The sequence below is a fragment of the Lepidochelys kempii genome, chromosome 7, assembly GCF_965140285.1.
Source record: "Lepidochelys kempii isolate rLepKem1 chromosome 7, rLepKem1.hap1, whole genome shotgun sequence".
NCBI lineage: Eukaryota > Metazoa > Chordata > Testudines > Cheloniidae > Lepidochelys > Lepidochelys kempii.
In genome coordinates this window covers 1324291-1392612 of record NC_136386.1, presented here as the reverse complement: position 1 = coordinate 1392612, position 68322 = coordinate 1324291, and the positions used below count along the sequence as shown (strand labels likewise).

The 68322-nt window shown below is 60.2% G+C and overlaps 2 protein-coding genes across 6 annotated transcripts; both read right to left on the bottom strand.

Annotated features, from left to right (window-relative positions):
- Positions 1-6226: 6226 nt before the first annotated feature.
- LOC140915181 (epidermal differentiation-specific protein) lies at positions 6227-9365 on the bottom strand. Its single transcript, XM_073354757.1, has 2 exons — positions 9283-9365; positions 6227-7424 (listed from the first exon to the last, which is right to left on the bottom strand). Exon 2 carries the CDS (start codon positions 7402-7404, stop codon positions 6283-6285), a length of 1122 nt encoding a protein of 373 aa, XP_073210858.1. The 5' UTR covers positions 7405-7424; positions 9283-9365; the 3' UTR covers positions 6227-6282.
- An 8892-nt stretch (positions 9366-18257) lies between these two features.
- On the bottom strand, positions 18258-66352 carry USP19 (ubiquitin specific peptidase 19). Of its 5 annotated transcripts, XM_073350848.2 has the most exons (26): positions 66150-66352; positions 61129-61403; positions 45771-45899; positions 44501-44634; positions 43660-44037; positions 42659-42908; positions 42182-42338; positions 41997-42068; positions 41250-41365; positions 40682-40896; positions 40115-40316; positions 39895-40028; positions 38345-38503; positions 38158-38268; positions 37708-37818; positions 37434-37535; positions 36990-37130; positions 35856-35974; positions 35609-35746; positions 34922-35232; positions 34317-34427; positions 33238-33454; positions 32830-32982; positions 31044-31207; positions 30784-30962; positions 27791-29025 (listed from the first exon to the last, which is right to left on the bottom strand). In XM_073350848.2, exons 1-26 carry the CDS (start codon positions 66350-66352, stop codon positions 28801-28803), a joined length of 4506 nt encoding a protein of 1501 aa, XP_073206949.2. In that variant the 3' UTR covers positions 27791-28800. The 5 variants fall into 5 exon arrangements, with proteins under 5 accessions (XP_078709656.1, XP_073206949.2, XP_078709655.1 ...); XM_078853530.1 differs by lacking the exons at positions 27791-29025; positions 66150-66352 and adding an exon at positions 18258-19169 and having other exon boundaries at positions 61129-61355; XM_078853529.1 differs by lacking the exon at positions 66150-66352 and having other exon boundaries at positions 27791-29007; positions 61129-61355.
- Positions 66353-68322: the final 1970 nt, after the last annotated feature.

The window sequence follows — 68322 nt, the reverse complement described above, 5'->3', positions numbered from 1 at the left end:
CAAAAGATCTATCTGGCTTTAAGATTAAACTCGATAAGTTTATGGAGGAGATGGTATGATGGGATAACATGGTTTTGGTAATTAAATATTCATGGTAAATAGGCCCAATGGCCTGTGATGGGATATTAGATGGGGTGGGATCTGAGTTACCCAGGAAAGAATTTTCTGTAGTATCTGGCTGATGAATCTTGCCCATATGCTCAGGGTTTAGCTGATCGCCATATTTGGGGTCGGGAAGGAATTTTCCTCCAGGGCAGATAGGAAGAGGCCCTGGAGGTTTTTCGCCTTCCTCTGTAGCATGGGGCGTGGGTCACTTGTTGGAGGATTCTCTGTGCCTGGAAGTCTTTAAACTACGATTTGAAGACTTCAATAGCTCAGACATAGGTGAGAGGTTTTTTGCAGGAGTGGAGGGTGAAATTCTGTGGCCTCCGTTGTGCAGGAGGTCAGACTAGATGATCATAATGGTCCCTTCTGAGCTAAATGTCTATGAAACACAGCTGTGCTGGCAAATCCCCAGTGTAGACGCAGCTCTGCCTGCAGAAGAAGGCTTGGGTGGGCTTAGCCCAGGGGGTTCGGAGAGGAGGTGGTGCTGTGCTGACACAACTCCTTCATCAGCGTCTGTGTGGTGTAGACAAGGCCTTAGGTCTAGAGCAAAGGACACCTCTCACTGGCCCAGAATGGCACAGGCCTGGGTAGGTGCCCGATACAAGACTCAGGCTAGGACTCACAGCCATGCTAGCCTCTCTGTGGCTAAATAAATACAAAGCAAATAATACTAGAACATGTTGTGGGGTGAAGGGGAGGAGTCAGTGTTCGTGGCCTCAATGACTTCCTGTGGCAGGGAGTTCCACAGTGTAATATGGGTGTGTGGAAAGATATTTTCTTTAATCAGATTTTAATCTCCCACCCGTTCATTTCATTGAACGTCCCCTTGTTTGTGTGGTAGGAGCCAGGGAGGACAGAAGTGTCCAGGGTCTGTTCTCTAGACAAGGCCGTAGGGTATAGACTTCCAGCATGTCCCATCTTACTCACCTTTCCAAGGGAGCCATCCTAGTTTTGGCACTCTCTCTTCACGGGGAGGTTTTCCAGCCACCTGATCGTTCTCATCACACTTCTCTGAGCCCCTCTAGCTCTGCACTATCCATGGGAGATGGGCTACCAGCCTGCGGGCAGCGGGGTGGCCCGAGGGGGGTACTGATTTACATTAAGGCAGGAGAATATTTCCATATTCCGTACGTCCCCTGACATCGAGTTAGCATCTGTGCCCGCAGCTGCACCTGGAGCAGAGGTCTCCGTTGAGTTCCCCCCGGCGCTGGCCAGGCTCCGTGGCTGAGCTGATGCAGTTAGCAGGGTGTGCTGGAGTTTGAGTTTCCCTTCCGAGGTGCAGTGCTTTGCAATGATCAACACTGAGCTTCCCCTGCCATCCTGGTGCCCATTCACCACGTTTGTTGAGGTCTCACTGAAGTTCCTCACAGGAGTCGCTGGGCCCAACTCACCTAAATAACTTGGACATTTAACACTGCACATTTTGCTCCCTGTATTGAACAGGGGGCATGCTGTTCACCTAGTGCCAGGATGGAAACTGGCCAGGTGCGTGGTCCCCCAGTGGGGACAATCCCATCGGCTCTGTTCCAAGCTGTGATCAGCAGGGCAGCCGAAGGACACGCCCCAAGGTTACTGCTTAGCATCTTGCCAGGCCTTACAGAGCTAACAACTCGATAGGGCTCTGTCGCGGGAGAGTGCAATCAGAGAGATGATGAAACGGCTCAAGGGGGATTGCGCTGTGGGGGACACTGCTGTGTTGAGCGGGGGGTGCTCACAGCCATGGGCGGCTGCTGGGGAAGGAGACATGGCGTTCATGGAGGGGTGTGAAGTAGAGAAAGTGCGTAGCAGGCGGGAGGGGGAGATGGCTCCAAGCACGGGGCCCAGAGCTGAGAGCAGAGTGGATGGTGTGCCTGGGGCAGAGGTTGGGCCAGGCCAGTGAAGGGTGTGGGGCAGTGGGATCCGGTGAAAGATGCCTGAGGAGAGGTTTGGGGAGCTGGGTGATGAGAATAGAGGATGTGGACAGCAGAGCAGAGGGTTGCAGCAGGGAGGGTTACAGAGAGCTGGACAAGCTAGCCATGGCTGTTAACACCTGGCTTGGCTTTCCAGCCAGAACCCTGCAAGGAGCCATTCAGCTCCCCTTGCTGCGCCCAATGCACTTGAGAGCAGCAGCCATGAACCCCACACCATGCTGACACTCTGCTCCTTGGGCAGGGCTTGCTCTCTAGCCTGGCCTTAGCTGGTCTGGTGCAGGCTTTCTGTCCATTCTGACAGCACCAGCTCAGACACTGCAGACAGATCTGTGGGCTCTTTAAGTGCCAGGGAGCCCCCCCTTCTCCATTAGAGGAGGTTTGTTAAGGAGCACCAGGGGCTTATGCATCCCCATTTCGCCCCAATAACATGCTACTGTCACCCTGAGCCTTGGGTGTACTAGCAAGTTGGATCACGTTACCTGGCTTGTTTTTTTTAAGTACCTCAGAAGCAGGAAACCTGCCAAACAATCCGTGGGGCCACCGGACCATTGAGGTGCTAAAGGAGCACTCAAAGAAGACAAGGGGATTGCAGAGAAATGAAATGAATTCTTTGCATCAGTCTTCACTGCAGAGGGTCTGAGGGAGATTCCCACACCTAAGCCATTGTTTTCAGGTGACAAAACCAAGGAACCTTCCCAGATTAAGGTGCAATAAAGGAGGTTAATTTATCAGTTTGTTTCAAACTGATAAATTAAACAGTAATAAGTCACCAGGCCCAGATGGTATCACCCCAGAGTTCTGAAGGAGCCCAAATGTGAAATTGCAGAACTGCTAACTGTGGGCTGTAACCTATTACTTAAATTGGTCTCTGAACCAGATGATAGGAGGCTAGCTAACGTGATGCCGATTTTTTCTAGAGGTGATCCCGGCAATTACAGGCCAGTAAGCCTGACTTCGGTACCAGACAAACGGGTTAAAACGATAGTAAAGAACAGAATGATCAGACACAGAGATGAACATAATTTGTTGAGGAAGAGTCAACATGGTTTCTGTAAAGGGAAATCCTGCCTCACCAATCTACTAGAATTCTTTGAGGGGGTCAACAAGCATGTGGACAAGGGGGATCCAGTGTACTTAGATTGTCAGAAAGCCTTTGACAGGATCCCTCACCAAAGGCTCTTAAGCAAAGTAAGGAGTCAAGGGGTAAGAGGGAAGGTACCTCTCGTGGATTGGTAACTGGTTAAAAGATAGGAAACAAAGGGTAGGAATACATGGTCAGTTGTCCGAATGGAGAGAGGTAAATAGTGGTGTCCCCCAGGGATCTGTACCGGGGCCAGTCCTATTCAACATATTCATAAATGATCTGGAAAAAAGGGGTAAACAGTGAGGTGGCAAAGTTTGCAGATGATACAAAACTACTCAAGATAGTTAAGACCCAGGCAGACTGCAAAGAGCTACAAAAGGATCTCTCAAAACTGGGTGACTGGGCAACAAAATGGCAGATGAAATTCAGTGTTGATAAATGCAAAGTGATGCACATTGGAAAACATCATCCCAACTCTACATATACAAGGATGGGGTCTGAATTAGCTGTTACCACTCAGGAAAGAGATCTTGGATTTTAAAACATAGTTTGATTTGCCCCCGTCACAGTCCAGTCCAACAGCCCGGGCAGCCCTTACGGCCCAGCAGTCCGGGCAGCAGGTGGCTCACAGGAAGGCTGTTCGGTTGCAGCGGCTTCTAACATGGGCTTGAGCCAGAAGTGCCAGCCAGGCTCACCCTTGTGTTTCACAGAACTAGGACTCCAGCCTTAAACCTTGGTGGAACGGCAACAGCCAAGAAGGAATGGACCCCACTGGCTGGAGTAAGAGCTAGATCCACACCCCCATTGCCCTCTGCTCCCAGTAACTTTCCGGTTTGTATTATGGTACTGCCTCAGCGCTCCAGCCACAGGCCGGCCTGTTGTACCAGGCGCTGGACAGACAGACCCACAGGCCGGCCCCTCCCTGGGGAATCATTTCTGACTGGGCAGTGAAGACAGACTGACGTCCTTCTACCCCCTGTGACGTACCAGGGTACAGCTAGTTTAAGGAGCAGCTGTGCCACTCTTGTCCTTGGGTGCCTTACGATGCCTGGCTGAAGCAGCTCCCACCTGGACCACTCACAAACAGTCCTCCAGCATGCAAGCCACGCCCTGAGTGTCTATGTGTAACTTCAGGCTGCCAGCCCCACCCTGGCTCTCACCAGCCTGGGTTATACTGCAGGGTCACCCCCAACACACCCCCAGTCTTAGATTTCCCCCCAAACATGTATGTCCTGTACTGCCCTGCCCTCCCCGGGACACATTATAAGTCCGTTGTCTCTTTTATAGAAATAACCTGTGCAAAACTTACCACCCCAAATGGAGTTTCCCAAACACTTCAGTGTAAATACACTGGATTCGATTAAACAATAAACCAAGTTTATTAACTACACGGAGAGAGATTGTCGCTGAGTACAAGCCATGAAGCGTAAAAGTCAGAAATGGTTACAAGAAAATCAAGTTAAAATGCTACCGGTGCCTAACAAACGATATCAGAGTTGAGAACGTTTCTCACCACATCATCTCAGCATCTTACTGACCAAACCCAATCGCTCAAGAGACCTTCTCCCAGAATCCAGTAAAGGCTTCCTCTGTTGCTTCAGGTGCAGAGACTCAATGGGCCTGGTGTGTGTGATACACACACACATGCTGGGCACCAGGAGACAAGAAGTTGATGCTGAAGGATGGTCCCTGCTGCTTTTTTCTCACCTGTTTGAGCTTCCTTTGTCTCCCCTTCCTGCTGGATGACTCTGTGTATTGCTTAAAATGCAAATCAAGCAGAGAAGACATGCCTTTGTTTGAGCCAGACCTGCCTGCAAGCCTCGGGTTGGGATGTGCTCATCACACCATACAGTGGAATCTTATTATTTCACATACAACATTGCCACACGTATTTCATCAGGACAACGTGGGCGAGCAAATGATGAGTTTTCGCACGACACCTCCCAAGACACACCTTGTACAAATCTCACTGCAATAGCGCATAGGGTTCGACTCGGGTACATTGTGTCACCCACACCGTCAGCGTGGGACTTGCCCACAGAACTGGCCCCGCCTGTGACCCTTGGCCAGCACGGGGGGCTCCCTTCGACGTTCTCTGGGGGATAACAGGTGTAACGGACAATGCAGAGGTGACAAAGCTGGTTCTCAGAGGGCTGCCAGGCCAAGGGGCAGGGGCAGCCCCATGCAGGGCCCCATGCAGCCTGACCCCTGCCCAGACTAGGGGAAATAGCTCTGAAGAGGACGCAGCATGGGTGAGAAGGCAAGCAAAACCGCCTCCAAGGATTTCCAGGGCCCCCACCAAGCAGATACCCACTGAGGTGCCCAGGGCCGTCCGCAGACATCAAGCCTCCAGTGTGCGACTCAGAGCCCAGCCTTGCCCATGCCGGTCTGTGAATACCGTCCACAGACAGAACCCTCCCGTCCCTACCGAGCACGGGCGGGATCAGCCCAGAACGTCCGGCATCGTCCGGCTGCCGCAGCAGGCCAGCGGGGAACCAGCCAGCTGCACAGAGCACGGCGCCGGCCCAGCCCAGACACGGGGGCTAATCACGAGCCGCCTCGGGGCACCTGAGCAGCCCAGCATGTGACAGGGGCAGGGTTAGGGCTCAGGTTGCCCCTTCTCATCGACATTGCCTGGAGGGGACCCACTGGCCTCCCTGCCAACCTCTGCCCCCTCATCTCCATCACCCCCACCTCATGACCCCCCCTCCGCCCCACTCACCTCCATCACCCCCGCCCCATGACCCCCCTGTGCCCCACTCACCTCCATCACCCCTGCCCCATGACCCTCCCGCCCCACTCACCTCCATCATCCCAGCCTCGTGACCCCCCTCACCTCCATCACCCCCCTGCATCACCCCCCCTGCTCCACTCACCTCCATCACCCCTGCTCCATGCCCCCCCGTGCCCCGCTCACCTCCATCACCCCTGCTCCATGCCCCACTCACCTCCATCACCCCTCCCCTATGACCCCAGTCACCTCCATCACCCCACAACCCCCCCACCTCGGCCCCACTCACCTCCATCCCCCCCACCCCACAACCCCCCCTCACCCCTGCCCCACTCACCTCCATCACCGCCGCCCTCACCCCACTCACCTTCACCCCCATCGCCCCCTAACCCCTCCCCCTGCTGAGGTTTAAGCCAGTTTGGCTCAGTGCCGGGAGCAGGTCTGGAAGCTCCTCAATGGCCCAGGGTGCTGGGAGTGGGGGCCTGCTCCCCCCCCGGCGGCGGGGCCGGTTTCATGGTGTACTTGGTGCCGATGGTGCGCCCTGACACACACCGGTACTCCCCCAGCTCCGTCTTGGTCCGCTCGTTCTGGCTGATGGTGAGCTCCACCGGCACTGAGACAGTGGTCTCCTTGCTCACCACGTGGATGGTGAGCTGGGTGCGGGGCGGGATCTTGGCTGGCAGGAGCACCTCCACCCGATCCCGCCGGGTGCTGGACTCGCTGTGCCCCTTCTCCACGGTGAAGACGTTGGCGGCTTCCACGGCCAGCGTGAAGGAGAGCCCTACCCGCAGGCTGGTGGCGTTGCTGAAGCGGAAGCTCTGCAGCGTGGTGGTGACGTATTCCCGGCTGCTGCAGGCGGTGAACGTCTGCTCCAGGTCCGTGGCGTTCACCCCCACGATCTCGTCGATCAGCACATCCCGCTCGTCCTCCACCTTCCGCTGGCCCCACAGGATGCGGGTGGTGACGGCGGGGCGGCCGGGCACCAGTGGGCGCAGGTGGGAGAGGCAGTTGTGGAAGCCAAGCTCCGGCTTGTAGTCGGGCAGGCGCTCGCCAGGCCAGGCGATGTGATACCAGCCCCCGCGGTCCGGGTGTTTGTACAGCAGCCAGACGCCGCGCTGCACCACATGGGAGGAGACCCGGTCGTTGAAGTAGCCATAGGTGAGGTTGGTCTCTTCCGTCACCACCTTACTCTGGCCCGCATAGTCGGGCTCCTCGTACAGGGTGATCTGCGGGTCGGCCAGGTCGTGGGGCACCAGCCGCAGCGCGGAGAAAGCCTTGTTCTTCTCCACCGTCCGGTACTCGCCTTCCTCCAGGGCGTAGGCGTCGCCCTCGTACTTGGGGGCCGTGTAGGCGATCCACGGCTGCCCCACCACCCGCAGCGAGCAGATGCAGTCCCCGAAGTCTAGCTCGTGCAGGTCTGGCACGTCGGACGTGAACTCTCGGCTCAGCCCCTCGAAGTCGGTGCGCTCATAGACGACGATCTTGTTGATGCCGGGCTGCATGGGGTGCCGCAGCTCGGCCTGGCCGGGCGAGTCCCGCTGCACGTCGGAGAGCTGAATGCTGGGCAGGGCCATCGCCGGCGCAGGGAGACGCTCTGCCGGGAGGAAGGTGCAGAACGTCACCCGCTGCCTCAGCGAGCCTGGGAGGGGGTTTCCTCCCTGGCGCAGCCCTGTACGACCCCCACCACTGCACCCCACCCCCTGAGCTGCACGTGCCCTGCCTGCCCCCCATGGCAGCCTGCAGCCAGTGGGCAGGAATCTGGCAGGGTCCCCATGGCTCTAACTCACCCCCAGGCTCTGGGCTGGACACAGCAGTCCCAGGGCAGGTTCTGGGGCTGGCTCTGGACAGGTCAGACCGAGCCCTTCGGGCCTCACAGCCTGGGACTCGCTATGTTACTGCAAAGGTTGAACAGCTGGAGGGCGAGTCCCTGAGCGCCAGGCTCCCCAGGGCCTCGTGAGCTCCGGCAGCGTCACCTCCACTGCGCTCGGCTGGGGTCGCTGGGGTTCTCCCGCTGCCGGGCGCTCGGCCCCAGGGAGGTGCTGTGAAGGGGAAGGACAGCCTGTTCGGGGCTGGGCCCTGCACCCCACGCTCCCAGGGCGCTGGCCAGGCCAGGCGGGACTTACCCCAGCCAGGAGCTCCCAGCCCCTCCCATGGGACAGGAGGAATTACCAGATTGTGCGGTTAGCAAATGGGCCCCGAGACCCAGCCCAGGTGCCGCCCCCAGACTCCTGTTCAGCCCTGCCTCCAAACCCGCTCTTCCGGGGCGCAGGCCTGGCAGCTGGCCGCAGCCCCTCTGGCTGCGCTGGGGCAAGGGGGCAGCCGGCTCTGGTCAGCTTGTCTCAACCTGGTCTCTGCAGCCACCCCAGTGCTGTCGCGTCTCTTCTGCAGCCCCCTCCCACCAGTGCCCGGGGGCAGGCGTGCTAGCCAGTTGCCCTGGGAGCCTCCAGCAGGCCAGGAGTGCCGCTGCCCCACGCAGCCGGCCGCGAAGTAACGCAGGCCCTGCCATGGCCCGCTGCAGGGCTGCTCCCCGCAGCAGGTTCCTGGGGCTGCTCCCTTCTGCCATCGCTGAGTCCTCTCAAGGGAACGGCCCCTGCAGCCCCTGCCAGCGCGCCGGGCCAGCGAGCTTCGGGCTGGCTGCAAGGACCTGGAGCCCCAGGACCCCTTGTGATTGTCCGGGCTGACTGGGCAGTGCCCTGAATTCAGTCCCCCCACCCCAAAGCAGCTCTGTTAAACCCGGGGGGGGGGAATTGTAGCATCTGTTGGCTGAGCTCATTGCACACACCTGAGACTCCCTGCATCTGTCCATCTCCCTCCCCCAGCTCCCAGGCTGCCCCTTCTCCCCCCAGCCCACATGTGGGGGGGAAGACAGGCACCGCCTTTCCCCTCCATGGAGCAGGCTTTGTGGCGGGACACAAGGAAGCCTCCTCTTCCCCTCTGCCGTGAGTGCAGCTGGCTGGGTGTTTGCCCACGGCTCCCAGCACCAGCAGGGGCCACTTCCCTTCGGGGCGGGTGGGGCCGGGCAGGGGACTGTTCTGCTGCAAGGTGGGTGCCAGGTGCCCTGGAGAGCTGCCAGCAGGGCCATCCCCCACCCCGGCGAGTGTTCCCCAGCTCAGCAGGGTTCTGCTCCCGGTGGCCAGCCCCTTCCCAGCCCCTTGGGAAGTGACTGGACGCCGCGGTTCAGAGAGACGCCCTCCAGGCTGCGCTGTGCCCTGGGACAGCCCTGAGCCAGCAGCTATCCAAGCCCCCCGCCAGCCCCAGCCTGACCGCGGGGGCGTAGACTTTCTGGGCCATGGCCTCTTGCTGGCTGACTCCCAGCCCCAGCCCCTGGCTCCGCTAACAGTGCCTGGCTCAGGTGGGACCCCCTGCCATGGGACAAACCCACAGCACAGAGACAGCTGCTGCCCCACAGAGGCTCCCAGGCCTTTTGCTTGACCCCCAGCCAGCCCTCGTACCTTGGGAGTTCGCAGCCCTTGCCTGTGAGAGCAAGCCAGCCCGGCCCAGCGAGTCGCAGCTCCCTCGTGCCCGCAGCCAGCAATGCGCCACCCACCTCCGGGCCGTTTTAAGAGGGGTGGGAAGGGCTTTGATCTTGTCAGGACCTGAATGGAGGGCTGCTGACAACACCCCCACCCACGTGGCCCAGGGAGCTGCCAGCCACACCCTGGGGAGCAGGATGCACCACCCCTGAGCCCACTGGCCTCCCCCTGCACGGGGACACTCATTCGCCTGGCCTGCCACCAGCCGGGCCAGAGCCTGGCACTTCAAGACGAGCCGGGCCCTTGTGCAACGCTGTGGTGACGCCGGCTTGAGTCAGGGGACGCGGCTCAGTCACTAATTTAATGCTTGGCTTTGCAGCGCTTCCCACGCTCCTAGGGCGGGAGCCCGGCAGCCGGGAGGCAGGAATTAGCAGCTGCTGCAGAGAGAACCAAGAGCCAGGAGTGACTCTTCCAGGTGCCTCAGCAAGACGGGGGCCAAGGCCAGCCAGAGCCCTGGGGAGGCTGCAGCCACCAGCAGTGGCCCGGCCAGGCCGCCAGTCACCACCAGCAGCCACAAGCCGCATGGCTCACACACTCAGCCACCATGCTGAGCCGGGCTCTGCCACGCCCCTGGCACTGCTGGACCAGACTCCATGCACTGGGCAGGAGATCTCGGGTGCTGGGTGTCATGGGGTCCCCGGGCGATGCTCTGGAACTGCTCCCCATGAAGCCAGGCAGGACTCTGGGGAAGTCTCCTCTCTGGGAGCAGCCTGTCTGCAGGACACACAGCTCACCCGGCTCCACCTTCCTGGGTCTGACCCCAGAGCATTCGGCATCCTCTGCCCCTCCGTGCGCTTCCCACAGCCAGTCCGCCCAGGCGGGGTCCTGGGGCAGCCAGAGGGTCCTGCCCCCCAACTTCGCAGTCAGACAGGACTCTCCGCCAGCCGGGAAAACAGAAGGTTTATTAGACGACAGGAACATGGACTAACACAGAGCTTGCAGGTGCAGAGAACCGGACCCCTCAGCTGGGTCCACTGGGGTGGGGTGGGGCAGTGAGTCAGACAACCACGTCTGCCCTTCACTCCATGTCCCAGCCAGCCCCAAACTGAAACTCCCTCCAGCTCCTCCTCCTCTGGGCTTTGTCCCTGTCCCAGGCCAGGAGGTCACCGGATTCCTTTGTTCTCCAACCCTTTAGCTCTCACCTTGAAGGGGGGAAGGGCCCAGGCCATCAGCTGCCCAGAGACAGAGTGTCGGCCATTCTCTGTGTCCAGACCCCTGCACACACCTGCCCTCTAGGGCTCTGCAGTGATCATACACCCTTACCCCACCACCTAGATACTTAAGAACTACACAGGGGAAACTGAGGCACCCCCACACTATTCAGAGGAAACATTAAGAACAGTCCCACTTTGTCACATCTCTCCCCTCTTCAAGATCGAACTGAGCAGGGTCACTTTAGCCGGTGACCTGGGGAAGTTCGAAGCCACCAACATTCCCATGGATGCCCCAGCATCTCTCCCATTCCTTGGTGGGAGTTACACCAGGCCCTTCCAGTTTCACGCCCTCCCTTAGGTCGGGGGTGGTCGATAGCACTCGCAGGCCGCATGTGGGAAGGTTTATGCGGCCCCGTGCCCTTTGGCCACCCCAAAACTCCAGGGTGTCATTCTGGGATTGGGTCTTCTCCCCAACAAGCTGGCCAAACACAGCCACTTGGTTATAGGACTGTTTAACTTTCTTAACAGCTTTCACTCCATGTGAGATCTTTTCAAAGCTATCCACACTGGGTCTTTCAACAGGACAGTCAGTGGATCCATTCACAACAGAAAATTTCTGGCTGTTAGGAACCGAAACTGTCTTGTTTACATCAATTTCACACCCTTCAGTTGCAGTAAACTGCTTGCAAAGACTCCATGAGGATTCCTTTCCCTGGGGCTTTTCTATGCAACAATTCACCCCTCACAGAAATTCTGCTCTTACCCTCTTTACCTAGGGCTTGCTCTAGAGGAACACTTTCCTGAGCAACAACGGACTCTTTCTGGGTCTCCCTTACATCCAGAATTACCTCTGGGCCATCCGGTGGATTCCTACACAATCCCCTTTCAGGCAAACTTACAGACTTCCTAGATAACAGGTCAGAAGCATTCTCCTTCCCTTTGCCACACACAAGCTCAGGAATCTTTTCCTTCTTGCTACAGGTTTCCACACCCTCAGTAGGTAACACAATCACATCACCTTCCTGCTCTCCTTGTGCCCTGGCTAGGATCTCACCCTGATTAGACAGAGCTGCTCCACCCTTTCCCAGCCACACACTAGCAACAGGCAAAATACAAGCACCAGAATTGTCTGGTCTCTGGGATTTTACATAGACACTAACTGGATGCGACCTAGTTACAGGGCCATTCTCCCGAGCAGACACAAACTGAGGACCATTCCCTTCCTGGGCTTTAGCTGAATCCAGAACCAGCTCTGAGACAACTGCACGACCCTCAACCATCACAGGCTGAAAGGCCCCTTCTGTCTGCTCCACAGACAAAGAAGAGCCGGACACACCCTCTCCCTTCCCAGACACACAGCTTGGGATCTCATTCCCCTGGTCCCAGCACACAAGGCTGGTCACAGACAACTGCTTGGAGACCAGGGTAGCTCCCTCCATAGGCAAGTCAATACCCCTGACAGAGACAGACACATTTCCTTCCAAAAAGAAAAGGAGGACTTGTGGCACCTTAGAGACTAACCAATTTATTTGAGCATAAGCTTTCGTGAGCTACAGCTCACTTCATCGGATGCATACTGTGGAAAATACAGAAGATGTTATTATACATACAAACCATGAAAAAAATGGGTGTTTACCACTGCAAAAGGTTTTCTCTCGACTCTCCTGCTGGTAATAGCTTATCTAAAGTGAAAAGAAAGGAGGACTTGTGGCACCTTAGAGACTAACCAATTTATTTGAGCATGAGCTTTCGTGCATCCGGTGAAGTGAGCTGTAGCTCACGAAAGCTTATGCTCAAATAAATTGGTTAGTCTCTAAGGTGCCACAAGTACTCCTTTTCTTTTTGCGAATACAGACTAACACGGCTGTTACTCTGAAACATTTCCTTCCCTGTCCCAATTCTCCACCCAGCTAACAGGTAAGGTCCAGGGACACTCATCTTCCACTCTCCTCACCTTCCCACGCTGCTGACTAGACACAGCCATCAGATCACAAGGCTGCCTAGGCTCATCCAAACTTTCCTTACCCAGCACCTTGCCACTCCCAACAGATCCCCTGCCCTGCCTGTGTCTCCCCCCACTCAGCTGGGGTCTCAGCTCCCACTGTGCTCAGCGCTGCCCTTGCTATCCCAGTGGGGTAGGCAGCGAGCTTGCTGCTTTCCTCAGTGCATCAGAGCCAGCATGAGCCCCCTCTCCGGTGTGCAAGCGGGGCAGGGAGCCCCAGGGGTCTGGTCACAGGCAGGCAGGTAGCCTGAGCCCAGCAGCTCCTCCCTGCTGCCAGCCAGGTCATCTGCATTTTCACTGACCATTTCCCTCTCCACCGATTGGTTCCCTGGATTCAAATTCAAACCCTTGGCCTTTACAGGAGCAAGGCCTGGATCCTGTCCCAAAGAGACACAGTCACCCCACAACAGGATCTCGCAGCTGGTGTCCTGGAGAACCCCAACGACCAGCCAGCCCCACCCCTCCTGGGTCTGCACAGGGAAGTGGGCCATAGGCAGGGCGAGGGGCTTCGTCCCTGGGACCCTCACCCAGCTCACACAGCCCCTCAGCATCTGAGGCTGCACCACCCAGAGCCTGACACCAGTTCTCTCTGATCCAGGATCTCGCCACCCCAGGAATGTCTCCCCATTGACCATCCCCTTACGCTCCCACTGAGGGTCCGAGGGGCCTGGCCCAAGGAAACTCCACACAGACATATAGGTTGGGGTCAGGAGTGGGAGCCTGTCCACCTCCCCACCCATCTGGCTGACGGAGTCTATGGCCTTGGGACCCAGCAAGGGAGCTAGACACCGGGGCTTTTCCGCAGGGTCCCCCTGGTTCAAATCGCCAGCCTGCTCAAAGGCAGTGAGGTGGGCATCCACCCCGCCCCCCTTAACTAGGGGCAGCAATTTAGTCTCGAGGTTCCCTGCGGAACTGGCCCCCCGGGGTCTATCCCCACTCACCCCGGGGAGGTCCCCTAGGCCTCTCCGCTCCCCCACCGCCAGTTCATGCTGCTGCTGCTTCTGCAGCTCTTTCTCGGGCTCTCGCTGTCTCTCACAGTCCTCTTGCTCCCTCGGACTCAGCTCCAATCCCGTCCGTCTCCGATCCCCGGATGGGGAACCCGATCGTGAAGACCCCCGTCTGGTCGGGGACAGGAGTCTTGGCGATGCCTGGCTCCCACTCCAGCTGCTCCCAGATCCTGCTATAGCCCCAGTTGGGGTCAGGAATCTGTTCCTTAGAGCGGTCATCCTCCTCCAGCTGCACGATTAACTCTGCTTTGGTGAACTTTCCAACGCTCAACCCTCTCTTTCTGCACAGGGTTACAATGTCCTTCTTCAGCAGACGGTGACAGGCCATCACTCCGCTCTTCCCAGGTTGTTGTGGACTCACAGGCCCGTGTGTTCTCAGCTCCCCACGGTTTCCAGGGAGAACCCCTAGCGTGCCCTTCTCGAGGTCACCACCTCTTTGCCAGGGTCGAGCTGCAGACTCCTCCGCCCCTGAGACTGCTCACCGCAGTCCCCAGGGGGACCCCATTACTGCACAGTCCTTCTCGCTGCTCACACACTCCCAGGGGTTAACCGCCCCCCGAAACTGCTCCCCTGAGCCTTCAGCACGCCTGGTCTTCGTCAATCCCCCTTCGTTTTACTGCTCCCCCGTCACTTACTGCAGGAAGCGCCATCCACGGAGTGCAATAGATCCCACCTCTGCCACCAGTTATCACGGCGTCCCCGGGCGATGCTCTGGAACTGCTCCCCATGAAGCCAGGCAGGACTCTGGAGATGTCTCCTCTCTGGGAGCAGCCTGTCTGCAGGACACACAGCTCACCTGGCTTCCCCCTTCCTGGGTCTGACCTCGGAGAATTCAGCATCCCCCGCCCCTCCGTGCGCTTCCCACAGCGAGTCTGCCCAGGTGGGGTCCTGGGGGGCCCAGTGGGTCCTGCCCCCCAACTCCGCAGTCAGACGTGACTCTCAGCCAGCCAGTAAAACAGAAGGTTTATTAGACGACAGGAACATGGTCTAACACAGAGCTTGTAGGTGCAGAGAACAGGACCCCTCAGCTGGGTCCATTTTGGGGGGCAGTGAGCCACACAACCACATCTGCTCTTCACTCCATGTCCCCAGCCAACCCCAAACTGAAACTCCCTCCAGCCCCTCCTCCTCTGGGCTTTGTCCCTTTCCCGGGCCAGGAGGTCACCGGATTCCTTTGTTCTCCAACCCTTTAGCTCTCACCTTGCAGGGGGGAAGGGCCCAGGCCATCAGGTGCCAGGAAACAGGGTGTCGGCCATTGTCTGTGTCCAGACCCCTGCACACACCTGCCCTCCAGGGCTCTGCAGTGATCATACACCCTTATCCCACCCCCTAGATACTTAAGAACTGCCTAGGGGAAACTGAGGCGCCCCCCACACTATTCAGAGGAAACGTTAAGAACAGTCCCGCTTCGTCACAATGGGAAACTGATGCACACACAAAAAGAAAAGGAGTACTAGTGGCACCTTAGAGACTAACCAATTTATTTGAGCATGAGCTTTTGTGAGCTACAGCTCACTTCATCGGACACAGAGTCGTCATACAAAATATTATGAAAAACTCCCACTCCATCACATCTCTTCCCCCTTCGAGACTGAACTATGTGGGAGCCACTTCAGCCAGTGACCTGGGGATGTTCAGGGCCCCCTTTCTGTGATAAAGCATCAGCGAGACCATTGGCACTTCCATTAACATCGACCCCGGCCACATAATCCTGGAGGGTGTAAGGACGCTGCCTCTGGCGGACACAACTGAGAGTATCAATTCAGGACAAATTGCTAAGGGAGAGCGCCTCCTGCTGCCCGCTCCCCGCAAGACAGCCCCCCCCCAGCACCGCCATGGGCCAGCCCTGCCTGCCAGGAGAGAGCGCCCCCTGCTGACTCCCGCTCCGCGCAGCACAGCGCCCCCTAGCACTGCCATGGGGCCAGCCCTGCCTGCCAGGGGACAGCGCCCCCTGCTGCCCCCTACTGCCCCGCTCCCCGCAGCACAGCGCCCCCAAGCACCGCCATGGGGCCAGCCCTGCCAGCCAGGGGAGAGCGCCCCCTGCTGACTCCCGCTCCCTGCAGCACAGCCCGCCCTAGCACCGCCATGGGCCAGCCCTGCCTGCCAGGGGAGAGCACCCCCTGCTGCCCCCTGCTGCCCCGCTCCCCACAGCACAGCGCCCCCTAGCACCGCCATGGGGCCAGCCCTGCCAGCCAGGGGACAGCGCCCCCTGCTGCCCGCTCCCCGCAGCACAGCCCCCCCTAGCACCGCCATGGGGCCAGCCCTGCCTGCCAGGAGAGAGCACCCCCCGCTGCCCGCTCCGCGCAGCACAGCGCCCCCTAGCACCGCCATGGGGCCAGCCCTGCCTGCCAGGGGAGAGCGCCCCCTGCTGCCCGCTCCCCGCAGCACAGCGCCCCCTAGCACCGCCATGGGCCAGCCCTGCCTGCCAGGGGACAGCGCCCCCTGCTGCCCCCTGCTGCCCCGCTCCCCGCAGCACAGCGCCCCCTAGCACCGCCATGGGCCAGCCCTGCCTGCCAGGGGAGAGCGCCCCCTGCTGCCCACTCCCCGCAGCACAGGCCCCCCTAGCACCGCCATGGGGCCAGCCCTGCCTGCCAGGGGAGAGCGCCCCCTGCTGCCTGCTCCCCGCAGCACAGCGCCCCCTAGCACCGCCATGGGGCCAGCCCTGCCTGCCAGGGGAGAGCGCCCCCTGCTGCCCGCTCCCTGCAGCACAGCCCCCCCTAGCACCGCCATGGGGCCAGCCCTGCCTGCCAGGGGAGAGCGCCCCCTGCTGCCCGCTCCCCGCAGCACAGGCCCCCAGCATGGCAGTGGGGCCTCAGGCTCAGCGATGACTGCCAGGGACACCCCCTAATGGCTTCCACCATCTCCACTGCTCCCTGCAGCCCCCTGCTCTCCGTGGGTCTCCCATCGAAGGACTGGGGCAGCCTCGTGCTGCTGAGCTGGAGTCCTGAGCCCACCAGCCAGTGGGGCGCGGGGAAGGCTGGCGTGGGGCTTAGGATCCAGGCCTAAGACGTGGCAGATGCTCCTGACTCCTGTGAGTGTGGGCCAGTCCCTTTGCCTCGCTGTGCCTCAGTTCCCCTCCCAGGGAACGGGTGGGAGGCCGCAGGCACTGCCGATTGCGAGGGGCTCCAAGATCAACTGACGAAAGGCGCTAAGTGGTCTCTGTGAGGATTAGAGCCACACGTGGGGCCAGCTTTGCAGGGGAGCTCAGAGCTGTGGGGTGCAAACCCTGCAAGGACCCAGGGACCCCCTTCTGCATGGGCCTACAGTGCATGGGGGACTGCTCGCTTCCCACACCAGGTGCCTGGGCAGCCCCCAGACCTGCCCGGCTGGGAGAAATACCCAGCTCTCCACCTCCTCCTGCCCCCCACATCTGCATTCTTGTGGCATAGGTAGGGGAAGCGCCAGGTGTTGCCCAGACCCATGGCAAAGCCCATGCAGGACATGATGAAATCCAGCTGGTGGGTCCAGATCTCCCGCTCGGGGATGGGGATGTTCATGGGGCCCATGGGCCCCACCAAGGGGGTGGCGATGGCTCGCTCCTGCCCCGGCTGGCTCAGTGCCCTGTGAGCACCCACTGCCCTGGGCAGGACCAAGTCCGGCAACCCCACCACCCCACCCCGTCCAGTGCCCGAATTCATACAGCAGCCCCACCCGCAGGGGATGCCCTGGGCACCATGGGTCCAGACCCCTCCCAGCTGGGGATGCCAGAGGCCTGCGTGCGGCCAGCCCACAGGGGGGCTGGAGCAAACCTGGGCAGCAACCGGGGCCCCCTGCACTGACAGGCCACCTTGGCAGGGAGCAGACCCGGCGTGGGGGGGATTTACACAGGGGGGCTCGGAAGGGACATCACAGCCCGGCCCAGCCCCCCCCAGGTGACTTGGAGGGGGAGCCCCTTTTCCTGCCCTGTGCCCAGTGTGACATGGCGAATCCCATGAGCCTCCACCTCAGGGCTGGTGAGGCGGAACCAGGCCCGAGGCCAGGGTGATGGGTGCCGGGCCAGGCTGTCCCTGCCCCAGGGCTGCTCGCAGGGTGTATGGCCCTTCCTGCCCTCGGCTGCTCATGGAAGGGGCCACAGCACCTGACCTGGCCCTCGGCTCCTGCCCCCTTCCCCCAGCCCAAGCTGAGGGCTCCAAAACAATCCCCGAAGCACTCGAAGTGGAAGAACCTCTGGCGGCAGCTGGGGCTGGCCCAGCTCGGTCCACCCGTGGGGGTCTGGCGCCGTGCCCCACTGACAGAGCCTGGCTGGAGCCATCGCTGTGCCCGGGCCCCAAGACCCAGCGGCAGCTGTGAAAGTGTGGGGGGCAAGCACCCACTAGCCCAGCCCCCTCCTCCTGCCCTGCCCCCCCCGCTAGCCCAACCCCGGCCCCACTCCTCACACCCTGGAGCCCAGCACTGCCTACCCCTCTCCCCCAGCCAGGGCGCACTCCTGGCCTGCCCCCCTACATCCCAGCCCAAGCCTTACTCTTCCTGCAAGCCCCCCGCCCCTACCCCAGCCCAAGCCCCACTCCTGCTGCTCTCCAGAGCCCGGGGAAAACGGTCCGCAGCTAGAAGCGGCTCTGCAGGACTCCATCGCTGCGCCCACGCCCGGCCCTCTGCTGCCCGACTCGGGCCTGGCCCGTTGCAGTGCACGAGGGCGTTTCACTGCGATTCCGGGTTGGCAGAGGACCAGGGCAGCACCCCCCTTCGGCGGCCAGGGCCCAGCGCCCCACACATGGGCACCACAGCCCCGGGCAGAGTTCAGTAGAATTTAATGACTCAAGACAAACACCAACTTTATACAAAGTGAGGGGGAGCAGTGGCTCTGCCTGGGGGAGAATCGAGGGAGACAGCAGCAGTCGGGTGCCAAGGGCCGAAGAGAAGGGGCCAATGCACAGGAGAATGGGGAGGGGGGCACACGCCTGGGGGAGGGGCTGCGGGGCTTGGGGCGGAGCAGGTACCCAGTCAGGCTGTCCCAGGGGCACGTGCCTTCCTCTTACCCTGCCCAGCCTGGACTGGCAGAACTGCAGCAGGGCCGTTTTGCAACCCCCCCTCCCCGGTGCCAGGCTCCCACTGCTGCACGGGCACCATGGAGAGCGGGCAAAGCCCCCTAGGCAGGCCCTGCCTAGGCCCCAGGCCAGCAGCAGGAGCCTGCCCTTAAGGGCAGTGCCCAGGCTGCCCCACACCCACCCTGCCAACTACCATGCCAGGGAGCTGCCAGGCCCTGGGGAAGGGGGAAGAGCCCCAGCCCCACCAAGGAGCAGCAGGTTCTGGCCCCCTTTGGCCTTCAGGCTGAGGGTTGAGGACAGGTGATCCCCAGCAAGGAGCCCCAGGCCCTCCTTCCCCTCCCCCCCCCCGCCCGCCCACCCCGCCTGGCAGCCAATGAAACCGTTACCCAGCAGGGCAGCTTGCGGGATTGAGCAGAAAGTGCTTGAGAAGGGGCCATGGCAGGGCCGGCTTGAGGGGCAGGGACCCCCGCCCGGGGCAGGAGGGGGAAAGCCACAGAATGGCCCCCCCAGCAGCGCCTCAGTCGACTTCCTCCATGTTGCTGTAGGACGGGGAGGGGCGCTCGACGGGGCTGGCAAAGTGATCCGGGAGCCCAGCGGGGGGTAGTGGGGGGCCTCCTTCCGGGGCGACGCTGGAGCCGAACGACACGGGGTTCATGCCCTGCAAACAGAACAAGGAGGTCAGAGGGGGCAGCCCTGCCCTGCCCTGCCCTCCCCACCTGCATGCCCATGGTGCAGCGAGCACAGCCCCCCTGGCCTGGGGACAGAACCCAGCTGGCTCCTATCTTCCCCCAGCCGTGAGGCCAAGGGCCCTGGGCAGCGGCGTTACGAGGAGGGTGAGCGCCCCTGTGGGGCTCAGAGCACAGCCCCAGCACATATGGGGGCATGGGCGGCAGGCTGGAGCAGTGAGCCCTGAGTGCCGACAGCAGCCGGCGGCCCAAGGGCATGGCAAGGACCCAGCAGCAGCGCTGAGGGACCCGGACCCAGCAGCAACTCCCGGCCCCTTCCCACTCCAACAGCTTCCTCCAGCGCCTGAGCGAGCAGCAGAACCCTCTGCACCCCGGCGGGGGCGGCTGGGCCAGGATGCCCTGGGCAGAAGAGCTGCCGCCAGGGCCAGGCCCGTGCTCTCCTGCGGGCACAGACCGGGCAGCCTAGGCCAGCTTTAGCTGGAGCGCGACAGCCCAGAGCTGCAGCCACGCCTCCCCGCGCCCCTCCAGAGTCTGAGGCAATGGTGAGTGCGCCAGGGAGCCCTGCTCCTGCATTGGGGCCCCCCGCAGGGGGTTCAGCAGCACAGGGTACCGCAGACAATGGGAGGGTCGTGCCTAGGCAGTCCGTGCCAGCAGTGCTTCCCAGGAGGGGGTGGTACACAGACGGAGCCAGCCAGCACTGCAGGAGGGCAGTACCCTCCAGCAGAGGAGGGGCTCAGGCACACAGAGCCATCATCGCAGCACGCCCCCAGCAGGGGGCACACTCTGAACAGCCAGGCCAGTACTGTCTGATATGGAAGTTTCCTCACTTCAAAAGCGTTGATCCAGCCCCTGGGAATCAGACATTAGGCCTGGCCTGGCCTGGCCAGAGAAAGAGGGACTGACCCCAGAACTCAGCATTCATGTTAACTCAGGGGCAAGTCCAGCTCAGGGAGACAGACACTGAGCCAATCAGCTGGAAGGAAGAATTCTAATCCAAAACGTGCCTGATCATTGGGAATGGTTTCTGATCACTGTCCTGGGCGCTCAAAAAGCCACACGCAAGGAAGAAGGCTGCATTGGTTAAGACTCCAACCTGGTTCAGAGGGGAAGTGAAGGTAACTATATATATTATATACATTTTAAAAAACTACACAACAAATGGAAGAAAGGGGCAGTTGATAGTAATCAATATAAATCAGAAGCTACGAACTGTAGAAACTTGGTAAGGGAAGCAAAGGGACACAAGGAGAAATCTATGGCCCGCAGAGTTAAGGACAAGAAGGAGGAGTTGAAGTGTATTAGGACCAAAAGAATCCTGACAATGGTATTGGTCCATTACTAGATGGACATGGTAGAATTCACAATAAACATGCAGAAAAGGGAGAGGAGTTCTATAAATATTTCTGCTCTGTATTTGGTGGAAAACCCTGTGAACACAGTCTCCTCCTGTGGGGATAACACGCCTTCCATGCCACACCTCTCTCTGGATGGTTTGGCTTTACATGTAAAGCAGGGGAAAGGCTTAGCCACTGAATCCTTAGAAAGTACGACCCAGTCATTTCAGAGCATAAACCATGTCCCTGGCCATCATCGGCTTCCATTTAGCATGGCCAGGGCAAGTGACGGCATCATGGATCACATTTCCCAAGAAAACTTTCAGCACCCCGGAGGTTTCCTTGCAGGCCAGCCTAGAAAAAAACAGTACACCCCCACGATGAGCCAAACAACCAGCAGCCAGTTTGGTAATATCGGTTACTAGCGCAAAGCGCCTTCTGATGGTGTCTTGCACCCTCCGTTCGGAGTCCTTTACCACCTTTGCTTCATTCAGTCACGCTGCTACTACCCACAAACCAGTATCTCTAGAGAATGTTGAACAGAAGTTACTAAAGTCAGACATTTTAAAATCAGCAGGTCCAGATAACTTGCATCCAAGAGTTTGAAAAGAGCTGGCTGACGAGCTGGCTGCTGGACAGTTAATGCGGATTTTCTGTAAGTCCTGGAGCACTGGGGAAGTTCCAGAGGACTGGAAGAAAGCTCATATTGTGACAGGTTTTAAAAAGGGTAAATGGGACGAGCTGGGTAATTATAGGCCTGTCAGCCTGTCACCGTTCCTGGGCAAGAGAACGGAGCGGCTGACACAGGACTCAATTAATGCAGAACTAAAGGAGGATCATGGAATTAATCCCAGTCAATATGGGTTTGTAGAAAACATCCTGTCAAACTAACTTGATTTTTTGATGGGATTACAAGTTTGATGGACTCTTAATCTTAAATGAATCCACAAGCTCCATAGAATCTCTGGATAGTAATCCCAGGCTCTGATAAGAATATAACAGTAGGGATCTGTTATCGACCACCTGACCAGGACAGTCATAGTGACGATGAAATGCTAAGGGAGATTAGAGAGGCTATCAAAATAAAGAACTCAATAATAGTGGGGGATTTCAATTCTCCCCATATGGACTGGGCACAGGGCACCTCAGGACGAAATGCAGAGACAACATTTCTCGATCCTTTAAATGTCTGCTTCTTGGAGCAGCCGGTACAGGAACCCACCAGGGGAGAGGCAACTCTCGATCTCGTCCTGAGTGGACGCAGGATCTGGTCCAAGAGGTAACTATAACAGGACCACTTGGAAATAGTGACCATAATATAACAACATTTAACATTCCTGTGGTGGGGCGATCACCTCAACAGCCCAACACTGTGACATTTCAGAAAGCAGAACTATGCAAAAATGAGCAGGCTAGTTAAACAGAAATTAAAAGGTACAGTGACTAGAGTGAAATCCCTGCACGCTGCATGGACACTTTTCAAAGACATCATAATAGAGGCTCAACTTAAATGTATACCCCAAATTAAAAAACACAGTAAAAACTAAAAAAGAGCCACTGTGGCTTAACAACCATGTAAAAGAAGCAGTGAGAGATAAAAAGGCATCTTTTAAAAAGTGGAAGTCAAATCCTACTGAGGTAAATAGAAAGGAGCATAAACACTGCCAAATTAAGTGTAAAAATGTAATAAGAAAAGCTAAAAAGGAGTTTGAAGAACAGCTAGCCAAAAACTCAAAAGGTAACAACAAAATGTTTAAGTACACCAGAAGCAGGTAGCCTGCTAAACCACCAGTGGGGTCCTGGACTATCGAGATACAAAAGGAACACTTGAAGACGGTAAAGTCATCACAGAGAAATGAAATGAATTCTTTGCTTCAGTCTTCATAGCTGAGGATGTTAGGGAGATTCCCAAACCTGAGCTGTCCTTTATAGGTGACAAATCTGAGGAATTGTCACAGATTGAAGTGTCACTGGACGTTTTGGAATTAATTGATAAACTTAACAGTAACAAGTCACTGGGACCAGATGGCATGCACCCAAGAGTTCTGAAAGAACTCAAATGTGAAATTGCGAAACTATTAACTATGGTTTGTAACCTGTCCTTTAAATCAGCTTCTGCACCCAGTGACTGGAAGATAGCGAATGTAACGCCAATATTTAAGAAGGGCTCTAGAGGTGATCCGGGCAACTGCAGACAGGTAAGTCTAATGTCAGTACCTGGCAAATTAATTGAAACAATAGTGAAGAATAAAATTGTCAGACACAAAGAAGAACGTAAATTGTTGTGCAAAAGCCAACATGGTTTCTGTAAAGGGAGATCAGGTCTTACTGATCTATTAGAGTTCTTTGAGGGGGTCAACAAACATGTGGACGAGGGGGATCCAGTGGACATAGTGTACTTAGATTTCCAGAAAGCCTTTGACAAGGTCCCTCACCAAAGGCTCTTACGTAAATTAAGTTGTCATGGGATAAAAGGGAAGATCCTTTCATGGATTGAGAACTGGTTAAAAAACAGGGAACAAAGGGTAGGGATAAATGGTAAATTTTCAGAATGGAGAGGGGTAACTAGTGGTGGTCCCCAAGGGTCAGTCCTCGGTCCAATCCTATTCAACTTATTCATAAATGATCTGGAGAAAGGGGGAAACAGTGAGGTGCCAAAGTTTGCAGATGATCCTAAACTGCTCAAGGTAGTTAAGACCAAAGCAGACTGTGAAGAACTTCAAAAAGATCTCACAAATCTAAGTGATTGGGCAACAAAATGGCAAATGAAATTTAATGTGGATACATGTAAAGTAATGCACATTGGAAAAAATAACCCCCCAAGTATACATACAATATGATGGGAGCTAATTTAGCTACAACTAATTAGGAGAAAGATCTTGGAGTCATCATGGATAGTTCTCTGAAGACGTCCACGCAGTGTGCAGCAGCAGTCAAACAAGCGAACGGGATGTTAGGAATCATTAAAAAAGGGATAGAGAATAAGACGGAGAATATCTTATTGCCCTTATATAAATCCACGGTACGCCCACATCTTGAATACTGCGTACAGATGTGGTTCCCTCATCTCATAAAAGATATACTGGCATTAGAAAAGGTTCCGAGAAGGGTAACTAAAATGATCAGGGGTTTGGAACGGGTCCCATATGAGAAGAGATTAAAGAGGCTTGGACTTTTCAGCTTGGAAAAGAGGAGACTAAGGGGGGAGATGATAGAGATCTATAAACTCATGAGTGGTGTGGAGAAAGTGAATAAGGGAAAATTATTTACTTGTTCCCATAAGAACTAGGGGCCACCAAATGAAATTAATGGGCAGCAGGTTTCAAACAAATAAAAGGAAGTTCTTCTTCACCCAGCGCACAGTCAACCTGTGGAACTCCTTGCTTGAGGAGGTTGTGACGGCTAGGACTACGTGTCCCTACCCTCTGTTTGTCAGAGGGTGGAGATGGATTGCAGGAGAGAGATCACTGATCATTACCTGTTAGGTTCACTCCCTCTGGGGCACCTGGCATTGGCCACTGTCAGCAGACAGGATACTGGGCTGGATGGACCTTTGGTCTGACCCAGTCTGGCCGTTCTTATGGGCAATAGTGCTGATGTACAGACCTCTAAGATACATGACTTGGCCTTGCACAACATTTTCATTAACAGACTAGGATGCTATAGAGTTACCATGGCCCACATTAAATGGATTAAAAGCTGGCTCACTGATAGGTCTCACATGGAATTGCATGCAGGGAACCATCAGTGTTTCTGGTGGGGTCCTGCAGGGAGCGGTTCTTGGCCCTTCGCTAGTTAAAATTATCAGTGACCTGGAAGAAAACGAAATCACTGGAAGTCTGCAGATGACAAACATTGGGGCAGTAGCAAATAACGAGGAGAACAGGTCAGTGATACAGAGCAATCTGGATCGGTTGGCAAACTGGGCTCAAACAAACAATATACATTTTACTGCAGCTAAAGGTAAGTGTATCCACCTAGGAACAAAGAGTGTTGGCCGTACTCACAGGCTGGGGGGCTCTATCCTGGGAACAGGGCCTCTGAAAAAGATCTGGGGGTCCTGGTGGATAATCACTGAGCATAAGCTCTGTGACGAAGTGGGAATGTTCTTAATGTTTTCTCTGAATATTGTGTGGGTTCCTCAGTTTCCCCTATGCAGTTCTTAAGTCTCTAGGTGGGGGGATAAGGGGGTGTGATTGTGGCAGAGCCCTAGAGGGCCAGCGTGATGGTGTCTGCACAGAGAATGGCCGACACCTCTCTCCTGGCGACTGATGGCCTGGGCCCCTCCTCTGCAAAGGGGCCAACTGAAGGTGTTGGAGAACAAAGATCAGGTGGCCTCTTGGCTCAGGAAAGAGACAAAGGCCAGAGGAGGGGCTGGAGAGTTTCAGTTTGCAGCTGACTGGGGAAATAGAGGGAGGCCCAGATGGGGCTCTGGGCTCCCTGGCCCCAATATGGATCTGACTTAGGGGTCCTGTTTTCTGCACCTACAAGCTCTGGTTTAGATCATGTTCCTGTCGTCTCATAAACCTTCTGTTTTACTGGCTGGCTGAGAGTCACGTCTGACTGCGGAGTTGGGGAGCAGAACCCTCTGGCTGCCCCAGGACCCCACCTGGGCGGACTCACTGTGGGAAGCGCATGGAGGGGCAGAGGATGCTGAATGCTCGAAGGTCAGACTCAGGAAGGTCGAAGCTGTGGAAGCTTCTTGCCCTGGAGACAGTCTGCTCTGAGAGAGGAGGCTCCCCCAGAGTCCTGCCTGGCTTCTATGGAGCAGTTCAAGAGCATCGCTCGGGGACCCCGTGACAAGCTCCAAATAGGATGCTGTAGCCAAAAGGGCTAATGTGCTCCTGGGATGTATAAAGAGGAGAATCTGGAGGAGGAGCAGAGACGTGATTTTGCCTCAGTATTTGGCCCTGGTTTGACCGCCGCTGGGATCCTGGGTCCGGTTCTGGTGCCCACAATGCCAGGAGGATGTTGATAAATTGCAGAGGGCTGAGAGCAGAGCCAGGAGATGATGAAAGGGTTGGAAACCTGCCTTGTAGTGACAGATGCAAGGAGCTCAGTCTGGTTAACTCCCCCACGAGCTGGGCCGGTGTGAGTGAGCCCAGTCTGTCAGTGCCGACACAGGAAAAAATATTGAATAACGGGCTCTTCAGTCTAGCAGAGGAAGGTCTAACATGATCCTGTGGCTGGAAATTCAAGCTAGACAAAATCAGAGGGGAAACAAGGGAGGGGAATTAACTGATGGGACAGTCTCCCCTCCCGGGGTTGTGGTGGATTCTCCATCCCTGGAACTTCAGAACTGAAGACTGGACGTTTTCCTAAAGGATCTGCTCTTGGCGATTGGAAGAGATGATCACAACGATCCCTTGTGGCCTTGGACTCTGACAGATGGCTGCCCCCATGATCCAGAGCACGAGTGTTTCTCCCGCCTGGCTGTGACATCCCCACAGGAGCTCGGCCCTGCAACAGCTAGTGCCAAGGGAAAAGCAGAGCAGAAGCCAGGATCCCATCCCCATGGCCTGCCTCGTGAGACCAAGGGAGGGGCAGGATCTGCTTTGGCCGGACATGGGGCAGCTGCTTCCTTGCCAGCATGCCAGCCTTGGGCGTGGTGGGGAAGCAGCATGCTAGGCCCTCCTGGGCTACGTGATGGGGGCTCCAGGCTCCTCCGTGGCCAGACCTCAGTCCCTTGCCTGGGGCAAGAGTGCAGTGGCCCAGTGCAGGCGTCCATCTTCCTTGGCCACGCCACAGTGTGAGCACGCTCTCCAGCCCACTCCTCGGCTTGCTGGCCGCGGCTGGATGTGGAGCTACTTGGGCAGTGCCCAGGACCCCGAAGGTGTGCCAGCGGGGCACGCTCCCCTGCCACAGGGCCACCCGTGCACTAGTTCGCAGGGCTCTCAGTCTCTTTTCTATCGGAGCTGGGTGGGGATCAGCCAAAGCCACAGGCCAAGAGCAAGACCCTGCAGCTCCTACGGACCCAGAGCTGCCCCTTGCCCCCATGGCAGGTCCTTGGAACCTGTACTGACCAGGCCTGAGACCCAGAGGGGCCAGTGCTGGGGCGGAGACTTGCCCCAGCCCTGCCTCTTCCTCCTCGTGAGGACAGAGGAACCATGGCTCAGCGCTGGGTCGGAATCCAGAAAGCCCTGGGCCAGTCGCCCCCTTAGAGGCTGGTGCAGCGTTCCTCGGCTGGCAGGGGACTCGAGGGCAGGGGTGTCCCTCACAGACTCCAGACAAGGGTCAGCACTTGAGCCCTGTGGCCTTGGCTGGCTGGGAGGGGGACACAAGCAGCAGCAGCAGGACACGGCCAGGCGCCCCGCAGGGTGCCTAGGCTGCCAAGAGCGCTGAAGGCCAAGCCCCAGCCCTGGCGAAGGAGCCACGCTGCAGTGCGGAGCTCAGGCTGCGAAGCCAGAAGAGGGCCAAGGGCACAGCCCGTCCCAGGCCAGAGCCTGCTGTGGGCAGAGCCCCCGCAAAGCTCCAGACGCGACAGCAGGGGCTGCGCACAGGCAGTCTGGGACGGGGGTGAGGCCAACAGTGGGCTCTACTCTGGGGCCGCGGTGCTGCATTTGCAGAAGGTGGGTGATGGCCAGGTCTTTGCCATTGCCTGCCGTAGGGGCCGTCTCACTCTACACCAGACTACTCGCCAGGGCTGCATCGGGTGGGGGCGCAGCGCACAAATCTGGACAGAACGCCATGCACCGAGAGCCATGCTGGGTGTCCCGCCTCCGTCCTGGGGCGCAGACCACTCTGCACATCCAAGTCCTCCTAGCTCAGCCCACAGCTCTGCTGATGTCCCTCGCTGCCAGCCCCAGCCCGGCACGTCCCTCTGCAGCGTTAGCAGGGCTTCTCTCCCACCCCAGCCCAGCACACACATGCTCGGAGCCCCAGTTCCCCACCTGCCTGGGCAAGCTCTGCCCTGGCGCTTGGCAGGCCCTGTTCTCAGTGGAGCTGCAGCGTAGGGCGGGGCTGGCTCTGCCATGCAGCTGTCAGGCTCACGCAGAGCGGGGGAGCGTTCGCCATAAGAAGTGGGGCCAGCGGGCTCCTGGCAGAGCCATGAGCATGAACTCCCAGCAGGCTGGGCAGCAGCATGGGCGCAGTCCCTGCCTCAGAGTAAGGAGCAGCTTGGCAGGGGCAGCCCAAGGATGGCTGAGCAGAGTGTGGCAGGCAGTGGCACGATTATGGCAGAGACGGGGGATCTGGTGCCAGTTCCCTTGGCCCCTGGTGAGTCATTTCCTGGCGCAGAGAAAGGAGATGGGCACCGCATGGGTGGAACAGCCCGGATTTATTAATACGGTCCATACAGTACACAACGGAGGGCCTTTTGCTGCCATCCTGGCAGGAACTCCCTACCCCGGGTCCAGCGCTGGGCATGCTTTCCCAAGGTCCCACCCCCAGGTCGCCGCAGAGAGACTGGCCCCACCTCCCACCAGCTCCTTTTGGACTCGGCTGAACTGTGGCAGATGCTGAGCCCACAGGGACTCCCGGCCGGCACTCAGGGGCGAGTGGAGGTGCGGGGTGGAGCAGGCAGGCCTGCTGCACACTGGGGACTATTAGTCACGACGCCACAGCCAGCAGGCTAATTGTCAGGGAGGCAGCCAAGTCCAGCAGGCATGAGCCCAAACAACTCTGCGTGTGACGGGGCCTGTGCCCATGTGAAGGTCTTGAGGCCAGCCTGCCAGCAACCTCCGGGCAGCACCACGCCTGGAGCCACGGGCACACAGGACCCAGCATGCCAGGAGCAGAGCCCATGGCTAGCAAGGTGGAGCGCTAGGCTCAGCGGGAGATCGCTCTGCAGTAGAGGGGACCCACGCAGGGAAGCCTTGCATCAGTCCCAGCCTCACTACTGCTTGGGCAAGGCCTGCCCGAGTCCGTGCGCACCATCTCCAGGGCTGGCAGCCCCAGCGGCGATCTGACCTCCCAGGCTAGGAGCATGTGCCAGGCCCAGCTGCGCTCCGCTGGTCCGCCATTCTGGCTGTTTGCACCCCAGAGCACCTGCTGCCGGAGGGCAGAGCAGCCTGGAGAGTTCCTGCTCCCCAGGAGCCGGACGGAGCCTGGCTGAGTACTCTGCAGAGCGGGATCCTGCAACGAAGGCTGCCCAGCGAGGTCTCCATGGTCGTGAGCAGGCCTGGGTGTCATGGCAGCAGGGCTCACTCCAGCACCTACCTGGCGAGGTGTCCCAATGCCCTCGGCACAGAGCAGCCCTCGCCAGGGCGGCTGGAACTGTTCAGGGCTGGACTAGCCACTGCCCCAGCGGAGCTCGGCTGCCCCCCAGTGCCTATCTTGAGCGGCTCTGGGAAATGAGGGGGTAGAAGACATTTAGGAAGAGTGCCACAATGGCTGCCATGGTGCCCAGCACAACGTATCGGAGGCAGCCTTCGTCAGGGTGCTGCCGGGCGGCCTGGCTCGCCTTCTGGCCATGGGGCCTGCAGGGAGTCCTGGCATGTCTCCTGCGAGCCTCGGGCTCCTCTTCGGCCTCCAGTTCCTGCCAGATCAGAGAAGCCTGCGATGTGGAAACCTGCGTCAGCACTTGGGGAGAACATACCCAGCAACCCGCCTCGCCATCCCCCACCGGGCGCAGCTTGGCCATCGAGCAGCCAGCAGCACCCCCCCGGCCACCAGTATTCGCAGCTGCCCCCGGCTCTTCACAGCCTGTGATCCGGGCAGGCAGCGGGCCCCGCACCTTCTCCCCTCCCTGGGTTCCAGCAGCAGGCAGAGACAGGCGCTAGGCAGGGTCAGCGTCTCAGTGGGCTCGGGGGTGGGCCGAGGAGCCAGGCCAGCGGCCAGTTGAGGCTGGCTTTGCAGGACGGCATCTCCCAGCGCCCAGCAGCGACTGAGTAATCCTAGAACAGCGGCTCCAGGAGCGCGGGGCACAGGCACCAGCCAATCACAGCCCAGATACAAGAGGATCAGTCAGATGACAGCCAGTCAGAGCCCAGCTTTTGCAGGTGGGAACCGAGAATCAGTCAGACGACAGCCAGTCACAGGAGGACTATTCCCAGGGATGGCCAACTGAAGCCACAGGAGAGCTTGGAGCAGCCAGTCACAGTTCAGTTTCTACAGGTATGTTTCACCGAGTGCCCAGGATGGCGGCGGTGACCCGGGGGAGCAGCCTGGTGCCTCCTGCTGCTTGCAGATGGGACTCCGAGCAGCCGTGTGCCGCCCCGCTGCAGGCAGCCAGGAAGCTGAGAGAGCAGGTGCCGGGGACCCCCTGCACGCCGCCCCAGCGGGCGCCTCACGCTGCTCCCCTGCCCTGCCTCCAGCTGGCGAGCGGTTCCCTAGCCGCCGATGATCCGCAAGTTCCTCTCCTTAGCCGCTGCTGTGCACACGGATCTGGGCCTGCTCAGCCCAGGGGCCGCGCAGCCAGCCTGACTCCCACCTGCGCTCCTGCAGCACCTGCTCCAGGCCCCGACCACGGAGGGGCAGCGGAGACCAGCGCTGACTGTGACAGCCCCTCGTGAGGAGCTGGTGTGAGCTAGGCCCAGCTGGGTGAGGAACCGGGCAAGGAGCCAGCCTGGCATGGGGTGTGCCGGGCGCCACGCCAAGCGGGTATCTGGAAAGCACCTCTCCGAGACCACGCAGGGCTGGGGAGCAGCAAGAGCAAGTGGCCAGCAGCCTGGCTGAGTGGCGCCATCTCCTGGCGTGGACGGAAGTGGTGCAGGCCGGCAGAGTCACACGGGGCCGGCGGGTCTCTGGGCAGTGCACAGGCCAAGAAGGGGAACCCGGGGCCATGCCTCCTGCTGCTAATGTGAAGAGCTGCAGCACTGGCTGCCCCTCCAGGGGCGCGTAACCCTGTCTCCCCAGCACTGCGCTAGGCAGGCTGGCTTCTCCCCGGGCTGCTTTCAGCCTTCCCTCCAGGCCCCTCCACCTCCCACCCTGCTGAGCCCTTTCCACAGCTGGCTCACCAGGGATTCAGGCTCCATAACTCTCACAGGGGCCTTCTGGGCTCCCCGCAGCACAGCCCTCAGGATGGAGGGGCCCTGCTGCCCCCTCGCCTGCCCCATCCCTTGGCTCTCCCCAGCTCCAGGCTTCGGGCCTCTCAGGATGCACCTTCACTTGTCCTGGACCCTTTGGACCATGGTGCCTGCAGACCAGCACCCACGGCTCTGTCCCAGCCTGTGGCTGCACCCCACATTCTCCCTCAAAGCCCGGCTTTCTTCACCACAGCCTCCCGAGGGGAGAGAGGCTGCCCGGAGTCTCCAGCTCGCACACAGGTACCCCGGCCAGGGGCAGTGCCCGAGCAGCTCCCTGCAGCTCTCACCTGACTGGCGGTTGCCTCGGCGGCGGAGGCCATGTCTGGCCGGTGCTCCGGGGGGCGCCCCTGCAGGGGTCTCTCCACGGGAGAGTTCCGCCGGCGGTAGAAGAGGACGTACGCGTATCTCGTCACCACCTGGCTCTCGTCCACCGTGGTCACCGTGCTGTCGTCAAAGAGCCGCCAGCCTGCGGGGAGAGGAGAGCGGGGTCAGCACACGGCCCGCACAGCCCCGGCCGGACAGGGTGCGGCCCGGCCTGGCTCCTCACCCACGTCGCTGCGCTGGCTGTTCTTGTCGCTGGGCAGCCGGGCGTAGGCCGTGTAGTGCCCGCCAATCATCCCGCCGTAGTGATTGATCACCGCATACAGGTCGTACATGGGCTGCTGCTGCTCCTCCTTCTGCCCAATGCAGAACTTGCTCAGGTCCAGGCTCCTGGGGAGACAAGGGAACCATGAGCTGCCGCTCCTGTCCCCGGCCCGGCCCCCACCCACCTCCGCCCGCCCCGGCTCCTGTCCCCGGCCCGGCCCGCCCGCCACCTCCGCCCGCCCCGGCTCCTGTCCCCGGCCCGGCCCGCCCGCCCCGGCTCCTGTCCCCGGCCCGGCCCGCCCGCCCCGGCTCCTGTCCCCGGCCCGGCCCGCCCGCCACCTCCACCCGCCCCGGCTCCTGTCCCCGGCCCGGCCCGCCCGCCACCTCCGCCCGCCCCGGCTCCTGTCCCCGGCCCGGCCCGCCCGCCCCCTCCGCCCGCCCCGGCTCCTGTCCCCGGCCCGGCCCGCCCGCCCCGGCTCCTGTCCCCGGCCCGCCCGCCACCTCCGCCCGCCCCGGCTCCTGTCCCCGGCCCGGCCTGCCCGCCACCTCCGCCCGCCCCGGCTCCTGTCCCCGGCCCGGCCCCCCCCCACCTCCGCCCGCCCCGGCTCCTGTCCCCGGCCCGGCCCGCCCGCCCCGGCTCCTGTCCCCGCCCCCCACCTCCGCCCGCCCCGGCTCCTGTCCCCGCCCCCCACCTCCGCCCGCCCCGGCTCCTGTCCCCGGCCCGCCCCCCACCTCCGGCCGCCCCGGCTCCTGTCCACGGCCCGCCCCCCCACCTCCGGCCGCCCCGGCTCTCCTGTCCCTGTCCCCGGCCCACCCCCCCACCTCCGCCCGCCCCGGCTCTCCTGTCCCCGGCCCGGCCCGCCCCCCCACCTCCGCCCGCCCCGGCCCGCCCCGGCTCCTGTCCCCAGCCCGCCCCCCACCTCCGGCCGCCCCGGCTCCTGTCCCCGGCCCGGCCCGCCCCCCACCTCCGCCCGCCCCGGCTCTCCTGTCCCCGGCCCGGCCCGGCCCGCCCCCCACCTCCGGCCGCCCCGGCTCTCCTGTCCCCGGCCCGCCCCCCACCTCCGGCCGCCCCGGCTCTCCTGTCCCCGGCCCGCCCCCCACCTCCGGCCGCCCCGGCTCTCCTGTCCCCGGCCCGCCCCCCACCTCCGGCCGCCCCGGCTCCTGTCCCCGGCCCGGCCCGGCCCGCCCCCCACCTCCGCGCGCCCCGGCTCTCCTGTCCCCGGCCCGCCCCCCACCTCCACCCGCCCCGGCTCTCCTGTCCCCGGCCCGCCCCCCACCTCCACCCGCCCCGGCTCTCCTGTCCCCGGCCCGCCCCCCGGCTCCTGTCCCCGGCCCGCCCCCCACCTCTGGCCGCCCCGGCTCCTGTCCCCGGCCCGGCCCGCCCGCCCCGGCTCTCCTGTCCCCGGCCCGGCCCGCCCCCCCACCTCCAGCCGCCCCGGCTCCTGTCCCCGGCCCGCCCCGCCCCCCGGCTCTCCTGTCCCCGGCCCGGCCCGGCCCGCCCCCCCACCTCCGCGCGCCCCGGCTCCTGTCCCCGGCCCGCCCCCCACCTCCGCCCGCCCCGGCTCCCGTCCCCGGCCCGCCCCGGCTCCCACCTCTGGCCCGCCCCCCGGCCTGGCTCCTGCCTCCGGCTGTCCACCTGCCCCATGCTCGGCCTGGCCCCCAGCCTGCCCAAGCCTCAATGCTGCTGGGCAGGCGCGATCAGCCTGAGCCGGGGAAAGAGGCCCCGGGGCTGGGCGCGGCTGGCTCACCGGACCGGGAAGTCCACCATGTCGTTGATCTTGTCCCTCCAGATGAAGCTACGGAAGGAGAAGCGCTTGAGCTGGATGATGAGCACGTTGGGCAGGCGCCACAGCAAGAGCTGCTTGGAGGCCTCGCGATGCTGCTTGCACTCGGGGCAGTACCTGGGGGGCGCAGGGCTGGTTACCGCTGCAGGCTGGGCTCCCCCTGCCCCTCCCCAGAGGGCCCTAGGCGAGGGCCCAGGCTTCTCGGGGCCTGGAGGCTGCTGGGTGCCTCCCCCCAGCCCAGTGGCGCAGGCAGCCAGAGGCAGCCATGGGGCGGAGCAGCACAGCCCCACAGCATACGGTCACGGCCCTCCCCACCCTGCAGCCCGCCCACGGCTCAGAGCCCATCACCAGCCTCCCCCGGCCCCTCCTCACCATGCCTCCTCGGGCGCCAGCACTTCGGGCTTGGTGAAGAGGTTGAGGCACTGGCCCAGCGTGAAGTGGCCAGCCCTGGCTGCCTCGCTGGCCGAGCCCGGGTCCTCCACGCACTCCAGCTCCTTGGACTCCACCAGCACAAACTCCTTGAGGCGCTCGTTGTTCTTCCACACCAGCGCCAGGGAGCAGTCGTCCGTGAGCTCCAGCGGGGCATCGCCTGCAATGGCCAGGGGCTCAGACACCAGCCCCCCGGGCCCCGCCACCGGTCCCGGCCCAGGGCCCCCACCACCAGCCCCCCGGGCCCCGCCACCGGTCCCGGCCCAGGGCCCCCACCACCAGCCCCCCGGGCCCCGCCACTGGTCCTGGCCCAGGGCCCCCACCACCAGCCCCCCGGGCCCCGCCACCGGTCCCGGCCCTCGGCCCCCACCACCAACCCCCCGGGCCCCGCCACCGGTCCCGGCCCTCCGGGCCCCGCCATCAGTCCCGGCCCAGGGGCTCAGACACCAGCCCTCCAGGCCCCGCCGTCAATCCTGGCCAAGGGGCTCAGACACCAGCCCCCTGACACCCAGGTAGCCCCCCACATCATCACCCCAAGGTCCAGCCAGTGGCGGAGAAGGGGGAGAGCTGGCCTGGCATCAGGCTTTCCTCCCTCTGGCTGGAAATTGGCAATGGATGGCTGCTAGCCAGGGCTACCATTCCCCTCCCTGCAGCTGCCCCAGGGAAGGGAGGAGTGGCCAGCCCAGCTGGGGCTCCCAGTCAAACCCACGCAGTGTGGCTGTGCCCAGGACCCAGGCCTCTCTGCACAGGTGCCAGGGTGTGCATATGGAAATCCGCTCAGGCAGGGCATAACCTGCCCATTTGACACAGGAATAATGCGTGCCAGCCAGGAGAAGAACCAGCTCTGTGCTTCCTCCCCTGTGCATGGGCATCGAGCCTCTGCCCTGTGGAGGGGAGCTCCAGCCAGGGCAGCTGTTAGCCAGCCAACAGGCAGGGGTGAGAAATCTCCGGGGAGGTTCCCCAGCTGAACGGCCAGGCAACCTGAACTGCAGGGCCCCGAGGGCTGGATGGGCCAGGCTCACCTTTCTCCTCCAGCTTGTGTTCTCGGCTGGCTCCATCGATCTTGTTGATGTAGAACTGGGTGGCGTGGGCACTGAGCGCGTTGGGCACATGCTGGTATCCGGGGATGGCAGCTGGGGTCAGGCAAAGGCAGCCGCTCAGGGAGTGCTCAGCAGCAGGGCCCCCGCCTGGAGGGGAGCAGTTCTGCCACGCTCCGGGCCCCCACCCCGGAGGACTGTGGGTACCAAGTGCTCCCTCTGCCAGGGCAGATCACCACCATTCCCTGGTGGGCCAGGAGCTACCCCGCAGCAGCCGGGGGCAGGGGAGCTGGGATAGGAAGAGTTTCCCTTTGCTCCCAGGCTGTCCTGCAGCAGGGGCGAGTGACAGGTGGCTGGGACAGGCCTCCTCCAGCCCTCCTCCCTGGCTGGGCCGCAGCAGAGCAGCAGAATGGGAAGGCGAGGGGCTCTACTGCCCTACGAGTGCCCTGGGCAGCAGGAAGGGTTGCCATCCCCAGGGGCTGCCTGGAGAGCTCTGGGGCATCCCCTCACAGGGAGCTGGCGAGCTCGGGCACTGGAGAGGCGGGCAGGGAGGGGCTGGCAGGGCAGCTGAGCAGCCCTGGGGCTCTTACCTTCGGGCTTGGGGCCTCGCTCGTAGGACAGCTCCTTCTCCCAGCAGCCCTCGCCCGGCGCCTCCAGAGAGCGCTCAGAGCAGCCCAAATCTGAGCTGGGCACTGTGCTGGCGTCCCCCAGCTCAGGGTGCAGCTCCGAGGTGTGGGGGGGTAGCTGGGGCTCCTGCCGGTGGGGGGCCCGGTCCCCATCCCCTGACTCTGGGCTGGGGGCGGCAGTCGCACAGCTACTCCTTGCAGGCAGGTCCAGCTTCTCGGGGAGCAGGGGCTGCAGGCCAAGCTGGAAAGGAGGCTGGAACACGCTGACCGAGTACCTTGCAGGAGGGAAGAGCCGTCAGGCTGCGAAAGGCGACTACGAACAGAGCTGCAGCGCCCAGAAGCAGCTCCGCATGTCCCCATCACAGCCCACTCACAGCCCGCTCCAGGCCAAGCCCCTGTTCAGCCCCGCGAGTGGAATTCTGTCCTGTCGGAGACGGCGATGGCGGGGGCCACGGGCCAGGCCGCACCGACCCCCACGCTTTGGAGGCTGCAACTCCCCTCCCGCACCTCTCTGCCAGGGAGAGTTCAGTGACCGGCCTGGCTAATGGCAGCGCGGCCCGAGAACCTGGTGCAGAGGCGAGGTGGCAGCAGGCGTTACTGTGCAGGGAGCTGCCCAGCCAGTGCCCGCGCAGTGCCCACGGCCGCCCTTACCTCGCGTAGCCCTCCAGGAGCTGGGCCAGGCGGGAGTAGGTGAGGCGCGACTCTGGCACGCTGATGAGGAAGGGGAAGCCGATGTTCTCAGGGCGGCACAGGGCTTTGTGATCTGGCCAGTGCGTTTTCTGACACCCCCTGTAACATACAGCCCGCTGAGTCTCTCCCGGGCCCTCTCCACAGCCTGCCACTGCCCCAGACAAGCCAGCGCCCGCCCCCGCCCCTCTGGGCACATGCACCAACTCACACGTTGCAGTAGCCCACTCGGTAGCACCTAGTGCAGCGCTTCAGCTTCTCGTCCTCCGACTGCTGCTTCTTCTGGCAGGCTGCGCACTTGCTGATGGGGACGCTGGGCACCTGGGGACGCTGAGGGAGAAGGTGACCCAGTGGCGTGCTGCCACACAGGGGAAGGATCCTTGCAGCACCGTCACTGCGGAGCTGTGGGCCAGGGCGGTGACTGGCCCCAGCATACACTGCGGCCCCCACCCGCCCCTGGGGAATCACAGACTGGGAGGTGTCGTGCAGGGCTTCTCATGGCACAGGGTTTGGTGGCCTCAGAGTGTGGCTACCAACTCTTACTGGTGGCTGCTCTGACACGTTCCTAAAATACTTCATCAACTGTAGGAAACCAATCAATGTACACATACACGTGCCCAATTCATTTCTGTCGGGGGTTTTGCAGACTCGATAGTAAAAATAACACACAGCTGTCTCTATTCTTACTGGATCTGAACAGAACAGAAACACAAAAGCGGTGTTTGGCACATTCCTATCTTTTCTGTTGTTGTTCCTTTTGCCTTTTTGGTAAGAGGTGGTTGTCTGTACCACTATTTGAAAGTAAAGTTAAAAATGTGATGCTTGCATGTTTGTTCATATCACTTTCACAGCAAGCCCCGGGAGAAATGAAGCCCTGGATGAGGAGGTGAGGGGGTGGCAGCGGGGTCCAGAGGTGATGGGGGAGGCGGTGGGGGCTCGTGCCTGCAGCCCTGGTGCCTGGCATCCTACCACCCAGGGCTGAAGCCTGAGCCCCACAGCCCCGGGGAAGGTGGGGGGAAACTCTCCTTGCTCCTCCCTCCAGCTGGTTTCTTCTCAGAGGCTGCGGAGGACACCAACCCCAGCTGGCGGCCTCGGGGACGGGCTGCTGCTTTGTCTGTCCCCCCATCACTGCCCAGAAGAAAGGCCGCTGGTGGCCGCACTTGAGAAGCTGTGGTGCAGACTAGGAGCAGCCCTTGGGCTCACGGCAAGGTGCCAGCAAGCCCCATCTGCTGGGCAAGTGATCCCTTTGGCCTTGCCCTCCCAGCTGGCACTGCCCACAGCTGTCTGGTCACAAGCTCGGCCCTGCCTGTGGCTGAAGAGACCAGTCCCCCTCCAGCCTGCATACCTGCTGGACCTGCAGCACCATCACCCTCTCCTTGGCCAGCTCTGGGGACAGCACCTCGAAGCACAGGAGCAGGTCTGTGGGGGAGACCGTGTCCAGCGAGTGGGACGGCAGGAACATGCGGTGGAAGCGGTTCTTGATCACCTGCCGGGGAAGCAAGGGAGTGAGGCCCTGCGTGCAGGCTGCCTGGCCCACCTGCTGGCATACGGGCCGGCCCTCCCAACTCTGTGCCCAAGGCATGGCTTGGGGTGCTCTCCAGCGAGGAGCTGCCATAGGAGAGGGCCACCTGGCGTGACTCCGCAGTGCCACAGGACAACGCCCCACATGCAGCGGGGCAGCCCCAAGCTCTGCAGGGAAGGGGGACTGGACAGACGATGGCATCAGCGCAGCGAGGCACAAAGGGGTATGGTGCAGGCCTGTGGCTGAGCCCACAGCCGCTGTGCTCACCTCTGCCAGCCGCAGGTTCTCGGGCTTCACGCGCACGCTGTGGGCCACCGAGTCCAGCACCTCAGCAGCGCTGGAGTTCTCCTTGCTGGTGCTGACGAGGAACTGCCGTGGAGAGAGAGGGCCGTCAGCCAGGCCCCGCCCAGCCCCGCTCGCCGCCCAGCCAGGAGCCATGGCGCCTCGGTTAACGATGGGCTCCCAGAAAGGGCCCCGAGAGCGCCCCCAGCCATCCCAGCTGGCCAGGAGCGAAGCCACATGGTGGGAGGGCTGGTCTTACCTTGACAGGTTTCTTGTGCGGCTCCTTAGCAAAGTAATAGACAGTCAGCACTTTCTGCTTCTGGGGCAGGGGCACCGGCAGGTACAGGAAGGGGTCAAACGTGATTGATACCTGCAGTGCACAGGACAGAATAATCAGCCCGGGGCAGAGCTGCCGCAGAGGAGGGGCCCTGCGCTTGAAGGCTCAGATGGCAAGGGGTGGAGGAGCAGGCAGAGGCCCTGGGGTCAGATGAAGTGGTGACAACTGGGCACTGGGGCGGGAGGAGTGATGGCCAAGGAACCCAGTATCTCTGCTGGCAGGGCAGTGCGAGCCAGTGGGCTCCAGATGGCTCCAGATGGCTCCAGATGGCTGAGGGAGCGGGCACCGTGGCCGGCCCAGCGACCCTGCAGTGAGCAGGCTGTGCCCACCGCCCCACGGAGAGAAGGCTGCTCGCTGGGCCCTGGGCCCTACCTTGGCGCACACCGGGCACACCAGCTTGGACTTGTACTGGCCCTGAAAGAGGTCCACGATGAAGGAGTCGTTCCTCATCTTGTGCCGCTGCCAGGCCTCCTCTGCCACCACCTGACGGGAGGGGAGAGGTCAGTGTCCCGGCCCCACTGGCCAAGGCAGCGCCCGCCCCCTGAGCAACTGCACTCACCTCGTCGGGCCGCCCGTCCGAGTCCACCGTCTCCGTGTAGGGCTTGTTCTGGATGCGGTTCAGGTCCTCGTGCAGGCCATCGAGAAGGAAGGCCATGAACTCCTGGGCATCGTGCTGGGCGTAGCCCGTGAACTGGCTGGCCTTGCTGGCCACGATTGCCTGTGAGCAGGAATGGTCATGAGCGCAGACCCCTCAGCACCACCAGGCTGGCTTGAGCTGGCCAGCACCAGTTCTGCGCCTGGGCTCAGTGCTGCGGGCATGCCTGCCACAGGCCCCAGGACACAGCAGAGCAGTCCCGAGGAACCCAGCCCAGGGGCAGAGGGAAAGCCCAGCAGCAGCCCCAGCTAGCCGGGCATTCCTGGATCCTGAGATCCCCAGGCCAGCAGAGACCATTGTGATCCCCTAGTCTGGCCCCGTGCCCAGCACAGGGCAGAGACCTGCCGTCCAGTAACCGCTAGACCAGGGCTGTTAGCAAACACCAGCTCCCCACTGAACCATGGCCAGGGATGGAGAATCCTCCACGCCCCCAAGGAAACTGTTCTAATTCCCCTCCCTGTCCAAAATTGGCACCTGGACGTGTCTAGCATCAGCCTCCAGACCCAGGGTCGGGTACCCCTTCGCTGCCCCTCGCCCACGATTTGTTCCCAAAACGGCATGGACAGGCTGGGCTCCCTCACCCTGGCCTGGCTCGTGGGGGAGATAACCAGACTGAGCTCCTTGCCTCTGTCACAACAAGGCAGGTTTCCGACACTTTCATCATCTCTTGGCCCTGCTCTGTGCCATCTGCAATTTATCAACATCCTCCTGGCCTTGGGAGCGAAAGAACCAGACCCAGGATCCCAGCGGTGGTTGCAGAGGTAACAGAACCTCCCTCTACTCCTGCTCGAGGTTCCCTTATTTACACAGCCCAGGATTGCATTAGCTTCACTGACCACAGCGACACAATGGGTGCTCATATAAAGCTGATTATCCACCAGGACCCCAAGTCCTTTTAAGAGTCGCGGTTTCCCACGATAGAGCCCCCCCAACACTGCTCCCAGATGGCTACGTTTACGTTTAGTTGTATTAAAACACGTCGCTTACTTGCACCCAGTTTACCAAGCGACCCAGATTGCTCTGTATCACTGACCTGCCCTCTGCATGACTTATCACACCCCCAATTTTCAGGCCATCGGCAAACTTCATCAGTGATTATTTGATGTTTTCTTGCAGGTCACCGATAAAAACGTTAACTAGCGAAGGGCCAAGAACTGCTCCCAGTAGGACCTGACTGGGGAAACGCCCGCCCGATGACTCCCCAGTTACAAGACAGTTTGAGCCCTCTCAGTTAGCTGGCTTTTCAGCCATGTCATTTTATCGTGTTCTAAGCAGACTATCGTGCGGCCTTGCAGCATTCAACATCTATTACGTCAGCATGACAGCCTTCAGCAACCCACCTGCCCCCGCCTCCAAAAGGGAAACCCAGCTAGTCTGACAGTCCGCTTCCTGGGAGTCCAGCTGAACTGGCACTAATGACATGACCCCACCAGGCACGGGGGCTCCCCCCTCACCTTCAGCTTGGAGGGCTGGAAGGCGTGGTGCGTGCCCTTCCAGAGCGCCCGCAGGAGCACAGCAAAGCCGATGGCCAGGCGCCCCCCCGTCCCCAGCGGGTTGGTGTAGTTGATCTCAGCCTCGAAGGAGCGATCTGCAGGAGACACGCAGGACAGAGTGAACCAGGTCCCTCGCAGCAGCACCCTAGCCCCAGGGGCAGAGCCACCGCCCCCTGCTCACCGTGGAAATAGTCCCGCAGCTCCCGCGTGTTGGACAGGGACTGGATGACGCTGTTCATGAAGCAGGTGTTCCCCAGATTCACCAGCCCCGTGAAGCCCGGCAGACACACCTTCTTCTTCTCCTCCTCCTCCTCGTCCTCCTCCACGCTCTCACTGCTCACCGGGCTGTGAGTCATGGGCGGCACCATGCACATTGGCTTCGGCTGCCAAGGCCGATGGGAGAGAGGGACAGGCATGAGTGGGGCCTCTGGCTGCAAGGAGCTCGGCTGGGGCAGGCCGGAGCAGCTGGGAGCTCCCCAAAGAGCCAGCGCCCCACCCCACCCCCACAGCGCCCCCTGCTGGGAGCTCCCCTCCAGCCAGCGCCCTGGCCTCAGTGCCTTGTGGGCAGGAACCATCCCTGCCCATGGGAGGTGCTGCCCCTTGCAGAGCAGAAGGTGCTGTGGGAGGGTCTGCAGGTGCCTGGCGCGGAGCACTCCCCATAGCACCGGCAGTGAGGGAGCTGAGTGCATCCCTCTGGCGTCTGGTCCCCGTCAATCTCGCCTGCTCACGCCATCGTGCAAGTGCTCACCGAGGGAACGTGCGGCTCCTGCTTCACTGTGACGTGCTCTGTGGCCGTCCGGGCCACGACACCCTCCAGGCCACCGTCCTCTGCTCTGGGCGTTTCCTTCTCCCCTGCCCGAGCCTCCTCCTTACTGGACAGGGGGTGCTGGTTGCTGCCCGGCTGGCTCTTATCCAGAGGGGTAGGGGCTGTTGGCATGGCAACCTTTGCACCACCCACTGCACCTTAAAAAGAGGGACAGGTGGGCCTGTGGTTAGCAGCAGTGTGGGCATGGGCGGAGTAGCTCACGCTCCCATCCCCAGTCACTGTCTGGCACTCCACGGCCCGCTGCAGGGCCCCCCTAGCTCCCTCGCCCCCCCAAAGCCAGCAGGCCCCCCGCGAGCTCCCCCCCGCCTGGCCCCCTCCCCCAAAGCTGGCAGGGCCCCCAGCCGCCCGAGCCCCCCAGGCCCCTACTGAAGCTCCCTCCCCCACCCCCAGCCTGCACTGTATGTGGGCAGCGTCTCCCCCCGGCCCGTGCAGAGATGGGAACTGAGCCCCTGCCCGTAGAGGTAAGGCGAGGGGAAGCCAAGGAGCAGACCTCGTGCAGCTGGTGCTTCCAGCCCCCCCCAGCGCTGGCTGTGGCGTTTCTTCAGGCAGATGTTGATGCGGGAGACAGTGAAGTTGTACGTGCACTGGTCCGGCTCAATGAGGTTCCTGGGAGCAGGACAGCAGCCTCAGGGCTGGGAGACACGAGCCAGGGCTACGCCATGGCCAGATCGCTGCGCTCCGATACAGCTGGGATCTTTGGCAGGGTAGGTGGTCGGCAGCGTGGGGGCGCTGTGGGCCGGGCCAGCCTCCTGCCAGCTCAGTGCCACCACTGACCCGCCCAGCCCCGAGTGGTGGAGTGATGGGGTCTGGTGTGTTGTCTCCAACATCGGTTAGGCTCTGCCTGCTCCCCCACTCCCCACCCTGTGGTGGGCTCTCTTCCTTGGGAGCACATGCCAGGCAGCTTGCACCTCGGCGGAGGGCAGCACATACCAGGGCAGTGAGCGCAGCCAGCCGGGCACTCTCAGGGCTCTGCGGCTCCTGTCTGCCCCGCTGGCCCAGCTGACGAGGGGATCTCGCAGGCCGTTGGTTTGGGTCAGCGCAGATGGAGCTGCCGTGTGCAGTGCCATCCGGGGCAAGTGCTCTCCACCCCTTGACGCCCAAAGGGGCATTGCTTGCACAAGGCTGGGGCAGTGGGGATGGAACCCAGGGGTCCCGTCCTCATTCTGTGCCTGGCTGGAGGAGAGCAGGAGCTGCCCAGGTGGGAGCGCCAGGATATTGAGGGGCCAGTGCCTGGTACCTGAGTTTCACCTGCCACCTGAATACCGTGTGGGGGCCGCAGCCAGGGTGCAGTCGCAGGAAGTTCATGTCACTGCAAGGAGAGGAGAAGGCAATCAGAGGGCACATGGCTGTGCCTGGGCACCGGGGAGCACCTGTGTGCTGCAGCCCCCGCAGGGCACAGCTGGGCCCGGTGCTCAGCAGTACCTGGTCCGAAACACCAGCGTGAAGTCCTGCTCCCGGAACAGCACCTTGGAGGTCTCCCTGTGGATCTCCTTCACGTAGATGTGCACCACCACCGAATCACTGCCCTTCTCGTACGAGTCGTTCTTCACCAAGGTCAGGCTCACCATGGGCTCTGGCTCTAGGACAGGACAAGACCAGGTGGGGGCGCGAGGTGGCTGTGCCCTGGGAGTCCCTCCCCACCAGCGTTGCAGGCAGACGGGCCCCAGGACTCAGAGGGGAGCCTGCCAGGCTGGGAGCTCCCAGGCTGCAGGAGACAGCTCTGTGGGCTGCTCTGGCCCCAGGCCCCTGTTTGCAGGATGGCAGCACCCCCCTCAGGGAGCCAGGCGCCCTTGGTTCCCAGGCCACTGGCCAGCAAGGAAACAGAGCAGGCTCCTGATAACAGGAGGGGCCCGGGGAGCTGCCACCTAGCGCTCTGGTTCCCTTCCCCTCGGCACTTACCATCAGCTGCTGCTTCCAGGGCAACATCCTCTTTGGACCAGTCTCTCTTCTCAGCGTCTCTGCCCAGCGGAGGGGAGGCAGGGGCCTGGACAGCCTCGGGGCCCTCTCCAAGGGCTGGAAGGCACTGGGAGGTGGCCGGCTGCAGGGGTCTCTTCTCAAGGCAGGGCGCCATGTGATGGGGGAAGCTCTCTGAAGGGGCAGCGAGTAGCTGCATCCCCACAAGCACGGGCTCCGTCTGCAGCACTTCGGTCTTTTCATGCAGAGGGTGAAGGTGAGACATGGAGGGTCCCCCTGAACTTGGGCCGGCCCCCGTCCAGCCATAGCTCTGGTCTATGGCCCTGAATAGCCACGCTACCAGTTCGGCCCCAGCCACTGCCAAGCAAGGGGAGCCCCCTCTGTTCCCACCTGCCCTGCCCCACCCCCGCCCCGCACTCACTCTGCACTGCAGGAGTGACGGGTTTCCTGGGGCACAGGAGGGGCCCTGGGGTGTGCCCCAGGGCTCCTACCCACACAACTGCCAAGGGGCAGAGCGCCGCGCCAGGAGCGGGGGAGGAAGAGCTCTGCTCCTGCTGGGCAGGCACCTTCCCTCTGCCCAGAGACCAGAGCCAGGCAGCCACTGGGCTCTGGAGTTCCTTGGCTCCAGGGTGTGAGCCTGGCAAGCCAGCCAGCTGTCCGGGGCCAAGAGATTGCTGGGATCTAGCCTGCTGGGAGCCATGATGCCCAGCCCCTTCACAGCCCCCGCCCCAGGGCGCCCACCTCAGCCCGGACAGAGAACCCGAGCCGGGGCTCAAGCGAGCAGCCTAACATCCCGAGTCTGTGGCAGGCCAGGCCTCCCACTTCCATCCTCCTGCTGCCATGGAGCCATGCCCCAGCCCAGCGGGGAGCACCACTGGGAGCCTGCCACCCCCAAGAAAATGAGGGGTTCCAGATCCTCGGGAGAGGGGATGGGGCAGGACAACACCTGTGAGGGGGGCAGCAGGCTCCCCAATGCCCCCACTTACCTTCACCAGAGGCGGGGTCAGGTCCGTGGCAGCATCGCTGTGGGCTGCTTGGCTGTTCTGCCGGCTGCCCCCTCTCCCACTGGGCTCCTTGCCAGGCTCCAAGCCCCCAGCAACCTTGGCATTTGGCTCCTCCTCCATCAGAGCCACCTTGAGGTACCCGGACCGCCTGGTGCTGGGCCAGCTCTGCAGCCCAGGGCTGGCCGGGCTCTTCCCTTCTGGGGCCTCACCCCTCCCTAGAGCTCGCTTCGAGTTAGGGAACTCCCGTTTGCTCCTTGCTTGCTCCTCGGGGGCAGTCTGTGCGGGCGGGGGCTGTTCCTTCCCGTTCTCCTGGCTCACGGCCCCCTTGGCTAGCTCCTTGGATCCGTCCTTTTGCTTCTTCTGGGAAAGGTAATGGGGCCCGCTGGGACAGCTGCACAGCCAGGGCACTGGGCCAAATGGGGCCCTCCCCTGGCCATGGACACGAACCTGCACCAGCCTTGCTGCTTGCGGGCTCAGGGGCACTGCCAGCACCATGCCATCGGCAGAGGCATGGCCAGCTTCCCACCAGCCAGGCCCTCCGTCCGCAGGACACACAGAGACGCCCGCGGTGCCCACCCTCCCCTCCCAGCCCAGGGGAGCTCAGCCGGGCCTCTCCATCCAGTGGGTCACACCGAGACGCCCATGGTGATCAACCACCCCTCCCAGCCCAGGGGAGCTCAGCAGGGCTGCTGCCCAGGCAAGGCAGCTCACAGAGCTGGGGGCGAAGGGTGAGCTCAGCTCCCTCTCCCCTCATCTCCAGTGGGCCCTGCGGCAGGTTCACAGGCCTAGAGAGGTGCGTGGCCAGAGTCTGCAGCAGCCTTACCAGGAGCGAAGCCCAGGTGTGCAGGGGGATCTTCTTCTGAAGCACCAGCTGCAGGAAGTTGCCCTTCTTGCCCTGGACTTTGCTGCAGGAGCTCTCGATCTCCCCATAGAACTCGCCACTCCACTGGCGGCCATCTGTGGGCACAAACAGGGACCTCACAGCTGGGGTGGGCACAGGCAGGCGCTGCTGCAGGCTATGGGGCTCTGCTCCGTGGGGCCTAGTCCCTCCAAAGAGGGCTCTGGACAGAGCTCGGGCCTTCAGCGCCTCCTGCCGGGGACTCTGCCAAAGGTGCTGCAGCAGCGAGCCGGCTCCCCTTTGCCGCTGGCCGGCCCAACACGGCCTTTGCAGAGGGGCTGAGTGGCTCTCAGCCATCGCCAACCCCATCTCCGCATCACCCCGCCCCGTCGCCTGCTCCCGCACAGCCCTGCCAGCGTAAGCCCCGGGGAGGGATTCTGCCACTGCTGCGTAGGGGGGCGAATCCCAGCGACTGCTGCACACCATCTCCCGAGAGTGCCGTACGCCTCCTGCGCCCACGCTCTGCAGCGTGCTTCCCTCCTCTCCTCCCCTGCCTACGCGGGGCCTGCAGCTCACCTGCTGCTAGGCAAAGCACCACTTCTTCCCTTCGGGATCACACCCCACATCCTCTGCCCCCGGGCAGCTCCCCGGCAGAGCCACCTCAGCCCTCACTGCTCAGCCACGCATGGGTTACTTGCTGCTTCCTCTCTGGCTGGGGACGCCTGCCTCCTGGGACCACACAGGGATGGGCCCCCAGACCAACTCAAGGTTTCAGCTCTTGATTTGGGACTAGCCTCCATGTTCTGTCATCTCCTGTGCAGAGGGGGCATCCCCGACAGGCTGGGCAGGTACCAGGAGCGATGTCTCCATTATGCCCTGAACCAACCCGCGAGCAGCCTCTCCCATTGGCGCCCTGGAGCTAGCTGTTCCCAGCGAGGTCAGTGGATCTTGGGCAGGCCAGACGGTGTCTGTACCTGGGGCGGGGTCTGCAGGAAGCACAGAGTATGTGGCCAGTGCAGAGGAGCCCAGCTCCACGCACTGCTCTGGGTTACCTATGCTATCGAGTGCTTTCTTCTCCCCCCGCCCCTTTGCCCTGCATGGCACTGTGCTCTGGTCAGTGGAGGACACGGCCAAGCACAGCCATGTGAGCCAGGGACGGGGCATCCCGCTCACCGGGAGCTGCTGTGTCTTTCTCCAGGCGCTGGCCATGATCCTGCCTGGAGCGGCTGGCTGCTGCCAGCTCTGCAGCTGTTACCTGGCAGCCTGACTATGCAGTTGGTGTCTGTGAACGCAGCATCCACCTCCTCCACCTTCAGGGGCCCGCTGCCCAAGTTCAGCTTCACAATGACCTCGTCAGCGTTCTGCTTCCAGTCCAGCAGCAGGTCTGCAACAACAGAGGGACAGCGTCACTCACCTGCCCAGGAAACCCCAGGGGGCCGGCAGCACTGAGCTGCCAGCTCTGTGGCTGGGGGAGCACAATCCCAGACCCAATGGCAGCTCTGGGTCTGGGGAGCAAAGAGGCACTCAGCACACTCCAGAAAGGGGTTAATGGGAGCCCATGGGGAAGGGGGCGAGTACGGGCGCAGCTGGGAAGCCCCACGGGCACAGAGCCAGGCAGAATCGTTATCGCCCCCCACACACAGCGCCCCAAGATGCCAGAGCACCTGGAAGGGAGGAGGGGCTCTCCCCATGTGAGCTCCTCCGTTCCCGCTCCATAATGGAGCGGAGCCCAGGCGGGCTCGCACTGCAGCTGGAGGTCGCTGTTTCCCTTCGCTGAGCAGCCGGATTGGCAATCCCAGGCAGGCGAATGCCAGCAGCCCACCACTATCTCCCCAGGAGGGCCGGGCCAGGGGGCTGTGCTGGAGAGAGTGGTACAGCAGGACTCTCGCCGTCCAGTCAGGTCTGTCCCGGATCCTGCAGGCTCCGTGCGGGGCTATAGCCTGGCACCTGCCAGACCCGTGGCCAGCCATAGCCTGTCACAGCTTAGCCAGGCCTGCTGGTGTCCCCCCTGCCACGGGAGCCCAGTTAAAGCAGCACACTGGGCCCATACAGCTCAGGGCTGGGAGATGGGATCCCCCAGCCTGCCTAGAAAGGGGCAAGAGGACTGCCTGCAGCGAGCCAGCACACAGGGCCATGCTTGGGGGCTCGCCGACCCTTGCCCTGCTGCTAAGCCTGGCCAGGAGAACGCAGAGCGAGGCAGCACTGGAGCAGTACCTGCGAGGGCAGGGACCTGACCTCTCTGACCACGGCCACGCAGGGGGGTTAGCACACACCCGCCAGCCCCTCTCCTGAGCTCTGAGCCACGGCCACGCAGGGGACTAGCACACACCCGCCCACCCCTCTCCTGAGCTCTGAGCCACGGCCACGCAGGGGGGTTAGCACACACCCGTTAGCCCCTCTCCTGAGCTCTGAGCCACGGCCACGCAGGGGGGTTAGCACACACCCGCCAGCCCCTCTCCTGAGCTCTGAGCCACGGCCACGCAGGGGGGTTAGCACACACCCGTTAGCCCCTCTCCTGAGCTCTGAGCCACGGCCACGCAGGAGGGTTAGCATGCACCCGCCAGCCCCTCTCCTGAGCTCTGAGCCACGGCCACGCAGGGGGTTAGCACACACCCGCCAGCCCCTCTCCTGAGCTTTGAGCCACGGCCACGCAGGGGACTAGCACACACCCGCCAGCCCCTCTCCTGAGCTCTGAGCCATGGCCACGCAGGGGACTAGCACACACCCGCCAGCCCCTCTCCTGAGCTCTGAGCCACGGCCACACAGGGGGTTAGCACACACCCGCCAGCCCCTCTCCTGAGCTCTGAGCCACGGCCACGCAGGGGACTAGCACACACCTGCCAGCCCCCCTCCTGAGGTCTGAGCCACGGCCACGCAGGGGGGCTAGCACACACCCGCCAGCCCCTCTCCTGAGCTCTGAGCCACGGCCACGCAGGGGACTAGCACACACCCGTCAGCCCCTCTCTTGCTGGGGGAGGCAGCGGGGAGCAGAGACGCACACAGGATCAGTCTGCAGCTCGGACACTGGTACCAGGGCTGACCCACGAACACCACAGAGCCCCACTCCAGCGCAGGCTCCCCCGCGCTCCCAGCCAGCCCTCTTGGCTCTCTCCCTCCACAGTGGGTGGCACGACGGGTGGCACCCTGGCGCTGCCTGGCCCAGCAAACCAAGGTGCAGCCTAGCTCAGGCACGTCTGCACTGGAGGTGGAGGGGACAGAGCGGTCCTAGCTCGGACTGCCCCAGCATGCTGAAGTGAGCAGGGGAGGCGCAAGGGGCGAGCTGCATGGAATACAATGTCTGAAGCTGTAGGACATTCTCAGGGTGGCCAGTGCCATGCTCGCTCGGCACTAGTGCAGGTTGTTCTCCTTGAGTGGAGCCCTGCACGGAAAGGAGGCTATGCCCATGCCCCTCTCCTAGCTCGCCGCCTTCACCTGCTGGCCTACACTGACCACATCCGAGACCGACTACGTGCTAGGAGCTATGTTCATCCAGCATCCCACGGGCAGGTCACAATGCCAGGCCGAGCTGCCTTCCCACCTGCCCACTGCCTTCGGGTACACCTCAGCCAGCAAGGGGCGGGGCTCCCTGAGCCTGACCCCGGGTAACGCAAGCCAGGCTAGCGGCTCTCAAACTTTCCAAGCTACAGTCTCCTTTAAGGGGTCTGATTTGTCTTACAAACCCCCAAGTCACACCTCACTTTAAAAAGACGTGCTTACAAAATCAGAGACAAAAACACAAGTGTCACAGCACACTAGTCCAGTACTGAACAATTGCTGACTTTCTCATTTTTGCCAGATAATTATAGAATAAATCAACTGAAATATATTGTCCTTACGTCTCAGTGTACAGTAGATAAAGCAGTATAAACAAGTCATTGTCTGTATGAAATTTTAGTTTGTACTGACTTTACTAGTTTCAGAGGAGCAGCCGTGTTAGTCTGTATTCGCAAAAAGAAAAGGAGGACTTGTGGCACCTTACAGACTAACCAATTTATTTAAATTTGTTAGTCTCTAAGGTGCCACAAGTAATCCTTGACTTTACTAGTGCTTTTTATGTAGCCTGTTGTAAAACTAGGCAAATATCTAGATGAGTTTATGTTCCTCCAGAAGACCTCTGCGTACCCCTGGTTGAGATCCACTGGGCCAGACCCCCTCCCCCAGAAATTCCTGCAGCGAACCTAGCAGCTTGTGGTGACTAGGGGGTGTGACCAAGTGGGATTTATTTCAGAACATTTTGCATGAATACAGTGTGTGCCTCACTTTCCACTAGGTACTGCATGATGGGCTAGGTGGGGGTGGGAGTGGGGTGTTTCTTTGCAGAAGAATCCAGAAATCTAGGTGGGGGCCTGAGCCCAGACAATAGCCTGGTGATCTAACAAGTGAGGACCCTGGCTCTCTGGGCTAGTTTGGCCAGCTGGAGAACAAAGAGCGAGCACAGGAGACTCCCTTGCCTGGAAGGGAAACAAAGGACGGAGGAGGAGCAGGGTGGGTCAGTTAAGTGTGGTCTGCGAGAAGCAAGGTGCTTCTGGACTGGGGCCTGAGACTAAGCCCTGGGCTTCGGTCAGACCCAGACGGACTAGGCTGTAACTTCCTGTTCTGTGCTAACCTTAGGGCTCCCGACGCGGTGCTCCAGACACTTAGGCCTGGTCTACAGTACACGGTTATTTTGGAATTAGCCGGGTTAATTCGAAATAAAACTGATTCCGTCCATACGACCAAACTGTTTTTTTCGATTTAAAGGGCTCTTTAATCCGATTTCTGTACTCAACCTCAGCAAGTGGAGTAGAGCTAAAAACATGAGGGGGAAAGGAGTCCAGGAGAGCTGGCTGTATTTTAAAGAATCCTTATTGAGGTTACAGGGACAAACCATCCTGATGTGTAGAAAGAATAGTAAATATGGCAAGCGACCAGCTTGGCTTCACAGTGAAATCCTTGCTGATCTTAAACACAAAAAAGAAGCTTACAAGAAGTGGAAGATTGGACAAATGAGCAGGGAAGAGTATAAAAATATTGCTCGGGCATGCAGGAGTGAAATCAGGAAGGCCAAATCACACCTGGAGTTGCAGCTAGCAAGAGATGTTAAGAGTAACAAGAAGGGTTTCTTTGGGTATGTTAGCAACAAGAAGAAAGTCAAGGAAAGTGTGGGCCCCTTACTGAATGAGGGAGGTAACCTAGTGTCAGAGGATGTGGAAAAAGCTAATGTACTCAATGCTTTTTTTGCCTCTGTCTTCATGAACAAGGTCAGCTCCCAGACTACTGCACTGAGCAGCACAGCATGGGGAGGAGGTGACCAGCCCTCTGCGAAGAAAGAAGTGGTTCGGGACTATTTAGAAAAGCTGGACGTGCACAAGTCCATGGGGCCGGATGCGTTGCATCTGAGAGTGCTAAAGAAGCTGACGGATGTGATTGCAGAGCCATTGGCCATTATCTTTGAAAACTCATGGCGATCGGGGGAGGTCCCGGACGACTGGAAAAAGGCTAATGTAGTGCCCATCTTTAAAAAAGGGAAGAAGGAGAATCCTAGGAACTACAAGCCAGTCAGCCTCACCTCAGTCCTGGAAAAATCATGATTCCTCAAGGAATCAATTCTGGAGCATTTAGAGGAGAGGAAAGTGATTAGGAACAGTCAGCATGGATTCACCAAGGGCAAGTCATGCCTGACTAATCTAATTGCCTTCTATGACGAGATAACTGGCTCTGTGGATGAGGGGAAAGCGGTGGATGTGTTGTTCCTTGACTTTAGCAAAGCTTTTGACTCTGTCTCCCACAGTATTCTTACCAGTAAGTTAAAGAAGTATGGGCTGGATGAATGGACTGTAAGGTGGACAGAAAGCAGGATAGATTGTCGGGCTCAAAGGGTAGTGATCAATGGCTCCATCTCTAGTTGGCAGCTGGTATCAAGTGGAGTGCCCCAAGGGTTGGTCCTGGGGCCGGTTTTGTTCAATATCTTCATAAATGATCTGGAGGATGGTGTGGATTGCACCCTCATCAAGTTTGCAGATGACACTAAACTGGGAGGAGAGGTATCATAGAATCATAGAATATCAGGGTTGGAAGGGACCTCAGGAGGTCATCTAGTCCAACCCCCGGCTCAAAGCAGGACCAATCCCCAATTAAATCATCCCAGCCAGGGCTTTGTCAAGCCTGACCTTAAAAACTTCTAAGGAGGGAGATTCCACCACCTCCCTAGGTAACGTATTCCAGTGATTCACCACCCTCCTAGGTAGATACGCTGGAGGGTAGGGATAGGATACAGAGGGACCTAGACAAATTAGAGGATTGGGCCAAAAGAAATCTGATGAGGTTCAACAAGGACAAGTGCAGAGTCCTGCACTTAGGACGGAAGAATCCCATGCACCGCTACAGACTAGGGACCGAATGGCTCGGCAGCAGTTCTGCAGAAAAGGACCTAGGGGTTACAGTGGATGAGAAGCTGGATATGAGTCAACAGTGTGCCCTTGTTGCCAAGAAGGCCAATGGCATTTTGGGATGTATAAATAGGGACATTGCCAGCAGATCGAGGGACGTGATCGTTCCCCTCTATTTGACATTGGTGAGGCCTCATCTGGGTTACAGGTACTGTGGACGCAATTCGACATTATTGGCCTCCAGGAGCTATCCCAGAATGCTCCCTTGTGACCACTCTGGACAACACTCTTAACTCTGATGCACTAGCCAGGTAGGCAGTAAAAGCCCTGGGGAACTTCTGAATTTCATTCCCTGTTTGGTCACCATCAGCACAGTCCACCATCACAAGAGACCATGCAGTCCTGGATTCGCAGACAAGCTCCAGCATGGTCCGAATGGGAGGTACTGGATCTCATTGCATGTTGGGGAGACGAATCTGTTATGGCAGAACCACGTTCCAAAAAAAGGAACGCAAACACATACACTAAAGCGTCCAGGGCCATGATAGAAAGAAGCTACTGCAGGGACACAGAACAGTGTCGTACAAAAATCAAGGCGCTCAGGCAAGCATACCAAAAAGCCAGGGAGGCGAACGGGCGCTCTGGGTCACAGCCCCATACAAGCTGCTTCTACCATGAGCGGCATGCAATTATGGGGGATGACGACACCACTGTCCGTGCACACCTGCAAGGGGGGAGTAGCACGGAGCGAGGAGGATGAGTTATTGGAGGACGAAGAGGAGGAGGAAGATGACAGTGCACAGGTGGCAAGTGGGGAATCTGTTCCCCCCACAAGCCAGGAACTATTCTTAACGCTGGACCCAATAGCCTCCCCCACTCCCAAGGCAGGCTCGCTGGAGAAGGCACTTCTGATGAGTGAGCGCCTGATCGGAGCCACGCGGTGGGGGGAAACCCAGCCGTGCTGGGCTGTTCGCGTTTAGTTTAAAGGGCTCATCCCTGCTCAGAGTCTCATCGGAGTCACATGGTGTGTGTGTCATCCCAGAGAGCCTGCAGGCCCTCCTTTGAAATGCCAAACCCACCAGGCATTGCTTGCTATGGGAAAGGGGGCCTGGCAGTTTGAAAGCATTGAAATGAATGTGGAAGAAGCAGAACCCCGCATGCCCCTAGGGCTTACCACGGCTGCCTGCAAGCTGAATTCTGTTGCCTGGCCGTATGAGATGGCTTACTCACACCAAAGTGGCAGGCACTTCAGTATAAGAAGCAAAATGAGACCTTGTACAGAAAGAACATAGATTCATAGATTCATAGATATTTAGGTCAGAAGGGACCATTATGATCATCTAGTCTGACCTCCTGCACAATGCAGGCCACAGAATTTCACCCACCACTCCTAAAAAAGACCTCACACCTATATCTGTGCTATTGAAGTCCTCAAATTGTAGTTTGAAGACCTCAAGGAGCAGAGAATCCTCCAGCAAGTGACCTGTGCCCCATGCTACAGAGGAAGGCGAAAAACCTCCAGGGCCTTCCAATCTGCCCTGGAGGAAAATTCCTTCCCGACCCCAAATATGGCGATCAGCTAAACCCTGAGCATATGGGCAAGATTCATCAGCCAGATACTACAGAAAATTCTTTCCCGGGTAACTTGGATCTTACCCCATCTAAAAACCCATCACAGGCCATTGGGCCTATTTACCATGAATATTTAATTACCAAAACCATGTTATCCCATCATACCATCTCCTCCATAAACTTATCGAGTTTATGAGGTCTTCAAACTACAATTTGAGGACTTCAATAGCACAGATATAGGTGTGAGGTCTTTTTTAGGAGTGGTGGGTGAAATTCTGTGGCCTGCATTGTGCAGGAGGTCAGACTAGATGATCATAATGGTCCCTTCTGACCTAAATATCTATGAATCTATGAATCTATGTTCTTTCTGTACAAGGTCTCATTTTGCTTCTTATACTGAAGTGCCTGCCACTTTGGTGTGAGTAAGCCATCTCATACGGCCAGGCAACAGAATTCAGCATGTGCTGTGTACTATGAATTGCCTGTTTCATTGAGAAACAGTGTCCCCTTTGTTCTCTAAAATGCATCTTTTAAAATACTACCCTCCCTTTTCCTCCTCCTGCAGCAAGTGCAAATGTTTCAACACGGCCCCTATCTACTCCATCCCAGAGGCTGGTCCAGATTAGAAGGTGGAAAAAACGAACTTAGGCACGACATGTTTGCCGAGCTCATGCAGTCCTCCCGAACTGATAGGGCCCAGTTGAATGCGTGGAGGCAAACAATTGCGGAGTCGCGTAAGCGTTACACGAACACGAAGAGAGGAGGGACGCGCGCGATGAGAGTAAGTGCAGGATGCTATGGTCAAGCTCATGGGGGAGCAATGGATCTGTATGGTGGATCTAATGTGGGAAAGGCAGCAAGACCACAGGCTGCCGCTGCAGCCCCTGAATAACTGCCCTCCCTCCCCCCCAAGTTCCATAGCCTCCTCACCCAGACGCCCAAGAACACAGGAGGGAGGCTCCGGGGACCCACACACTCAACCCTAGAGGATTGCACAAGCAGCAGAAAGCTGGCATATCCTAAATTTAGATTTGGTTTCTGGACTTGTCCTTCCCCCCTCCTCCTCCTCCACCCCCCTAACCCAATACCCCCTCCCCCCCGTCTAGCTTCTGATTTCTCTCAGTGTTTTGTGCAACAAATAATAAAGAATGGTTTTTAAACAGTTGTGACTTTATTTCCTTTCATATATATAGGGGGCGGGTAACTTCAAGAGAAATAAACACAACTGTCACACCGTACCCTGGCCAGTCATGAAACTGGCTTTCAATGCTTCTCTGATGCGCAGTGCGCCCTGCTGCGCTCTTCTAATCGCCCTGTTGTCTGGCTGTGCGAAATTGGCCTCCCACCCCGCCATAAACATCTCCCCCTTACTCTCGCAGATATTGTGGAGCACACAAGCAGCAGCAATTACAATTGGAATATTGGTTGTGCTGAGATCTAACCAAGTCAGTAAACTGCGCCAGCGCGCTTTCAAACGTCCAAACGCACATTCTACCACCATTCTGCACTTGCTCAGCCTATAGTTGAACTGCTCCTTACTACTGTCCAGACTGCCTGTGTACGGCTTCATGAGCCATGGCATTACAGGGTGTTAGGATATAGATATTCAGGCCTGTCTGCAAAGGCCTGTACTTTAAGAATTTAGGTGTATTCTTATCACTTGGCTAGTTCTAGAGGTATAGAAGAAAGAAATCACTGTCTGCCGGTGTAAGGGCCTTCTCTTACTGTGACAGATTGAGGCCCTGTTCTTAGGCTAAGGCCTTTGGCTAAGCAGCAGAGGCAGCCATAAGCTAGGAAGCGAACAGTCACATCCTCACATTCCAAACTAGTCACATTGAAATAAGGTGCTATTGGGCTGTTAGGCACTATCAGGACAGGATTGTATTCCTATCACCTCCAGAGAAAGGGAAGTGCCTAGAAAATGTAAAAGGAAACTTAGTTTGATAGCATTCTGTCTGGCAAGAACTCACTTATCAATAGCTGGGATGTGAAATCCTCGCTTCTGTGTTGTCTTGTCATTGTAGTTCCCACTTTCCTATTGTTTGTCTGTATAATCTCTGTCTGGTTCTGTTATTGTTCCTGTCTGTTGTATAATTAATTTTGCTCGGTGTAAACTAATTAAGGTGGTGGGATATAATTGGACAATATGTTAGGATTGGTTAGTTAAATTTCAGGAAAATGATTGGTTAAGGTATAGCTAAGCAGAACTCAAGTTTTACTACATAATCTGTAGTCAATGAGGAAGTAAGTGGGTGTGGGTGGGGGTGGCATGGGCATGTGGGTGAGGGAAATGGGAGCAGGGAATGGGGGTAAGGAAGTTGGAATCATGTTTGGCTAAGGGTAGGAATGGGAACAGGGACACAGGTCTAAGGCTCTGTGGTGTCAGAGCTGGGAAGGAGGACACTAAGGAAGGAAACTGGAATCATGCTTGCTGGAAGTTCACCCCAATAAACATCGAATTGTTTGCACCTTTGGACTTCGGGTATTGTTGCTCTCTGTTCATGCGAGAAGGACCAGGGAAGTAAGTGGGTGAAGGAATAAGCCCCCTAACACAGGGTAGGCTGGGTCCCCGAGGATCACTATAGGCATTTCAACATCCCCAACAGTAATTTTCTGGTCTGGGAAGTAAGTCCCTTCCTGCAGCTGTTCAAACAGACCAGAGTTCCTGAAGATGCGAGCGTCATGCACCTTTCCTGGCCATCCCACGTTGATGTTGGTGAAACCTCCGTTGTGATCCACCAGTGCTTGCAGCACCATGGAAAAGTATCCCTTGCAGTTTATGTACTGGCCGCCCCGGTGTTCTGGGGCCAAGATAGGGATATGCGTTCCGTCTATCGCCCCGCCGCAGTTAGGGAACCCCAGCGCGTTAAAGCCATCCACAATGGTCTGCACATTTCCCAAAGTCACTACCCTTGATAGCAGCTAGTCAATGATTGTGCTGGCTACTAGCAGCCCCCACAGTAGATCTGCCCACTCCAAAGTGATTCCCGACTGACCGGTAGCTGTTGGGCGTTGCAAGCCTCCACAGGGCTTTGGCCACTTGCTTCTCAACCGTGAGGGCTGCTCTCATTTTGGTGTCTTTGTGCTTCAGGGCAGGGGACAGCAAGTCACGAAGTTCCATGAAAGTGGCCCTACGCAGTCGAAAGTTTCGCAGCCACTGGGAATCATCCCATACCTGCAACACTATGCGGTCCCACCAGTCTGTGCTCGTTTCCTGGGCCCAGAATCGACGTTCCACGGCATGAACCTGGCCCAACACCATCATGATCTCCCAATCACCACATGCCGTGCTTCTAGGAACATCAGTGTCCATGTCCTCATCACGATTGTGATCGCGCTGTTGTCGCTTCCTCGCCCGGTTTTGTAGGTACTGCACATACTGCTGGATAACGTGTGAGGTATTTACAATGGTGAAAACTGCAGCGGAGATCTGAGCAGGCTCCATGCTTGCCGCGCTATGGTGCCTGCATGGGTAATCTTGGAAAAAAGTCGCGAAACTTAGGAGAGCAGAGTGGCAGCGGAAGAAGTGCTGTTCTGTTCACGATAGCTGAAAAAGGCGGGAAATGGTTGTCTTCTGTAGCTTTCACGGAGGCGGGAGCCCAGGACAGTCAACATGGAGAAGCTCGGTAGTGTGGCAAGAGCGGGAGAGCAGAATTGGCAGCAGAAGGTGTGCTGCTCGGTTCATGATAGCCGAGCAGTTGGCAGCGGAAGCAGTCGACGAGGAAGAGAAAGAGCAGATACTTGTAGAGATTCCCCAGAAAGACGAGAGGAAATGCGAGGTGGATTCATAGTACCAGAAGAAAAGCAGTGCACCGTACTGCACCGTCTGGTGAAAGCAGTATGGCATCTGCACGCTAAAAAGGCGGGAAACGATTGTCTGCTGTGGCTTTCATGAAGGGATCCAGAAACACCTGAGAGAATGTTTTTGCTCCATCATGCAAAATGGAGCTTAACCCAGAATTCCAATGGGTGGCGGGGACTGTGGGAACTGTGGGATAGCTACCCAGAGTGCATCGCTCCAACATTCAATGCTAGCCTCAGAAACACACTGCCAAATACACGCACTTTAGTGGGGGGACACAAGACCGAATGTATAAAATTGCTTCCAAAAATTCGAATAGAATAATTTCGAAATAATTTCGTACTGTAGATGTACCCTTAGCAAACCCTTCTGCTTTACAGCACCGGCTGACAGCCTCTCCAGTCTGAAGAAGTCGGGGTTGCATTGCTCCCTCTGGGTGTGCAAGTCTCCCCCAGGGTCCAGTGCAAGGGCACTCACCGAGGGGAGCTCCTGCATGCGGAAGGCTCCGAGGTTTAGCTCAGCAAGAGTGTGCAACCCCCAAGGGCTGATATACTGAAAGGGTCCCAGGGACCATTACAGAGTGGTGGGAGAGCACCAGGCCAGGGAACTGTGATGGGGGTGTGACGAAGTGGGACTGTTCTTAATTTTTCCTCTGAAGAGTGTGGGGGTGCCTCAGTTTCCCCTAGGCAGTTCTTAAGAATCTAGGGAGTGAGAAAAAAGAAAAGGAGTACTTGTGGCACCTTAGAGACTAACCAATTTATTTGAGCATGAGCTTGGTGTATGATCCTTGCAGAGCCCTGGAGGGCAGGTGTGTGCAGGGGTCTGGACACAGAGAATGGCCGACACCCTGTTTCCTGGCAACTGATGGCCTGGGCCCTTCTCACCCTGCAAGGTGAGAGCTAAAGGGTTGGAGAACAAAGGAATCCGGTGACCTCCTTGGCCTGGGAAAGGGACAAAGCCCAGAGGAGGAGGGGCTGGAGAGAGTTTCAGTTTGGGGCTGGCTGGAGACATGGAGTGAAGGGCAGACGTGGTTGTCTGGCTCACTGCCCCACAAAATGGACCCAGCTGAGGGGTCCTGTTCTCTGCACCTACAAGCTCTGTTTTAGACCATGTTCCTGTCATCTAATAAACCTTCTGTTTTACTGGCTGGCTGAGAGTCCTGTCTGACTGCGGAGCTGGGGGGCAGGACCCTCTGGCTTCCCCAGGACCCCACCTGGGCGGACTGGCTGTGGGAAGCGCACGGAGGGGCAGAGGATGCTGAATGCTTCGAGGTCAGACCCAGGAAGGGGGAAGCCGGGTGAGGTGCGTGTCCTGGAGACAGGCTGCTCCCAGAGAGGAGACTGCCCCAGAGTCCTGCCTGGCTTCATGGGAAGCAGTTGCAGAGCATCGTCCAGGGACCCCGAGACAGGGGTACATCCAGCCGAAGTGACAGAGAATGCACCACACACTCAGAGCAGCTGGGGCAGTGGTTAATTATCCCTGCTGGCAAATGGTGACCCCCTATTTCCAGTCTGAATGACTGACTCCAACTTTTCCACAGTATGCATCCGATGGAGTGAGCTGTAGCTCACGAAAGCTTATGTTCAAATAAATTGGTTAGTCTCTAAGGTGCCACAAGTCCTCCTTTTCTTTTGACTCCAACTAGTGAATCGCAGAGCCCTCTGCTACCAAGTCTTCTCCTTCCCCCCCAGGTACAGAGACTGGGCACATCTTCTCTCAATGGCTGCCCTCTCACTCGCCCTGCAAGGCAGCTTCCCCACTCCTCCAACCAGCAAGCCTCTGACGAAACAGCGCTTTCAAACGTGGACCCGCAGTGGACAGTGTTCAAGTGGAGGTCCCACCAATGCTGTTGACAAGGCAATGCAGCATCCCTGCTCCACGCTACATTCCCCCCTTCGGATGCCGCACGGCACGCTGGGCGCCTGCTCGCTTACATTCGTCCGTGACCCCAGGGCCTTTCCGCCGCCCCCATTCTGGACGGGCACCTGCAGCCTTTGCTCCTACCCCAGGGCCTTGTCTGATGGGGTGCAGTGTGGATGTGTTCTAGCCATGCCAAGCTAGAGCATTCCCCATTCCCTCTGGAGGCCTCAGCAAGCTAGCTGCTACCCCACCCCAGTGATTTCAGAGAGCGCTTCCCCAGCAGACCCCAGAGTGCTTCTAAGATGAAGCTCCAGACATCTTGGGACCCTGTCGGTGAGAGTCGCACACATTATTTCGCAGCACCCCTGCTGTGCCAGGACCGTGCAATACACACAGGATGGCATGGCCCCTGCAGGGGGTGAGGAGAAGGAGCTCTCCATTCAGAGGTGCAAGTCCTGCAGGCCCTGCTGACCCATAGGGGGCCCAGCTCCAGCAAAGATGCTGGACATGCAGTGGTGTACTCTGCTGAATGTGCGGTGCAACACGCAAAGCAAGTTACAGAGAAACACCTGCTGAGGAACCAAATACCGGGATCCCCACTGGTGATCTCAGCCCAGGTGTGAAGGGGCTCGGGAGAGTGTGTGTGTGTGGGGGGGTAACTACCGCCATGGTGACGAGCGACTCATTGCTCAGTGAGAGCAAATGCTGCACCACACCAAATGGCTAGTGCCACATCCTCAGGGCATGCTGGGACGCCGGTGAGGCAGCGAGTCTGGCCCACCCCAGGCACTCGGTACTTGAGGGGGATATCTGGACTCCAGGCAGTTGTATCTGAGGCAGGCTAGCACTGGGAAAGGCCAGTGAGAGGATGTGCACACACAGTGGGGAAGCGACTTCCACAGTCATTTTTGACCACAGCCCTTCAACGTACGACCTCAACGCTGCATGGAGAGGCATTCCAATGTATTTCTTAAGGCCAGGGTTTGCTCTCGAAAGGCGGGGAAGTGATTAAAAATTAGAGCAGGAGCAGCCATTGCTGGCTCTACCCTGCTGGCTGCCAGAGTCTGAGGGCTCCCTGCCCTGGATCAGCTGGGGTGAGCCACCGTTTGAATGCGGCTATCCCAAAGAGACACGGGAGCCCAGCAGCCCAGACTGCTCCCCGTTCCAGCTCCCAGGAACGGGCACAATGGGCATTCTCACCTGCCCCCGCACTCAGCACCCTGAGGAGCACGTCACAAGCTGGTGGGAAAGTGCCAGCCTACGGGGGTCACACTCCCCAGCAGCTCAGGACTTGGTAAGCGCACACTGTCCAGTGTCAGCAGTCCCCCTCAGTGGGCTAACCGGCAGAGCCACTCCAGATGATCAGGGGCTCTGCACCCCTCCTCACACCCCTCCAGCAGAGCTGCTCCTGTGCACACTAGCTAAACCAACCAGCCCCGATGGCGACAGGTCTCCAGAGTGCCCACCGCGGGCACACAGGGCTCCTTGGAAGGGAGACCAGCTGGTCATGGTAACTAGCGCTCCTACAATACACCAGGGAAGGCGAGTGCTAGTGAAGGCAGGGCTTCAAATGGACAGGAACAGCTTGCCAAGGGGCCAGAAGATGGGAACCTCAGATGGCAGCTCAAGGGAATCTGGGGAAATGGGTTGGGCTCTGGCCTTTCCCAGGAATGCGGTCTGCCCAGCACACCTACAAGCCCTCCCCTGCCCGAGCAAGCCCAGCAGTCTTGGAGTAGCTTGTGGAGAAGGACCTAGCAAAAGGGTAGAGTGCGAAGGCCCCTAGAGAACCTCCAAAGCCCACACGGGCCGGCACCATGCCCCACCCCGTGCCAGTTATCGCATGCTGGCAGCCTGCAGCGACCTCGCTAGGCCACTTGGGGAGGGCACAGAACACCCAGCAAGGCCCTTATTCACAATTCCAGCAGGGGGCTGTCACAGCCCACCTGTGCCCAGCACCTGGCGAGTCACACCTGCATGAGGGGTCCGCTGGGGACACACAGCTGCCACCACAGCTCTAGGCAACCCCCGGGAAAAGGAGGAGGTTACTTTGCACCTTCCCTCCTCCCTATGAGGTAGGAAGGCCGGATTCCCATGGGGCAAATCTCCCTGCCACCTCAGGTCCTACAGGGCTTTGGTATGGAGAGTTATCCCAGTGATTTACTGTGCTCCTCTAGTGCGAATCCCAGCACGGCCGCACCCATAGTTAAATCACAAGGACCATATTTCACCAGGCACAGAACTGAAGTGCCATCTCAGTGTGTACCCCGCAAAGAAGCCAGTCTGGCTGCTCCATGCACTTGACTACTCTGCTGTTTCCTGTCCAGTACCAGTGGGCCCACACTCTGCGCAGCTGCGGATTTTTGGACATTTGGCAGCCTTAGGGCTTGTCTACACAGGGAGCTATTACTGGAGAGCTAGTCTGCTTTCAATCCACACCCCTCCCTCCTTCCCATATTGTGTGCATGCTGCATTGGGGGTGCAGGGTCAGCGCAGGCGATCTGGGGCTAGATGGCCCCTGGGTCTGACCCAGCATGGCCAGTCCAATGTTCTTAGACACTGGAGCGAGTCACCTCCCAGCAGAGCACCTGGCTCACCTGACTGGATCACGTAGCAACACTCACTGCAGGTGAGGGGCAGCTAAAGGTCCTGCTGCAGAGCATCACGCTGGACCAGCTGCTCCAGGCTCCAATCCAGCTTCCTACACAGCCCACGCAGGTAAGCAGCTCAGGCCCCCTGAAGGCCATCCCTAGGGTATCGGCTGCTACAAGAGGGGCCAGCCAAGAAAAGATCCAGCTCCAAGCTGCAGGGAGTTGGCTCGCTTGGAGACAGGTTGAGCTGCGCTCACACATGGCGCCAAGTGGCAGCTCGAAAAGCAGATTAAGGATTCAGAGACTTGTGCCCACTGGAGCATGTTACATTGGCGAGTGGAAGCGCTTCGTCAAATTTGCTTATCCTACAGCAGACGGCCGTGGAGAGCCGGAGCAGCGAGACAGTCGCACCCCGGGCCCTACCTTTCTTAGGGTCGCTGCCAGGTCTCTCTCCCTCCTTGCTCTCCTGGTTGGCTCGGTCCTTCTGCTTCTTCTTGTTGGTTGCATCCTCCAGCCCCCGGGACGCTCTCCTCTGGCCTGGGGCATTGGTGCTGCTGGACATTTTCAGGCGTTTGGATGAGACAAACGGCCCGCCGGGGTCAGTGATGGAGTCTGGGTCAGGGGTTCGACGCTTTCTTCCTGGCCCAGCTATCTTGGCGACTCTTTGTGGGCAAACTCTCTGGCAAGGAACAAGTGACCTAGGGAGACAAGAGCACACAAGTGAACGGACGTGGCAGTGGGGCTGGGCTGGAGAAGGGCATGGGCAACAGGTTCTGAGTCAGGCTCATGACAGAGGCCCTGTGAACTTAAAGCCCAGCCATGCCTACAGGATGCCAGGGTACTTCCCAGAGCAGCATGCCAGAACGCCGGCATCCCCCCAGCACAGCCGGAGTGCCTGGCCTGGGCCCAAGAACCCAAGAGTTGACTTCCTGCTGACTCAGAGACGCTGAAAAAGTCGCATTCTAGACTAGGCTCTCAAAGCCTCACTACCAATGGAGAGCAGGATCTCCCGTCGACTTTACCCACCCCCAATGGCGGGCGGGGCACCCTCCTAGCCGATTTTACCCACCCCCAACGGGGAGGCGCCCTCCCAGCCAACTTTATTCACCCCCAGCCCAGGGGCAGCAAAACGTATGAACTGCTGAAAACCTAACAAAGGTGGGGGATTTACCTTCCCCCAAAGCGGCAGGGCTGACTGGGCTGGGCAGAGCCAGACTCACAAAGTGATGCAGACAGAACCCAACCAAGCTAACGGGTGGCAGTGATGCCTGCCCCAGTGGAATCCAAGCTGGCTGGCCAGAGGATGGCTTATCTTCACCCAGGGCTCGGATGTACAAAACGCCCCATGCTCTTCAGACCCTGAGTAACAAAGTCTAACCAGTTGCTTGATGCCAGAGAACATGGGCCTGTCAGTGCTCCTGAGAGGAGCTAGCAGGGCCTGATGCACAGGTGTGCCAAGTCCGTAAAGCCTGGGGAGCATGCATAACGCTGTCTGGCCCCTCATGGGAACAGTGGTCCCCAGAGAAGCCTGCCAGAGCACTGGCTACGCGTGGAGATGTCTCCAGAGGTGAGGGGTGTGAGCAACAGGGGCACTACTTCAGCACACCCATCGGAGCTTAGTGGGGCCGCCTGGCACATGGCCATGGTGGCAGGAGAGCACAGTTTCAGGAGTGGCCATTTAAGTAAACTGGATCCACAAGTACTGGGGGCTGAAGCCTGAAAACAGTGAAGGAAGGAAAGAATCGCTCTGCTCCTGGGACAGCCCAGTGGAACGGATGGAAGCCGCTCGCTCCAGCAAGAGCCAGTCTCTTTTGCCCCTTCTGCAGCCCATGCGCAGAGAGCCTGCCCTCGCCAGGCACACCCTGCTCAGTTACACCAGTGAGCAGCGACTGGGTGCGGTGACGAGACCCCTCGGCCAGGACAGGCAGTGAGGTGTCCTCTGGGCCATGTATCCATCCCGCTCCAGCAGGAGACTCCCTGCCCACACTCTGGTCTTGGCTGAGGTCACCCTGGCTCTCTGGGCTCTGGCTGCCAGACCCTGGTTTCACTTTCACTCTCCAGCACTGAGCTTGGCTGTCCCTGATAACAGGCCCACTCCAGGGACAGGCTGTCTGGAGCAGCTGGGGACCGACCTGTGGCATGTTCAGCGCCAGTCCCTGGGGGCGGGAAGGGGGAGAGCAGCAGCCCAAGAGAACAGCTGACAGTGTGAGTCGGGTAGCAAGCTGCTGGTCACTCCTGGCAGGCCTGCACATGTACACAGGGAGCCCAGTCTTGGAGGTAAAGTCAAAAAGGCTGCAGGCTTCCTGCTGCCTAGCTAGTGACTGGAGCACTCGTGCTCTAGAGATGCCTAAGCCAGCAAGTGCGGACTCCACATGACACCTCTGCACGTTGCAGACACTCTAACCCAAGGACGGCCCAGATCATCACGCTGATGAACTGAGCGCCAGCAATCAAACCTCCACCAAGCCCTCAGAGCAACCAGCGCTGAGTCCCCCCCCCAGCACAGGCGGGTCATACTTAGGCCCTTCAGAAGCCCTGACACAGGTAGAGGAAGGGAATGCAGAACTGGGCACAGCAGCTAACGGTGGAGAGCGGAGTGAGGTGCACTGCCAGGTCGAGCGAGGGATCGTTGCTGGTCCATGCCCAAGCCACTCCCAGCCAGAAGCTACTGCCTCCCGGCAGTGCCTGCCCAGGTCACTTTAACACTCTAAGCCGGCTGCACGAGAGGGAGTTTTCATGCGGTTCCAGCAGGCAGGAATGCTGGGAGCCCTGCTCTAGGCAGGCCACTGGCTGCCACTGCAACCCCACGGCAGCTAGAGCCACGCTGAACAAGGTCCATCTACACTACAGCGCCTAGCACCAGGCTCAGCAATGGTGGCAAGGGTTTTTGGCAGTTTTCCTAGTGTGGCCAAGGCCTGTATGTGAAAAATCCAGGAGGAGCAGGACTGGGCTCCAGCCAAGTGGCCAGTCAGTTGTATTCCCGTCCTGCAGGGGAGATGGCCACCCCCACCCGGGAGCTTCCACAGCAGCTCATGAGGGACGAGGAAGGAAAGCACAGCAATGCCCATACCCCCACCCCCATGTGAGGACTGGCAGTTGCACCCCAGCATTTGTCTAAGCAGTGCAGCCGGGTTTGGCAGTTTATTCTGTGCACGTTCAATAGTGCGTAAGTCACCAAGACACCCCTTCAGCCTGCAAGGAGTTACACCTGGCCTGCTCGTTTGGACCAAGTCTGTGGGGAGGGCAGTGCAATACCCTGCTCCTTGCCTGCCTCTCACACTTGCTCAGCATGTTCACTTTGCTGCCTGCCTGGAAGACCCATGGACAATGGAACATGCACCTTTGGGGTCTAGTCTGCTCCAGAGAGCCTGGGCCTACTCCTAGCTTCTAGGACCCTTTTCAGACACATCCTGGAGCGACGCCAGCCCCTTTTGCTCCATTTCTGCACACTGGCATTTATGGACCATAGGGATAAGTGCCTTAGACACACCTATGAGGTAGGAAGATCAGACTGGAATTGCCTCCTAGAAGTAGCTGAAAGCCCCATATCCAAGTCCCTTCAAGCTGGACCCAAGAAAGCCCTGGAGAATGAGCTGTAGGGAGCACCAGGCGGCACCAGGGAAGGACTAGGCAAGCCAACAGGTCTTTTCTATGTTTCCGCCACCAGAACTCCATCCCCCCGCCTGCTGACACAGGCTCCCCCAGGTTACAGCAGGCCCCACACACCTTGGGGACACAGGACAGAAGCTGCCCAAAGCTTGCTTTTCAGTTGACTGCAGCTGACAGAACTCTCCAACTAAAATCCTTCTAGGCCCTGCACTGCTTCGGACTTGTTCAGCCCCATGCATAGGTGCCATTCTAGTCTGACTGCTCTGATCTACTGCACTTTGTACTCTTCATTCCTTGCCCCACTGGGGATCAGACAGCCTACCCTGCACATGTCCTATCAACTTCACTCTCCACCTCCTGCCTGCTCCTCGGAGGTCTTTATTTGGAAGTCCCGAGAAGGATCCTCCTCCCACATGCACTACTGGGTTGTCCGCGCTACCCCCTGTGCCCCCAGGAGCCTTGCCAGCCACCTCAGGACCACACGCAATGCCACTGACGGGCGACCGCGGGGACCAAGGCTCCAGGCATGCAGCAAGTCCACCCTAGTCTCACAAGAGCAGCACTGGAACCTCTGGCAGCCCACACCGCCTGCTCCCTGGTCTTTGGTTCAGATGCAGAACAGGCTCCAAGGTGGACAAAAGCAGCAGGGAAGCAACTGTGTCCCCAGCAAATGGGCCAGCACCAGCCCCAGGCCCTGCCTAGGCCCCCCCGACAGCCCCGTGAACAGGGTGGCGGGGCCCAGCGCAATGGCTGCCAGGGACTGGAGACAGGTACAGAAGCAGCCCACAGGGGGATGGGGAGGGGAGCCCTTGGGGGACAACACAACCTCCCTCGGGGCAGCCCCCCCGACCCGTGCCAGCTCCTCCCCCCGACCCAGGCCAGCTCCCACCAGCACTCACCGCCCCCCATCTCCCCCAGAGACCAATCTCCCTGTCCCCCCGACACGGGTCAGCTCCCCCCCAGGACTTACCGCCCCCATCTCCCCCAGAGACCAATCTCCCTGCCCCCGCACCAGTCCCCCCAACCTGGGTCAGCTCCCCCAGCACTCCCCACCCCCCCACCAGTCCCCCCGCCCACCGGGCCAGCCGCCCCCACACTCCCCGCCCACCAGACCAGCCCCCCCAATGCTCCCCGCCCCCCCAGCGCTCCCAGAGCCTCCAGACCAGCCCCCCCCAGCGCTCCCCGCCCCCATCTCTCCCCGAGACCAGTTCTCCCTACCCCCGCACCAGTCCCCCCAACCCGGGCCAGCCCCCCCCGCCCCCCGAGACCAGCCCCCCCAGCGCTCCCCGCCCCCCCACCAGTCCCCCCGACCCGGGCCAGCCGCCCCCACACTCCCCGCCCACCAGACCAGCCGCCCCCACACTCCCCGCCCACCCCAGCGCTCCCCGCCCCCCATCTCCCCCCGAGACCAGTTCTCCCTGCCCCCCCACCAGTCCCTCCGACCCGGGCCAGCCCCCCCCAGCACTCCCCGCCCCCCAGAGCATCCCCCGCAGCGCTCCCCGCCCCCCATCTCCCCCCGAGACCAGTTCTCCCTGCCCCCCCACCAGTCCCTCCGACCCGGGCCAGCCGCCCCCGCACTCCCCGCCCCCCAGAGCATCCCCCGCAGCGCTCCCCGCCCCCCATCTCCCCCCGAGACCAGTCTCCCTGCCCCCCCACCTGTCCCCCGACCCGGGCCAGCCGCCCCCACACTCCCCGCCCCCCCAATGCTCCCCGGCCCCACCAGCACTCACCGCCCCCCATCTCCCCCAGAGACCAGTTCTCCCTGCCCCCGCACCAGTCCCCCCAACCCGGGCCAGCCCCCCCCGCCCCCCCAGACCAGCCCCCCCAGCGCTCACCCCCCGGCCCGGCGGCTCCGCGGTTTGTTTTGGTTCGAGCCGAAGTTCCGCGCGGGCGGACTCAGCAGGCGACAGGCCCGAGCCCGTGACGCATTTCCGGAAGCCGGGTCCCGGCTCCACGTGACAGGGGAGCGGGGTGAGAGGACGACAGCGGGGCCGGCCCCGGAAGTGACGCCCTGGTAACGCTGTTCGTGTGACATCATGACGGTGACAGCGCCGACCCCATGACGACAGCAACGGTGATGCCATGGCGACGGGGCCACGCGGGCCCGGGACCCAACCGCGGGCTGGCTCGGGGCGGGGCCCGGGGGGCGCCCGGGGGGACCCGCCGCGCTCGCTCTGAGCTCCTGGGAGCCCGGCCCCCCCGCAACCCCCCCCGGCCCGGCCCCCTCGCAACCCCCGCAGCCCCCCACAGCCCCCCCGCAGCCCCGGCCCGGCCCCCCGCAGCCCCCGGCCCCCCCGCAGCCCCCCCCGGCCCCCTCGCAACCCCCGCAGCCCCCCCCGGCCCGGCCCCCCCGCAGCCCCCGCAGCCCCCCCCCGGCCCGGCCCCCCACAGCCCCCGGCCCCCCCGCAGCCCCCCCCGGCCCCCTCGCAACCCCCGCAGCCCCCCCCCCGGCCCGGCCCCCCCGCGGCCCCCCCCGGCCCCCTCGCAACCCCCGGCCCCCCCGCAGCCCCCCCCCGGCCCCCTCGCAACCCCCGCAGCCCCCCGCCCGGCCCGGCCCCCCCGCGGCCCCCCCCGGCCCCCTCGCAACCCCCGGCCCCCCCGCAGCCCCCCCCCGGCCCGGCCCCCCACAGCCCCCGGCCCCCTCGCAGCCCCCCCCGGCCCGGCCCCCCCGCAACCCCCGGCCGCCCCCGCGGCCCCCCCCGGCCCGGCCCCCGCAGCCCCCGACCGGCCCGGCCCCCCACAGCCCCCCCCCCGGCCCGGCCCCCCCACAGCCCCCGGCCGCCCCCGCAGCCCCCCCCCGGCCTGGCCCCCCACAGCCCCCCCCGGCCCGGCCCCCGCAGCCCCCGGCCGCCCCCGCCCGGCTCCCGCGCCCCGGGTTTCCGAGCCGTCGTGGCGCGCTGCGGCGCAGGGGGCAGGTAAGTCTTATGAGCCATGTGCGTGCCTCAGTTTCCCTGGGCACTTTGTGCAGCTCCGCGCTGCATCCCCGCGGCGGCGCCTGGCGGAGGTGGAAGGAGGCCCCGCCAGCCGGGACAGCCAATGCCCTGCAGGGCGCAGGGGGACAGGACCAGCCGGGGTGGAGCGGGACCCCCAGAGACCGAGGGAAGGCAGGGCACAGCAGGGCTGGGCGGGGCAGCTTGGGCCTTGGCTGGGGGTCGCAGGTGACCCCCTGAGCGCTCCTGGCTGCGGCCCGCTGCCCTGCTCCAGGCGAGGGGAGAGCCCCTCGCGGCAGGCCGCTGGCCGGGAGACGCTGGCGGGAGGCCTGGGAGAAGCAGGGGGGGCTGGCACCTGCGGGCTCGGGGCTATGGGGCCTGGCCTCGTGGAAGGGTGGGGCTGGAGGGTCCAGCAGGCTGCAGGGCAGCGGGTTGAAGGCCAGGGCACTGCACACAGCCCATGACTCCACGACACACGGCCCCAGGGAATGGCTCCCTCAGAACCACCCGATGGGCCTGAAGCTGCAGCAAGAGGCGCAAAAGGCTAGCGTGACCAGACAGCAAGTGTGAAAAATTGGGACAGGGGGGCAATAGGAGCCTATATGAGGAAAAGACCCAAAATCGGGACTGTCCCTATAAAATCCAGACATCTGGTCACCCTACAAAAGTCCCACCCTGCCAAAGGGGCAAGACTCCTTCCTGAGCCCAGCTGGGGTCGTGCCCTGCGGCTCGAGGGCAATGGGCGGCACAGGAACTCCAGCTTGTGTTCCTGGCTGGGTATGCTGCTCCTTGCCCTGTGCCCCCGGCCCAGCGCCAGCCACTCGAGCGCAGCAGGACGGTCTGGGAGCAGCCGGGGAGGCGGAGGCTGCAGATGAAGGGTCTCTGGGCACTTACAGCTCAGGCCCCAGAGTGGTCCCAGCTGGGAGCAGGGGGCTGCCATTGTCAGCCAGAGCACTGAACCCCCAACACGGGGGCAGGCAGCAAAGAGCCCAGGTCACCCACCGCCTCCTGAAGGGCAGGCCCAGCTCATTTCCTGTAGTACCCAGGGCCATAGGCTGGGGCCCTGCCGGGCGTGCGG

Excerpts from the sequence above, each read along its gene's own strand:
- LOC140915181 (XM_073354757.1), bottom strand. The coding sequence starts at position 7,404 with ATGGCCCTGCCCAGCATTCAGCTCTCCGACGTGCAGCGGGACTCGCCC.
- USP19 (XM_073350848.2), bottom strand. The coding sequence starts at position 66,352 with ATGATGTCACACGAACAGCGTTACCAGGGCGTCACTTCCGGGGCCGGC. Across the intron at positions 41,366-41,996 it reads AGGTGGCAGGTGAAACTCAG|GAACCTCATTGAGCCGGACC; the intron begins GTACCAGGCACT and ends TCCTGCTCCCAG. Across the intron at positions 35,747-35,855 it reads CGAGTGGGCTACTGCAACGT|GGGGTGTCAGAAAACGCACT; the intron begins GTGAGTTGGTGC and ends TGTATGTTACAG.